This window comes from Microcebus murinus, chromosome 22, assembly GCF_040939455.1.
Source record: "Microcebus murinus isolate Inina chromosome 22, M.murinus_Inina_mat1.0, whole genome shotgun sequence".
NCBI lineage: Eukaryota > Metazoa > Chordata > Mammalia > Primates > Cheirogaleidae > Microcebus > Microcebus murinus.
Genome location: NC_134125.1, coordinates 9821790 through 9893039, shown reverse-complemented (window position 1 = coordinate 9893039; position 71250 = coordinate 9821790). Strand labels below are relative to the sequence as shown.

The window sequence follows — 71250 nt, the reverse complement described above, 5'->3', positions numbered from 1 at the left end:
CACTGCTGCTTTTAGACACTTCCTTGAGAAGGCAACAGGAGCTGATGTCTCATCTGGAAGCTTCCTGTTTCCAAAAAAGCCTGTCCCACCTTTCCACAAAGACTTGAGTCCACTTGCCCACAGCAGAAATTTTGGGCGATTTGTTTTGTTCAACCAGTTTCAGTGCCACGGTTGTGAGCCATAGTGTATATGCATATATCTATTCTTTAAAATGGGATTCAAGGCAAGTAATAAGGGAAAAATGAGGGAAAACATCAGTAATGTTTATTGAGCACTCACTATGTGCCAGGCACTGTACCCGACACATATCACTGTCCTTCAACTATTTTCCTAACAGATGATGTGAGTCCTGTAATTATCTTGATTTTAGACATAATGATACTGAGGTTCAGAGAGCTTGTCAACCTACCAAGGCCACACAGTGTATAATTGTCAATGCTGGGACTTAAGCCCAGATTCATGAATACTACAGATAGATTTACTAGCATCCACATGGGCATGAAAAATGTCACACACACACACACACATACAAGTGCTTATTTTTAGTTGTAAGTTAAATATCAGATACTGATCTAGATTAATGGTTACACAAATTAATCACAGTAGCTAACATTTATGGATCACTTCCTGGAACTTTTCATTTATTATCCCATTCAAACCCTCGTAACAATTCTACAAGGGGATATAATTATTTCATGTATAAAAAAGAGGGACATCCTCTTTACAGATGCTAAAACTGAGCCCTAGAGATGTCAGGCCACTTGTCTGTTTGGGCAAGTTCTCCCCTTGTGGTAAGAAGATGGGGACCAGCAGTTTTAAGCTTTCTGTACTTAAAATACTAAGGCCAGTAGAGAGAATCCAATTGGTCCCAGTATTCTGGTAAAAGTACCTCAAGAACCTCTGATTGGATAGAATTTGGACACAGGCCTACTGCTGAACCAATTGCAGCATGGGGATGGAATATGCTAATTGGCTACTCCTAATGATAGCGAGGAAGACAAAATCAGGGGCTGTAACCAGAGGAGGAAATGGATGCTGTCCGCTGGGCCATGACTTGTGCTGCAGAAAAACCCACCATAGATCTCAGAAGGGGCTCCCACTCATCCTGCTCCCTAAACCCAGATCTATGTAATTTAGATGAATCAGGAAATTGCTTCTGTGTAGACCTGGCCTTACTGGAATTCCTTTTTTTTTTTTTTTTTTTGAGACAGAGTCTCACTTTCTTGCCCAGGCTAGAGTGAGTGCCATGGCGTCAGCCTGGCTCACAGCAACCTCAAACTCCTGGGCTCAGCGATCCTCCTGCCTCAGCCTCCCTAGTAGCTGGGACTACAGGCATGCGCCACCATGCCCGGCTAATTTTTTTTGTATATATATTTTTAGTTAGTCAATTAATTTCTTTCTATATTTTGGTAGAGACGGGGTCTTGCTCAGGCTGGTTTTGAACTCCTGACCTCGAGCAATCCGCCCGCCTCAGCCTCCCAGAGTGCTAGGATTACAGGTGTGAGCCACCACGCCCGGCCCCTTTTTTTTTTTTTTTTTTTTTTAATAGCAATGAGATCTTGCTCTGTTGCCCAGGCTGGAGTGCAGAGTGTGATCATAGCTCACTGCAGCCTCGAACTTGTGGGCTCAAGAGATCCTCCTGCCTCAGCCTCCCATGGAATTCTTGTCAGCTCCAGTTTCTATGGTTTTGATGCCAGAAGCACCAATCTAGTTCTGATGCTTTAAATAGCCAACCCTTGAAATTAAAGTCAGGGCCTGAAAGTTTGCAACTGGAACCTCAAAATTCCTTTCCTTGCCAACAACTGGAATGTGGGGCCAGTCAGTGCTGGATTTAGATGGATTTAAATGCAGATATGTCTACCAGTTATCTCCATGGCTGCAATAATGCCACATAACAAATAACTCTCGACACCAGCGGCTTGCAAGGATAAAGATTTGTTTTTGCTTATGAGTCTATGGGGTAGCTGGGTAAGTCTGCCAATCAGGGTGTACTCAGGTGTCTGTGGTCAGCTGCAGTTGACCTCATAAGGTGGTTTTGCTGATATTCGCTGGGCTTTCTTACTTATCTAAGGCCTTGGCCATGACAACAAGGTGGGCTTAGCCATGTGTCTCACCCTCTAGCAGGCCAGCCCGGAATCGTTTGCACAGAGAAGTCGGAGGGATGAGAGAGTAGAAGCACACAAGGTGTTGAGTTTGTTACTGTCCCACTGGCCAAAGCAAGTTACACAGGCCACGTCCAGAGCCAGACTGACAAGGGATCATCCAGGGGCATGGGTATAAGGTGGCTTGCAAAACTGGGGTGTTAATTGCAATCAATCTTCCATAAGCTTCAAATGTGTTCTTTTAGCTTGCTGATAGGGTAATCAGGCAGTGAGAATTATGCCGAAACTAGCAGAGAAACTGAACATTCACACCAAGCCCCTGGCACTGGCCTCATCAACACTAAGTGCTGGGACTACAAAGCCAGAGATCGCAGTCCTCATTCAGTTGTTCGGCAGCTCAGTGCGTGAGCATTTCTTGATGCTCTGACGGCTGGGAGAAAGCAGCCACACAGCTCCTGCCCCCTAAGGGCCAACTCCTAGGGAAGGCAGAGGTGACAACTTAGGTTCTTACATGCTCAGCAGGGGCAGGGGAGAAGGGCCACAGCATCCCGTGGAAGGCCCATGGCCATAGGGCTACAGAACAGCCGCTCCTCCAGATACTAGTAACTTGGTACTAATGCTTCCCAGGGACCAGGGTCACAGATGGCTGCTGGGTCCTGCTCCTGCCCAATTCTCCCACCATGGGCTGGGTGCTAGGCAAAGCCTGCCTCTACTTGTCTCGAGAGGAATGGCATTTTTTGGAAGAGCACACTTGTGGAGACCTACTGAACATCTGTGCCAGGTGTTTTGCATATACAGTCATGGGTCACTTGACAACAGAGATGCACTCCTAGAAATGGGGCCTTAGGCAATTTCCTTGTGGTGCAAACATCGTAGAGCGTATTTACACTAGCCTGGATGGAAGAGCCTACTACTCACCTAGGCTATATGGTATAGCCTGTTGCTCCTGGGCTATAAACCTGCGCAGTGTGTTACTGTACTGACTGCTGTAGGCAGTTGCAACACAATGCTAAGTATTTGTGTATTGAAACACAGGAGAGGTGCAGTAAAAATACATTATTATAATCGTATGGGACCACTCTTGTACTCGTGGTCCATCATTGACTGAAATGTCATCATGTGGTGACTGTGCTATGTCATGGTTTATTCCTTCACAACAACCACCTGGGGCTGATAGTCTTATGAGGTCCATTCTACAGATTGAGAAACTGAGACCAAGAGAGGTTAAAAAGGCTTGCTGGCTTTGTACGACTAGGAAGTGACAGGGTCAGGATTTGAACACACGGCAATACTTAAGAGCATCACCACAATGCCTGGCTCTCTCTCTCTCTCTCTCTGCCTGGCTTTTTCCACTCTGGTTATCTGCTTTCTCTTCGATTCCCAGCCACAGGTTGGATTTAGAGCTGCTGCTCAGGCTATATCACAAAAAACATCCTTATCCCTGAGCCAAGAGAGGGCAGCGGGGAGACTGTAGTTTGGGAAAAATTGGCTTGAGAAGGGCCCAGCTGATGCTCCTTTTCAGTGGGCTTTTCTGTCACTCCCCTAAATCTTCCCTCCTGCCAGGAACCCGGGCCTTCTCCCTGCTGCTGGGAGCCTCCAGCCCGGGAAAACGGGAGGTCAGAGTGTGGGCAACAGGCCAGCAAAATCAGCTAGAAACAGCTCTTTCTTTTCTGCCAGCGACGGGTCCACACCCTGGATGCATAAATCCTTTATTTTATTTTTATTATTATTACAGCTCAGGGTCTAGCATGGGCCATAAACGGATTTAAGAGGCTGCTAGAGTATAGAATTTAATATAGTTAGCATCATTAAATAGTGGCACCGCGAGCCCACTCGGGGAAGTCCGGACCCCTCCCTCCCCACTGTCGCTCTCCCCATCTCCTCTCACCTCCCTCCTGGTTCCTCAAATCCCCCTGGCAACAGCTTTGGGGGCGGAGCAGCTGTCCCCAAGGGGAAAGGGCAAAGGGGAAAGGGCAGGGGGAAATGGAACAGAGGCCAGGAGGCCAGCAAGGGTGGCTTAAGTCACCTTTCCCAGGGTGTCTGCGGCTGGTGGTAGAGAAGGCATTGGGCAAATGACCAATTAGGGACTCTTGGGGAGATGGGACAGAGCTTTCGAGATAAGCATGGGTTTTATCAGCCTATAAAAATACCACTTTCACTTATCTGCTGGCTCCTTCTCCAGGCTCCTGGGAAGAGGTGGAAGAGGGACAAAAGAAATGCTCCAGGGACAAGGGAGGGACAGGGCAGGGATACAGAGAGCACCTCCCGGCAGCAAGGCTCAGAAAGCTAAAAATATGCTGCTGAGAGGTTTATTTTCCCTTCCAAACTTATCACCACTCTTCTATTCTTATGTTTATTGCACAGGGAGAGAGGAAGGCTCTGTAGCTCCAGGCACTTTATTGGTTCCTTATGCAGATGGTTCCCAACTAAGGATGGTTGGTGGTTTGATTTACAATTTTTTGACTTTACAATGGGTTTATCCGGGTATTAAATGCATTTTTTTTTTGATACTGCATCTTGCTCTGCCACCCAGGCTGGAGTGCAATGGCATCACCATAGTTCACATAGTTCACAGCAGCCTCCAACTCCTAGGCTCAAGCATTCCTCCTGCCTCAGCCTCCTAGGAGCTGGGACTATAGGCGTGCACCACCACACCCAGCGAAATTTTCTACGTTTTATAGAGATGGGGTCTTGCTATGTTGCCCAGGCTGGTCTCAAATTCCTGATCTCAAGCAATCCTCCCTTCTTGGCCTCCCAAAGTCTTGGGATTACAGGTGATTACAGGTGTAGCCAACTCGCCCCGCCTGCATTTTTGACTTAATAATATTTTCCACTTATGATGAGCTTGTTGGGCTGTGGCCCCATCATATAGGTTTTGTATACGTCTCCACATCCTTGGGTCTCCGTCTGTCTGTTATAATGCCGTCTCAGGTTTTATTTAACACGTGTGTATTGAGTGTCTATTATGTGAAAGGCACAGTGTGGGATACCCGGGCTGCAATGTTGAATAAGACAGCCATGAACTCTGTTTCCAGCAGCTCCGAATCTAAGGTGGACACATAGTAAACAAGCACATCACACAAGCAACAGCTCGTGGATCACGCTCACTGGGCGTCAGTTGCTCTTCTAAGGGCTTTACTTCTAGGAACTCACTTAATCCTTGTAAAAACCCTACAGGGGGTGCCACTGTCAGTCCCATTTTACAAGTGAGGAAACAAACTTATACATGAGCCAAGTAGCTTCTGAATGTGGTCAGTGCTGTGAAGGAAATAAAATAGGGTGATGGGATGGAGAGAGGGAATTTAGCTGGTCAGTGGGTCAGGGCCAGCCTCACTAACAGGGTAGCCACAGAGGAGCTGCAGTGAGAAGAACTGGGAGCAGAGGCAGTGGCATGTGCAAAGGTCCTGAGGCAGGAACAGAGGCTGGTACAAATGAAGACTAGAGAAGGAGGCAGGTGGAAGGGGAAGGCAGAAAATGGGGCAGGATATGTCGTGGGGTAGGTAGGCAGGAGCCAGCTCCTATTACGGTTTGATGACACGGGAAGGAGCTGAGATTTTATTCTAAGACTTTTGAGATGCCCTTTAGTGGGTTGTGAGCAGGGATGGGACATGATATGATGCCACATTTTTGGTCAGTGGCATCCTTGGTAGCTAGATGGGGTCACTGGGAGGAAGGGTGATGACAGTGGTGGTGATGCATCCAGGAATCCCCCAAAGTTGCTGCAGTATGGTTTGCACTGAAGGCAGAAGACGGGGTCCTGCTGTCGGCTCTGCTCTCTGAAGTCCTGGAGAATACTAACGATTCCCTTCTTTTTCTCTGTACCTCCCAATCTTGGTTTCCCCATATGTAAAATTATAGAGTTGGACTAGTTGTTGTTAAGGGCCTACTTGGGTCCCACCCCCTGGGATAGGTCTGGGTCACAGCCCTGGGACCTGACAGGTGCCCAGGGAGAGGGTGGGCTGAGGGTTGAGGGTGCAGTTGGAGACAGGTTTTCTCTTGACTGCCCCAAACCCACATGTCCCTTGCCCTCCTGAATTGGCGGGTCCTAGTCCAGATGGGACCTGTTGAATCAAGGGATTCTTTGCAGGTGAAGCCACCATGCCACTGGGAACCATCCCTGAGTGTGCCCACCCAGGCACCTCTGCCAGGCTTGGCAGGGGCTGCCTGCCTCAGAGTGGGAGTGTGTACCCGTGCTAAGGCCACATAAGAGGAGACTCGAGAGCCCAAGGCGATGTGCTGTGCACCCCAGGATGATGCAGTGACTGAGGGTGAATCATGAAGGGACAGACCTGAAGGCCACCGTCCGTGTGCGTGCATCATGCGTGTGCATGGGCTCATGCACGTGACTCAGGGAGAGGAGCTCTAACTGTGAGTGTGGCTGGATTGTGAGTGAGTGTGACTGTGTGTGCTGTGCACGCCGCTAGCGATGGGTGGGCGTGAGCCGCTCCATGCGGGTGTGCACGTGGCCCTGGTTGGGCTGTATGTGCCTGACATCGAAGGGGGGACTGACTCTGTCGGGAGGGGTGTGTGGCTGTGTGGGGGTGGGCAAGTGGGAGTGGAAGTGTGACTGCTGGCGGGTGTGTGTGTGTCTGAGTTGACGTCCACACGTGCACAGGTGTGACCCTGCAGGTGCTTGTGTATGACCAAGATCGTGTGTCTGAACCGGTGTGTCTGTGGGTGTATGTCTTTGCCTGATCATGACCGTGAGAGTACAGGTATGTGACTGAACAGGTGTGCGCTGGTGAGTGTTTACCTGTGCCAGGTTGTGTGAGGCTGAGTAAGGGAGTGTGTGTGTGTATTTGTGGGTGTGATTGCATCAGAGTGTTTTTGTGGTGTGCTGCTGTATGTGACCACTGCGAGAGGGGCAGCATGCTTGTGTGTGTGTGTGTGTGTGTGTGTGTGTGTGTCTGTATGTGACTTTGAGTTCAGGAATATGCATGTGACTGCTATGTATATGCATGTATTGATGTGTGTAATATACAGGTAGTACACATGCACTTGTGTGCATATATGTACAGTGTATATATTTATGTGAGTGGATGATGATGATGATGAGTATCACCAACAAGCCTGCTGCACCAGGACATGTGGTGTGTGGTTGCCTGATGTGATTGTGTGTGTGTACGTGTGTGTGAGACAACTGCTGCACCTGCGTATGCAGTGGGTGGCTGTGTGTGGCTGTGCAGGGCTGAGTGTGCTGTAAGTGACTCCCAAGTGGCTGGGTCTGGGGCATCTTGCTGCTTGACCACTTGGGGGCAGAAGGCCGGGGCAGCAGTGTCAGTGAGGGGTCAGGCCAACCAGGGCAGGTGAGCCACTTTCCTTCCAGGGCCACCAGGGCATAGGCGGCCAAGGCCAGAGCATTGTCGCCACTTTCAGCACATGGCTGGTGGCTGGCAGGGGGACCAGCTCAGCAGCCCAGGGAAAGATTCCCCAACTCAGGAAAGATCTGCTGCAAGAGGATGCCTCCAATCTCACCAGCCTTGGAGCTGTCACCCTGGCCTCTATGGAGCAGCAGGTGCAGACCCGTCAGGTCTGTGAACTTGGGGGCCAAGGTCAAAAGCTGCCTAGGGGTGAGACCCCATGGGCAGCCAGGCTGGTGCATCTGACTTCTGGGAACTGACTTCCGAGAAGTAAACACGGTTAGGATTTAGAGTCAACTCCCCGTCCTCTGGGACTGGGGGAGGGGCCAGGTGTGTGCAGCGAGGGTGTGTGCTGTGCGAGGCAGGGGTGAGGGTGCTCTGGAGGCCAGTGGTGAGCTGTGCTTGTGTACCGAGGCCGCATCCTTACCTCTGCCTGTGGGGGCAGCAACTGAGCCCCCATACCAGCAAGGTGTGCATTTCTGTGGGTGTCTGTGCCCCAGCCCAGATCTTGCACCTGATACTCCAACCTGCCAACCGCATGGGAGTTTCCCCTGAGCGCTGGGGGACAGAGACAGAGTCGCTTTTATAACACCGCCCCCTCCACTCCCGGGCACCTTTCGCCCAGTTCCCAGGAAGTGACTGTGGAATTTGTTTCCAAATATAGAGTCCAGCGGCCCAGCTGCCTATAGACAGCCCCTTTGGCCTCCCAAGCTGCACGGGGAAAGTGCAGCTGCCTTCCAAGAGGCCCGAGCCCACAGGCCTCTGCTTGGGGCTGTGGGTAGAAATAATAATCATAAAAGTGGCCAATAAAAGGGGGGCGCTGAGCACTAGGTTATGAGGCCAGGACGCCATCTGACCCACGGTGACGTTTGGGTGGTGACTGCCCTGCAAGCTGGCTCCCTCTACACACACGCAGTGCCTGCCACAATGACACACAGACCCACACAAGCTCACGCCACACATTGGAAATGCCCCTCTCAAGGAAGCACACACAAGGACACAGCCACATGCCCCCCTAATGCGACAGCACAGAGACACATAAAGTCCCCCCGCAAGTGACACGCAGTCATACAGAAATACTCAGGGATGACATCATAGCCAGCCCCACAGAAGGCAGACACAGGGCTCACATCTCCAGGTGGGGAGTAGGGAACACTAGCTTTGTCGCAAGATGGAGACGGGGCAGGGGGCAGGGGGGGGCAGTAGGACGGGCCCCTTTTCCTAAAGAGCTGGGCTCCTGGGTCCTGGGCACTCCCAAGACTCGCCAGTCTGGGGCCAGGAGCCAGTACCTGGAGCTGTTGTCGGGGAGGCCCTGGGCGCTGGGCGGTGTGAGAATCGGGAGGAGCCCCCAAAACACGGAGAATCGGGAGGAGCCCCCAAAACACGGAGAATCGGGAGGAGCCCCCAAAACACGGAGAATCGGGAGGAGCCCCCAAAACACGGAGAATCAGGAGGAGCCCCCAAAACACGGAGAATCAGGAGGAGCCCCCAAAACACGGAGAATCGGGAGGAGCCCCCAAAACACGGAGAATCAGGAGGAGCCCTCAAAACACGGAGAATCGGGAGGAGCCCCCAAAACACGGAGCCTGTCTGGCTGCAGGCAGGGGGTCGGGTGGGAGAGTACCTGGGAACCCTGGAGATGCCCAAGGCTCATTTGAGGATGCCTCGGAGGGGACGAATTTTGCCTGGGGGTAGGAGGACTCCATCCCCCCAACAAGCACTCCCCCAGGAAACCGAAGGGGCGGAAGTGAGAGAGTGGGGACCCCTCGCGCCTCCCCTTTCAGCTGCTGCTCTAGGGCTTTGGATGCCAGAGTCCCCCACCTTGTAAAGAAGCCCTTCCCTCCCCAACTCGGCCTTGTGGCAGCCCTCGCTGCGCCTCAGGCGAACAGGCGGCGCGGGAGGAAGAGTCTAAGAAACCGGGAAGCGAAGGGCTCGCCTGCGACCGGCGCCGGCGGGAGGTCCTCTCAGGTCGCGGGTCTGGAGGGAGCCTCCATGAGGTCTGGAACCTTCCTGTGACCCTCCACCCGCACTGGGGCCTTGAGGCCGCGGGACTCCCCTGGGCCCAGGAGGAGCAGCAAAGAGAGGGCCAGGGCCGCGCGCTCACGCCCCCGAGACCCGAGCGCGTGGGAGAGGAACGCGGGGTCCCCCCGCGGGCTCCGCGCCTACCCGCTCGCGCGTGGCGGGCTGAGCCCACAGCCTCCTGAGCACGCGGAGAGCAGCGCCCACGTGCGCTCGGGAAGCGGCTGGCTTCCTGTCTAGGCTCTGCCTAAAGGCCCCAGAGATGAGGGAAAGACTAGGGAGCTGGGTGCATTTCCAGCAGACGCTGTGTGGCTTCGGGCAAGCCCTCACCCTCTCGGAGCCTAATTATTTGTTTCAAAAAAAAAAAAAAAAAATGGAGCCAGGCACATCTTCACATCTTCCCCTGTCCCCCTCCCTCCCACCCAGCCTCCCTCCAGGGGACAGTGTGTGCTGGCTCCGAGGAGGCCGAGATGGACACAGGCCAGGATTGGAGAAGAGAACTGTGAGGCTTGGAAGGAGATCCACGTCTTCCGGCCCTTCCTCCCGCCCATGCTGCTAAATGCCAGCGGGTCTGGGCTGTTTGTCCCCAGGCCCTCTTCTGGGTCCCCCTGCTCCCTCCGTGGGAGTGGGGAGATGGGATGGAGACATGGGAAGAAACCTGAGCCTTTGTCCCGCGACTCAAGGAGCTATTGCCTTCAGTTTCAGACAGCATGCGCTTCTAGATGCTTAGAAAGTGCGCTTTCTACTCCCCCAACCCAACAGACCCCTTCCCCATTCCCCTTCCCTGAGAAGCCCTGGCTGGTGAAAGAGGAGTTCCTGGGCTCCGAAGGCAGGTGCCTGGGTTCAAATCCCACCGGAGCGTGGCGGTGGCTGGAGCTCTGGAAACCTCTGCTTTAAAAGTTGGAGAGAACTGAGCCTCCTTCTCACAGAGCCACCCAGGGCTGAAAGCGTGAGCCCAGCCCAGTCACACCAGCTCCCGCTGGGCCGCCAAGCAGGCTAGCTATTATTGCACCTCCAATGCTAACAGATTTGTGAGCCCAAAATCCCCCCACATTTCCCTCTTGGTGGCTGGGTAGACACAAGCAGGACTCTTCTGGAAATGTTAGTGCAAAATGCTGGGGAGGAAAGAAGGCAGGGGCTTGGGTTAGCGGAGGGAACCTCTGCAGCCGCTTCCAGGCTCTCAGAAGGGAGAGGAGTGGGCGAGAGCAGCCAGGAGCCTCGGGGGCCATTAGCTGCCACGCCGGAAGTGAGGGAAGAGAAGCTAAGTTTTGCCTTTTCTGATCAGTTTTGAGATGCATGAGGTTGGCTGCAGAGAGAAACAAAGCTGGGAGGACACAGAGGAGAAGTCGCTCCCATCCCGCTGCCAAAGGCCCCTGACCACACCGGCCAAAGCCCTTCTCCCCACAGCCCTCTCCCCTCCATCTGTGCTGGTGGCCTGGCTGAACCAGGCAGCACCCTGGTTCTTTCTCGTACTGTCTGTCCTCTGTCCGGCTCCCAAAAGAAAGAGGGGCACCCTCCCACCACCGTCCCCCGCAGATTCGAAAAGAAAACAATGCGACCAAAACACCAAAAAAATATTGGTTTAATGTTCTTTCTATTACATCCACAATGGACCAATTTTTCTCGAAAAGAAAAATATGTATACATTTATTCTTTCCTTTGATAAGCCCCTGCAGATACTAACGCCACAATTCCTGGTGCCAGACTTTCCTCCTTCTGTTTAGGAGAAGTTACTCGAGGCAAGCGAAGGGGCTGCTTGGATGAATGCGGGGAGCCTGGTGTGCGGAAGGGGTTGGGGGTGGCCGTGAACACCCTTTGGCTACACCCAGGCTGAGATGCTCTGGCTGCGGTGGTTTCCATTAAGGTGATTAAGGTTCCCCAGCGTCAGTGCACCCCTCTCCAGGGTCATCGCTCTGAACTCCAAGAGGGGGCTCAAGACCAGAACCTACCCAGCACTAACCCTCGATTTTCTCCCTGTTTATAAAAAGGAGAAGTTTTAAAATCCCTGCTTCATCAAATTCACTGAGGCAGCTCAGGACAGGCAAGAGCCACTGGTGGAGGCACTTTCCGTACTCGGAAGTGATTGTCCTCGGGGTGCCCCATTGCTGAGAGCATTAGACATGACTCTGGAATTGCAATGGTGACCAGGAAATTCAGGGCCCTTGCAAGAAACAATTGCCAGGAACATTTCCCCCAGGACCTCGGTCAGTTTGCACCTCACAGCGAGCCTCTGTCACTTGTTTCACCCCAGTGTTTTTTGCATGTGATTTGGGAGGGGGATCATGTCGTCTGTGGTCCTGGCTTCCGGACCCTTCTGTCGGGCTGCCCCAAAGACCAGAAACCCAGCATCAGGAGACCAGAGGAGACCGGCTGAAGGGGAAGAAAAATTAGAGGTCTCGACCGAGCAATCGTTTAGGTGACGGGTCCTTCCAGTTTAGGGTTTGGTTGCCCTCATCACCCGCACCCCCACCCACCACCCTTCACCTCCTCAAGGTCATTACCAGAGTTTTCACTCACAGCTCCAGGCACAATGGTCTCCTCTACCCCCTCCCTCACGGCAGAGCACCTCTCCAGCTGGGGCCTGCAGCCTCCTCTCCTGAAAATAGCTCCCCAAAAGAGAGGTGTGAAGGCCCTACAGATTAGCCCTGCAGATTAGGCTGCCATTCCAGCACAAATAAAAACAGTGTTCTAGGTTCTCTCAACTCAGGTAGGCCCAAGTCTGAAAGCCTAACCGGATTTAGGAATTCCCCGAAACAATGGCCTGACTCATTTTGGCCATGGCCTGAAAGTCGCCCCAATCATTGGGTTGATTGGGAAGATCTCAAGCTGAGCTTTCATAAAGGGGGCAATTATTATCACAATTGCTATCTCCTTTGTTTCCTTTTCCCTGTGTGTTCTCGATCTCCCCTGCACAGACTCTGCCAGAGACCCACACCCCTCCCCCTTAAATAAAGGGCTTTATAAAACATCGGATCGAATTCTGTCTCCGGTGGGGATGCATTGGTCTGCGAAGGCTGGAGTGGCTGGAAAGAGGCCCGCGGGCAGCCAGAGCCGGAGTCACAGTTTCGTCTCTGGTTTTGAATCCGGCCCTTTGAGCGAGCTTAACACGTGTGGATTTAATTTCCCTTTCTTTCTTGCTTTCTTTTCTTCCCTCCACCCCCCCCCCACCCTTCGTGAGGGAACAAGAAAAATAGTCTGCCCTGTCGACAGTGCGACACCGTTCCGTTTGCCAAAGAAAATTTGTCTTTCCAAAGCCTCGGAAAAGCAGCAAGCTCCCAAGTTTCCAACACACCCTTTGGTTGGGGGGCAGGTTATCCAGGCAAGCCCCTCACCCGCACCCCAGACTTAGAAGTATTAGTCTAAGTCTCTATCTTATAAGGTGAGAGCCCCCGAATTTGATATATATTTTTATTCCACATTTTTGGGGGGCTGCTGATGGTGTAGACGCACTACACCGCAGGCCTGTCCAGGGTTCTGGGCCACTGACACGGTTGCAGTTCTCAGGCTTAGTCGAAGCTCATGGATGCTCCGTGTTCTCCCAGCTAGGACCTCCACCCTCTATATTTGGGGGAACTTCCCAAATTGCAGGCGCTGGAGCAGCGATCCCTCCGCCACCCTCTCCCCCCTTTTCAGTTCTTGCAGACTGAGCCAACCCCTAGCATTAGTGTCCTCTCAACTGGACTTCTAGAATGTTACTTCTTCTTCCACTTATTTCATTATCCTGAGCACAAGGAAGAAAAAAAAAAAATCCCACCTACCTACCAAAACTGGGGAGTGTTGGGGGAATATTTCCCAAGCACATGAAGCGGCAGTCACACAAATATGGAAAACTGCAATAATAATTCTTGGGGAAAATATTGGAGCAGAATTTTAGGCATTCAATAATGACAATAATAGCAGCCAGTATTTATCTCACATACTTCCACCGAAAAGGAAGGGAAACTGGGAACTAAATAAAACATTGGAAAGGGAAATACTGTGTCCCTGAAAAAAAATATAATAGAGCCAGATTTAACTAGATGAGAGGGAAAGTGACCCCCTGAGAAAGGAGGGAATTTCTCAGCCTCAGACTGACTTTTTTTTTTTTTTTTTTGCAAATTGAGTTGGTCAAAGTTTAGTTTTGACCTCATTCCTATTGTTATAATTCTTATTAATGTTCTCAGCCATCTCCACACTGCTCTCTGCTTCTTGTCTCCCAGCGGCACCCAGGTCAGGTGGGGACACATCGGAAGAGAAACAGAAGGGGGTGTATTTTTAAGCGAGTTCTCTTTTGAGAAAGAAAACGCAACATGGTTGTTTTGGATGTGACTTTTTTAAAAAGGGAAGGAGAAAGTGAAGAACAAAAGAGATTAACAGCAATCAGCTCTTTGGTCTGGTTTTGGTTTTGACTTTTGAAATAGGAACCTCTGCTCTCCTACGGCAGGCAGTATGAAAATCAGAGCAGGGGAATTTTGCAAAATGCGAAAAATACACTTTGAGAGAGAACCGAGCTGGGAGCCGGTGGCGAAAGAGGCAGTTCCCCGAAAGGAGGGAGAGCGGGGCGTGTTGCAGCCAGCTCTGGAGCTGACTGCCCAGACCGTTGGGGAGTCTGCAACCGACTTGAGGTGTTCGTTTTGTTCTATCTGCGGTGCGGGCTCTGGAGCGCCCGGGACAGCGAGGGTGAAGCTGGTTTGTGGTGTCCTTTGTGAGCTGGTCCAGGTGGTTGGGGCCGCGTCGGGGATCCGAGAGAAAAGACACAAACGGAAAGAAGCTCGCGGCGCTCAGAGTTTTGTCTTTGCCTTGCAGCCCCCGCGGGGCTCAGGCCTCCGTTTCCGGCCCACAGCGGCCCAGAGGTCATCTCACCCAAGCAGGGTTTGGGCGCAGGACTTCGGGTTGCGTTCTGGACGTCTGGGAGCAGACGCTGCAACGAACGAGGCCTCGGATTTGGGAGGAGGTGGTTGTGAATAACCTGGGAAACGAAAGCGAAGCTGGGGGAGCCGCTGCGGCCTGGCCGAGAGGAAGGACGCGGGTTCCACTCTCTGGAAACCGCAGGGTCTGCGGCCCGGCCGGCCCCGGCGACCGCAGCCGGCGCTGGAAGCCACCGCCCGCTCTCCCCGCGGGCCTGACCTTGGCTCCCGCAGCCGCTCGGCGACTGCGTCCCTGCACATGTCGCTGCCGCTCGGGTCCGGAGCGGACCAGGCCTGGAGCCAGGCCATGCTTCGGAAAGCCCTAGGGGCTGCGAGCGCGCGAAACCCGGGATCGAGCCCTGAAGCAGGGGGCAAGTCCGGATGGAGACGTCCAGCTCCCTCGAGGCCCCTCGGCGGGGAACTTACCCTTCGCGAAGGCCCGGCGCTCACTGGCTCTGTGCTGGGCAGGCCTAGCTCTTCTCCCGGCGCCGCCAGGGGCGTCTACGCGGTACGTTCGCAACTGAACCTACTGGGTTTCAGCCGCGCGCAAAAGGCTGCGCGCATCCGCTACGGGACTGCTTAGAAATTATGCCCATTGATCAGACTAAAAATAATAAGTCGTCGTTGTTACCAAACAAAATAGAGTACCTCGTCTCTCTGCGGGCCCCGGTGCTATAATTTTTCTCGGAAGAAATCACCCCTCTCCACCCCCACCCCCACCCCACCACCCACTCGCACCCCGCCCCCGCCAGGCCACTCTGGGACGAATTGCATTCCCGGACCTAGCTTAAGGAGCATTCGCAGAATGGCCTTTCTCTCCGCAAGAAACATTGCGGACAGCTCTCCTCCCCCTGAACGCCTGTCTCGTTTCCTCTCCACCATAACCCACTAATTATTTCTATGCGGGTGCGCAAGCGGGCACTGAGTTGCCGCGTCCCAAACAAAACCAGTTAGATTGGCCCCTCAGTATTCATCTGCCAAGAGCTCCTCCTCGGAGGAAAAAATATTAATTTTTTAAATAATAAGAATCCTATGCCTCCTACAAGAGACCTCGTCCCCCACCCCCTCCAAACAACTTGGTTTCCTTCCAGTCGGGGTCTGGGGTGGACTCCCACCTCGCCTCGCTAACCGCTCCCTCCTTTCCCCCTTCCTAAGAAAATCGATCTTGGCTTTGTGTCTTATGTTCGCCACCCCCATTTCCCCGGAGAGCGCTGGGTTTGTTTATCTCTTTATTTATTCCGGAGGCCGAGGCGTCCGGGACTTGTGGCTGCTCAGACCCCGGACGGATAGGCGAAGACCAGAGAAATTAACCTCCCTTGCCGCTACCCCCCAGTCCAGCGTGACAGCGCGCGGGCCGGTTGCGTGACTCGTGACGTCTCCAAGTCCTATAGGTGCAGCGGCTGGTGAGATAGTCGGTATCGCCTGGTTGCCTCTTTATTTTATTGGGGTATGCCTGGTAATAAACAGTAATATTTAATTTGTTGGAGACCGCAAACCAACTTCGAGCTGGGAGGCGCTCCTCTTGACAGAGGCTGAAAGGGGAGCCTGGCCTAGAAGGGGTCTCTTTTGGGGTTCCTTTCCAAAGTCTTCACCTGAACCCTCCTCCCCAGCCAAGCGCATTCCTGGCTTTTACACTGGAAAGAAGAGGTGGGATTTTTGGAGGTGAGTGTCATCCTGGAGAACTAAGAGGGGAGGGAGTAAGTTTCTCTTTGCACTTTCTCTGCCCAACACCCCTTTGCTCCCCATCTTGGTCCTACTGAACTCCCCTCCCTGTGTTGGTCCTTTTGATGAGCGGGCATAAGAATACCTCCCCCTGTCACCTGGCAGGCCGTTGTGGATTCTCTGAAAGGTTTAAAAATCCTGATTTCGCTCTATGTCCCTCCCCATCTGAGCTCAATGAACTAAGCAAATCTGGCTCAGCTATTACTTGGGGGAGTCCAGATTCTCTCTCTCTGGAGGGGCCTGCAGATTATTTATGGGAATTAATTTTATCCACAAATCTTGGAGAATTTAAAGGGATTGGAGAGGTCTTTCTGGATTTCCCCTTCCTTTTCCCAGAGATGCAGAGATTGAAGCTCATCCTGATGCCATATTTGTTTTTTTTTTTTTTTTTTTTTGTCTGCGACCTGGGGTTGCCTTGTTAGCAAGCCCAAAGGCCTCTGAGCTGACTGGGAGGACGAGGGTGTTTTCGCAAATAAACAAATCAACTTGGCAAAGGTCTGTTTGAAAACAAACCTGGAAGGTGGAGTGAGAACTGTAGCAAACTGAGGTTTGGTTTTCTCCCTTGTTGATCCATATTTAGGGTTAGACAGTCCACTTTGACAAATTGCAAGTGATGGCTTGGCCTGGGGTTTTATCGGAATAGCCGCAGAGGGTGAGGCCGGCTGCTGGGACTTTTCTCTTTCCTTCATCCATCTTTCCAGACCTTGATCTGCAGGCCCAAGTTTCTAATCAGAGCCCCAGAAAAGATCTGGGTGACGGGGTGCAGGCGGCCAGGGTGGGAAGCAGAAGGGGACCCCTGACACCTCTTCCAAGCAGGGGTACCCAGATGTCCCAATCTGGGTCTGCTCAAACTGAGACCTGCTGACTGTGTTTACGCTTGTATCGACCTCTTCAACCCACCCTCAAAATAATGCATTTCAGAGAGGGGAAGGGCAGGGAGAGAAGCAAGTGGAGTTGAAAACTCCAGCCAGTCCCCAGTGACTGTTTGATTATTTTAATAAACTGGGCACTGCCTTGTGTACACCTGGAGCTAGGGAGGTCTGGTGGCTCGCGTGGGTGGGGGCTGGGGGCCCACAGCGATTTCTTGGCATCTTTGATCTCAGTCCCGATCCCGACCCACCTTCACCCTGCCTTCACCCTGGAGTCGTTGAGAGTGGGGGTGATGAGTGGGGGGTGAGGGGAGATGTCAGGGCCAGCGAGCGACGGCCAGGCGGGGTCACGCAGCTCTCTGGCTGGAGGTCAGCGTTGGAGAGAGAAGGCCGCGGAGGCCCCCGGCGGGTGTGTGCACACCCAGTGCGTTCAGACCCGGCTCCCCGCACGGCCTGGCCTGAGCGACCGAGATTACGTTCCGGGTAGAAGCCGACAGCCTTGGCCATGATTTGTACAGGATTTTTTGCAGCCACCGCTTGCTCAGAGAAGCAGAGATGGATGGAGGTTGGGAAGGGGGTGGAGAGGAGGGGGTGATCGTAGGTTTGGGGTGGAGAGTCGCGCTGTGATTTGAGTGTTCGGGAAAGCTAGTGGAAAAGGTTGGGGGGGAGGGAGAAAGGCATGGTGGGAGGGAGGTGGAGAGACAGAGAGAGACAGAGAGAGAGAGAGAGGTGCAGCGAGCATGCAGTCAGAGCTAGTTGGATAGGCGATTTCAGTACTTTGTGAGCATCAAGGCAACCTAACGTCACTGCTCAGCTGAGTTGGCTTGTATTTCAGAGAGAGAGAGAGAGAGACAGGGAGAGGGAGGGAGAGAGTGAGAGAGACTGACTCTTACCTCAAATTCAGGAACTTTAACCCGAAAGCGGCTCTCCGAAAGGACTTGGACCATTCTCTGGGCTGGGTCTTGTGTCCCTACTTTCCCTCCCTGGGGGTGCTGGGAAGAGCAGGGCACTGAGACTGCATGGTGGCGGGTGCGCCCGGAGGCTGCTGTTTTGTGTTCTTTGGAGCCCTCCTGGCGCCTGCCAACTTGGAAACATTTAGGGAGAGGGAGCGCAAAGCGGGGGAGGTGTGTGTTGGAGGTGGGCAGTCGCCGCGGAGGCTCCAGCGGTGGGTGCGCCTTTGTAGGCAGCAATAGCTGCTAGCCCGGGCGAGCAGTTCCCCGCGTAAGCCCGAAGCCACCATGCCTGCACCCCCGCCTGGCCGCCGGCTTCCCTGCTAGGAGGAAGAGGGAATGTGGTGAATGCACCGGCTTCGCCGAGCGAGGTAACCGGCCGGGATGGCCCGGGAGGCTGCGGCGGGGGGGGCGGCCCGCCAGGCGAGCGGCGCGGGCGGCGCGGGCGGCGCGAATGGCGGACTGCATCCTCGCCCGGCGTCTGCAGAGCCCTGCTGCGGCTTGCAGCGCTTTTGCGCGGCCCGGAGCTCCCCAGCAAGTGGAGCCCAGGAGGCGGCCGCGGCTGCGGAAGCGGCGTTGAGGTTTGCAGGGCGCACGGCCTGGTTCTGTCAAAGCGCATCTTGTTTGCCTCCGCCAGCCCAGAGCTCCCCGGGACCCTGGCGATGGCGCCGGGTGGGTGGGATTCTCCCTGTGGCCCGCAGTGAACGGGAGCATGTTGGGGGCGCCCTGATTTCTTTTGTGGTGAGCGGGCTGCCGGGTTCCCATCGCTGCCTCCCGAAAGCCCAAGGGCGACATGAAGGAAGCTGCTTGGGAGTCAGGCCTCAGAAGCTGTCCTTCTCTTTGGCCCTATTTCTAGATCTCCGGCCACTGCAGACCGGAGCGGGATCCAGCCTTTACCTTAGGCTGGCTGCTACAATTTGGGGGGAGGCACCGCTTGCGCCCCCTTCTTAAAGTCTTTCCGGGTTATTTTTGGGGGGAGTGGAGGAATCTCTGCTCGAAAACGGAGAGGAGACTGGGAGGAGATCAGAGAGCAGGAGGCAGGCTCACCCGGGCTGGAACAGTTCTGCAGCGGCTACTCTGCGTGTTCCAAGCTCCTAGCCTGCAAACCTGGGTGGTTCCACGCACCGCGGGGGCACTCGCGCCGCCAATTCAATGCCTGTAGCCCGGGACTTATCTGAGACTGGTTTTGTCCTCTCCAACCCCAAGCCTGGGCCTGCGGTTTCAGCGAGTCCGGCCTGGCTGAAGCTCGGAGAAGCTCCCCTCCGCCTGGCCTCTCCACAAGATGCCCGCCAGCCACCCCGGCCTGCGGCAGAGCGCTTGCGGGGGGCACCCAGCCCGCGACTCCCTCAGACCTGCTGCGCGGTGGCTTTGCCCTGCCAGTCTCCTGTTTGGCTATTTTTATTTTTTTAACGAATCTTGCTTAAGATTGAAGGAAAGGAAAGGACTTTTAATTGTAAAGGGCTTTCAATCTTAAGGCTTATAACAGATAAAAAATGCACACGGATTCTCTTTGGAATCTAGTGTGTCAATCTGCACGTCCTTGCCCTCCTGTGTTTTTGATTTTGCAAGAAGCGGGTTATTGCGGGCATTTGGCCTGTTGCAGAGAATGATTCCTCTTGTGAGGTTTAAGAAAAAGAGCTCTGATGGCCTTCTGTAATTTGACAAAAAAAAAAAAATTCTCAAAAGGACACTGGGTTTTTGTTTTGTTTTGTTTTTGGTTCCTACCCAATGGCTTCCAAAAATACCGACGGCTTATCTTTATTGGCTCTTCCAGAAGTCCAGACAAATTTGACTGGCAGCTTGCTTATCAGGGAGAGCCTGCAGTGGGGAGATGCGGGCCTCGCCTCGTGAAGGTCTGACTTGGGTCTTTTGCAAGAGGTTGGTCGTAAAGTAACAGTAATGATAATAATAATAGGACCTTCTGCAGCCTCCTTCATTTGGGGAGGGAGGCGCTGGTAGCTGGAAACTGGGGGTGAAACTGCTCCCTCTTAGAACTAAGCTCTCCAACCCTCCTCCTCTTCCTCCTCCTCCTCCTCCTTCTCTCTCTCTCCCCTTCTCCTCTTCAGAGCAGAACCTGGCGCGGGCGCAGGGCCCCGGGTGCACCATGGCTGACGCAGACGAGGGCTTTGGCCTGGCGCACACGCCTCTGGAGCCAGACTCAAAAGACCTGCCCTGCGACTCAAAACCAGAGAGCACGCTAGGGGCCCCCAGCAAGTCCCCGTCGTCCCCGCAGGCTGCCTTCACCCAGCAGGTAAGAAAAGCTCCAGCCCCCGGAGGGCACCCCTTGCAGAGACCAAAGCCAATGTTCTGGGAGCAGGGAAAAAAAGAAAGAAAAGCAAAGGAAAAAGAAATAAATTTTAAAAAAGAGCCCACTGCCCATTATTTTCTCCTTTTCTTTTTATTCCCAGTGAACTCCACCTTTCTCTGACCTGTTTCCCCCAGTGCCATTATATTCCAGCCACTTTATTGTGACGATTATCTTTATGGCCAGAGGATTTTTGAAATTTATTTAAATTGTTAGAGAAACCTCAATTATCTGGCTATTTGGGGTCAGCTAATGCTCCAATAATTCCTTTCCTGCTGCACGGGGTGTAGAATGGGCCCCGAGCGTCTTAATAAGGGCAGGGTGAGCGGCCGCTTCAGGCCGGCATGAGCGATGGCTTGACCCCTCTTCAGATCTTTCGTAGCCTTCGCCTCCGCCTGCCTCCTCCACGCCGCCGCCTAGACCCGCGCGCCGCACCATTTGTCTTGCGGTCGGGGCCTGGCGGGCTGGCGCGCCCTCGCCGGCCGCAGGGAGCTCAGGGCTGGGCTGGGCTGGGAGGGCACCACGGCCTGGGCTCGCCTGACTACCAGCTGGGCCTGAGTAGAGGGAGGAGCCTTGCGCTCTGCTGTGCCCTAAACCCGGAGGCGCACTGGGTGCTCAAGGAGGCCCTTGTAGACTCAGGCCATTTTTAAATAGGTGTCGCATGGCTCAGAGCAGGGTGCCTTGACCAAAAGAGACACATCCACTTAGCTGAAACCCTTCCTTGGGATTTCAACGTCCTTCTTGGCTTTTTCATAGCTTCTCTCCTCTGCCTTCACGTTTCAGGAAAATGCGTGTTCATTTGTACAGAAGCAGAGAACATCAGCACAGTTTGGGAAAGTTACAGAGTTTTTTTTTTTTCTTTTAAGAAAAACCAAATCCACTTTCTAGATATTACAAATTATTTCAAAACGAAGACTTGGTATATAATTTCTTTTTGCATCGGTTCTGTAAAATAACTTAGTTGAAATTGGAAATGTTAAATGGCTTCAGCCCTTTAATGCCCCGTAATCAAAATAGCTCAAAGGTAACAGAGCTGGATGCAAGGAGAGCCGGACAAGTTTATTAATATAGACAGTGAGAATCAATTCATGTTTGTTCTGGTCTATGAGAGCATATGTTAATATAAACATTTTTGAGTTTCAAATGTCATACATGTTCATATTAGCACCCTCCATGGTCAAGAATAACCTAGCACATATACAGTATTTGCACATCTGTATGTTTTGCATGTGAGCATCTGGGTGTCTTCGTAAGAGTATCCTGAGTGAGATTTTCTAGATTGAGTTTTTTTTTTTAAGTATATCTTGTCTAAAGCAGATTGAAATTGGCCCCATATTTTCTCAGCCTGGTCCTCCCCACTGACATTCCGGGACCCTCCAATGATTGGCGAGTATTCTGTAGCCTTGCGTTGGTGGGGAAGGTTGTTGGAAACCTCCTGTGGGACTGAGCCTCCACAGGGAGTCCTGTGCAGGGGCTGTTGGGCGCTCCAGAGCCCAGAAAAGTCTGCAGTGGGCTGGGGTGCTTTGCACACTCTGAGCTCCTCGGGCTCCAGGGGGCAGGCGGAGCTGTCTCTGCATTTGGGGGGGAGTTTGGGCAAGGAATACCCACTGCTGCCAGGGCTCCTTGTGACTTTCCTTTCCTTCCTGCAGGGCATGGAAGGAATCAAGGTGTTTCTCCATGAAAGAGAACTGTGGCTGAAATTCCATGAAGTGGGCACGGAGATGATCATCACCAAGGCTGGAAGGTGAGGCGGTTGGTTGCGCAGGAGGCGCACAGGGAAACCGTGGGAGAGGCGAAGAAGAGAAGGAAGAAGAAAAGGTGGCTTGGGAGAGAAGAGAGAAGGGAGATGGGGAAAGGGGAAAGGACAGAGAGAAAACAGAATAAAGGAGAGGGGAAAGAGAGAGGGATATATTTTGTTTGACCCGATTCTGGTTACAGAGGCACAGGAAGAATTCTTCCGCTGATGGCCGGCAGGGTGGGGGCAATACTGCAAATGTTGGACTCCGCAAATGGGGCATTTCTTCCATCTCGTATATAAAAAGACTCAAGAGCCTGGGAGGCCGCACTATCTGGACGGATTAGTAGAGAAAGAGGGAAGAGGGAGAAGAGAGAAAGGGCTAACAGAGAAGCGCAGAGAAGGCAGATTCGAGGAGGGCTTTGGGTTTCATAGGTCTCGGACTGGAGTCCTCGCCCCCACCCCCATCCCCACCCTCTCTGACCTTGGAGTGGCTCCAGGGTCCCACCCGATTGCCAGACTCTGAATCGGTCGAATGTACTCGCTACCCCTTTCATTGTTTATAGAAAGCAGGCGAAGCCTTTGAAACTCAACCGGGGCTCGGCCGGGCTCTATATCCAGACACCGATAAACATGGCAGCTTCGCACGACACTCGCCCCAGAGTTCCTCTTAAAAGCTCGCGGAGGCTGAGCTGGAAATGCTAGACTTCTGGAGGAGGGGGTGGGAGAGCGGGGCCGAGCGGGTTTCGACGTGTGCGCGCGCGTGCCCAGGCCTCGCCACCTCCCTACCGGGGCGCACACGGGTCCTCCGCGTCCCGAAGGGCCCAAAGCCGGGGGCCGCCCGGAGCAGGCGTGGTGTGAAGCCAGAGGCCCGTAGGCCCGAGCCACCGACCGTGTGAAGGGGGAGGGTAGAGCCGCCTCTCTAGATGCCCCGGGTTCTCCAGCTGAAGCCTCCCTCCATAAACTGACAACGGTGACATTTATTATTATTTAAAATTAAACAATGTCTGCTCCCCGCTCGGCCCAAGGCCTGGGTGAACTAGGAGGCGCGTTCTGTTTATACCAACGAACCGCGGTCCTCTTCCCATTCCCCCAGGAAGGAAAGACACCGCCGGGCTCCTTCTTCCCCCCCAGCCCGAGCCGAGAGGATTTAGCTATAAAAGGCCCGCGGAGTCTCCTGCGCCTCCGCCTCCAGGCGCGCTCGCTCAGGCGGATAAACGCCGCGAGGCTTCGGCTTGGTGGCTTGAAGGGAGAGGCCTCGGTTCACCCCTTCCGGCCCTCGCAGAGCCAGCCAAGATCCAGCAACCGGTCCTTTGGCCTCAGGCCAGCCTTGAGAATCCTTGCTTTCTGGGGCCTGCTCCTCCAGAGCGGAATGGGAATTTGGAGTGCGCGGGGCCGGGGTGCGGAGAGGTAGCCGGGCCATCGTAGTTCTGCGCCATCGCCACCGCCTTTCTAACGACCAGATGCTAGTTCGGGGCCCCAACTCTTTCTGAAACTAAATCCGGGTAGGTTTGGAATTTCTTTGCTGAGGGCCAAGGAGTTTAGCTTCTCCAAGGAAGAAGAGTGCCAGATGCCTTTGGAGATGTCGTGCGGAATTTAGGAATAAACGCCTGCTAGAGACCTGTGTCAGAAGTCACCGGCGGAGGTGTACTGGGAGCCTCGGCTTCCCCCCATCTCTGGGGCAGGGGACCAAAGCCAGGGCAGGCCGCGCGTGTGCACCCACACCGGACATCCCCCGGGTGCGCGCACCTTGGTGTACACGTGACACCGCTGCGCTGGGAGGACAGGCGGACGCACCTGGCGGGACAGAGAAGGCGGCCAGCTTTGTACCTAATAAGCCTCCGCTCCCCTAAAATAGTAGGTGTCTGGCTCTGAGAAAGAGCACCTAGCGAGAGTGGAAATGGGGGTCCCTTTCAGGCTTCTTTGGAAGCAGTTCTCTAGAAGCACAAGCCTTCTGCCTTCCGTCTTCCTCCTTGGGTACCTACAGCCGCCGCCTGCAGCTTTCTCCTCCCTTGGCGGTTCCCTCCTCGAAACCCCAAGGGAATCCCGGCGTGGATCTTGGTGAGGGCGGAGCGGGGCCAGTTTTCTCCTCCACCTTGCCCAAAGAATCATTTCTTCCATTAAAATCTGTGGACACTGGCTTCAGAATATTGGCACGGATTCCCACGCCCCTTTCTTCTCCCGTCCCTCTCTCCTAGGCGGATGTTTCCCAGTTACAAAGTGAAGGTGACTGGCCTTAATCCCAAAACGAAGTACATTCTCCTCATGGACATTGTTCCTGCCGACGACCACAGATACAAGTTCGCAGATAATAAATGGTAGGTAGGCACGGGAGTGGCAGGTGGAGAGGGGAGGGAGGAAATTGGGACCCCTGCCCCAAAATGGAACCAATAAACATTTCTTGAGCTCCTACTGTGTGCTAGAGGCTTCTGTGTGCCTATTGCATTGCTTCCTGCGGGCCACTCTGAGAGGAACAGCAGCTATTTGCTCCCATTTTATAGATGAGAAAACTAAGGCTCAGAGGAACCGAGGTGCCTGTATCTATTGCTGCACCCGTGGGTTGTGGATTTTTGAAAGGGGTATTGTTACCAAATGCTGGAGTTATTTCTGGGGGCATAAAACCATTTACAGTTATTTTTTATGAGTTACCTGCTTTGAACATGGCTTTTATAAAATTGCAAAGTCTACCCGTGGTATTTGAGTGAAGGGGGCAAGAGAGGAGAGGCCCATTCCTTGGGTGGATTGCTGCCACGGCTGCCAATAGTGCAGAGGCCTGAAAAGGAAATCCCCCTTTGAAAGCCCTCAAGGAGTTTTCTAGACTTTTTGCACACCCAGACCTTCAGAAACCAGCCTATTGTTTGTGGGCAGCGAAAGGCTACTGGGGAAGGAATAGGTGAAAGAAGAAAGAGATGGGGCTGGGGGGTTGCCTTGGCCCTGGTGCCAGGCACTCTGGGGTAGCGGCGGAAGACTGGAGGGTCAGGCCGTTTCTAGATCATTCCCAGCTCAGCAACCCTCACTTGGCGAGTGAACCAACCGATCACGCCTCCATGCGATGCACTCACTACCTCTGGGCCTTGCGGAGCATTCGGTGACACCTCTCCTTGGTCTAGGTCTGTGACCGGCAAAGCCGAGCCAGCCATGCCCGGCCGCCTCTACGTGCACCCGGACTCCCCAGCCACCGGGGCGCACTGGATGCGGCAGCTCGTCTCCTTCCAGAAACTCAAGCTCACCAACAACCACCTGGACCCATTTGGGCATGTGAGTACCGCCTCCTCCAGTCCTCTCTCCTCTGTCTCCCTTCTCACTGGGCTTCTTGATCTTCTTGGCTCCTTTGTGCCCATGTGCTTCTCCTTGTTTTTTTGCTAGGTTTTTGTTTCCCTTTTTGGTCTCTTTCCTCCTCTACTTTCTTGATCTGAACTTCCTTCTTCTTCCTATTCCCCCCCCCCCCCCCCCCCGTTTCTCATCTCTTCTCTCTTTCCTTTTCTCTTATTTCTTTCACCTTCTCACTTGGCTTTCCCTTTGCTTTCTTTTTCTTCTTACCATGTCTTCTTCTGTCTGCACTATTCTCCTACTCAGATGTTTGCCCTTCGCAGCCATCCTCCCTGCGCTACACCCTCCCCAGCTCTGGGTCCATCTTTCCCTGGTGGCAGGAGGTAGGACCCTGGTTCTCCTGCCGGGGCTGCATCCTGGCTGCCATACCTGACCCTCTGCCTTTGCTGAGGGGCAGGAATGGAGGCATGACTGAAACTGCCCTTTCCAAGCCTGGACACTAGGGCCGGGAACCCAATCCCTGGCTAGGGCAGGGAGGCTGTTTCAGTCTTGCAGAAAACATGGACCCTCTAGCTTAGAGGTACCAAGTGCACACCTCATAGAGGCCGGACCACAGTGGGAGCCATATACCTTCCCTACCCCCTTCCCAACCTTGCCTTATTATTGGGATGTCCCAGGTGGGAGAGAGAGCCCAAGTCACCTGCCCTCTCTTTTACAATAGGGGGTGAACCCACAAGAGGAGAGGAGAGCTCTCCTCTTGCCAGCACCCCCTTTAGCTGATACTCTTGAGCAGATTTATTTTCCCCAACATCCAGCCTTTTCCCTCCCCACCCCGCACCCAGAGCAGGCACACCTAAACCAGGCTCCTAAACCTGGAGTCTGGGTTGGCCCAGGAGGAGCCTGATGAATTCTCTGAAACCGAATGCAGGATATTGAATATGCTGCACCCTCCCCCTCCCCCATGGAAATGTGTAGCTTTTAGTGGATTCTCAGGAGGTCATCAGTCCTCTTCCCCAAAAAGAAACAAAGAACAAAGCACTGATTTTTAGATTTTGGGGAAAGTGTCCCTAAATCTTTTGTCAGAAATAATTAATCACCAGAACAGAACACAGTCTCTGAATTCAGCCTTTAGAAACTTTAGCTCAACGATTCCTCCGTACGAGTGGGCTCATTCCTTGTCTTGGGGCATTTGATCTTCTTCCTGGCAGCCTGGGGAGGAGGGCAGAAAGGTGCTCCTTTGTGAAAAGGAGTCCAGGCAGGGGAGGCAACTTGCCCAAGGTCATACAGCTTGTATTTGGGAACAGAGATTTGAGGCTACTTCTCTCTCATTCCAGAAGTAGTTCCCTGTCCTGCCAGGTTGCTCCACAGAGAAGCCACAAACAGACACGTGGTCCCCCGTTTAGGGCCAGGAAGGGACCAGGTGGGAATGGGTTTGGTGAAGAGGAAGGGTGGTTTGTGAAGGGCCCACTGAGAAATCTGCTTCTCCAAGGTCTTAGGGCTGACGCTCGGAACCCATGGGGACCTGGGGTGGGGAGAGGACCTCAGGGTCCTCCACGGATGGCTTCGTGCTGCTCTCAACGTGTGGGTGGCGAGGAGATGGAACCGTTGGCCAGAGAGGAGAAAGTCCCATTCTCTTTCCCAGCGGCTGGGAGGGCGCAGGAAGCATTGCCAGGGAAAATTCGGAGTCTCCTTTCTGTGCGAACACTGTGTTTTGCCCACAGTATTCCTCTTGCTTGTGTTTCCCCCGCTGATGGTGGCGCTTTCCTGGGCGTGGGCTGTCCGGTGTCTGGGGTGCGTCTGCCGGTACCCAACAACGCTTGGGTTGAAGCACCAGGGCGAACTGGACCATTTTGTAAAGGTCCCATATGCGTCTCTCTGCTGGCTTCCTTCTGGGTCGGGACCTTGGTGCCAGGGAGTGGGACTGTGCCCAACCTCACTTCGGCTCCTAGCTTTTGCTCCCCTGTGCGTGCCTTTGGGGCTGCTCTGGGGTGGATGGCGCGCAGCCCTGCCACCAGATTCGGAGCACCCCCCGCGAGTTCCAGGTGCGTGGAGCTGCTCGGCCCGCCCGGTTACTGCACGTTTCCACCCCAAACTCCGGATTTTTAATCCCGAGCCGCCCTAATGAAATTAGGAGCCATTAGATCGCCCTCGCGCTGATGTCTCCACACTGTCCCCAGCCGTCAAAGCAATTTGGCTAAGCCGGGACGATGGCCGCGCCGGCCAGGGGCTGTGGCGGCCGGCGGGGCCCCGCTGCGTCTCTCTGTCGCCACGCCGCCCCGGTCGGCGTCGCTATCGGCCGGGGAGGCGGCCGGGCCACGGCGGCCTGAGATTAGAGCCGCTCGCCCCGGGGTCGGGCAGCCCCTGGGCCGAAAGCCGCTCGCCCCTCCCCCGCCCGGCAGCGCTCCCCTCCCCCCGCTCCGGTCTCCAGGGTCGGTCCCAGAGTCCTGCTCCAGGGTCATCAATGCAAATAATCAAAGACCCCGAGACAACCTCGGCCGCTCCAGGTCGCGGTCGTGGGGAAAAAACAGGCCAGACTTTCAGGACACTAAATGCGGCGATTCCCCCCAATTCGGTGCGCAAGGATCAGAGCGTTTTTGGTCAGTATTAGCGTTACCCAGCGGTCGTCGGAACAACAAACCCGCTTTGCCTGTGACTAGTCCTGGCCCCAGCAGGAACGTGCAGGCTGGAGGTCCTCCCCCTAAAAATGGCACTAGTAGTTGTGAGAATAACAGCAGGGCTCAGGCAGCAAGACCCCACTTGTCCCTGGGGGTGCCCCTAACGCGGGGAAGATAGGAAGGAAGGAGAAAGAGATTATGCCCAAAAAAGCAGACGTAGCAGCCCTGTCTGGGGCTAAGCCTGGAGATAAATTCTCGTTGTGACTCCAGAAATGTTGGTGAAGTTGGGGAAATGGAGCCTCCAGGGAAAACAGCCCCTTCTTTGAGGGGTGGAAGTGGGGGGCGCTTCCTCCCCACATCATCTCCCTATCCTCTGAGGCCAGATGGCCCCTTCCTATCCTCCTTTTTTCATGAACTCCACTTTGCTTGTTCTCCAAACAAAGAGCCAAGATTCGAGGTTTGTTAACCCACCCAAAGTCTCCGAAAAAGGCTATGCAGTGAACTGGTGATTTTTATTCCAGTTTTGCAAATATTTAGTCTCTTACCTTGCATCCCTTAGAGGTTGTTTTTTTTTGGGGGGGGGTGGAGTGTGGGGTTATTTGTATGTTTATTTATTTGTTTGTTTCTCTCCCCCTCCTCCTTCCAAAATTGCCACCCAGGCTTCCCCCAGACTCCTTGCTCCCCAGCTCGCTCAGCTCCTGTTGGGGGCGGGAAGTGCCCTACGCAGGGAGTTAATTTATTAAGCAAACTTTATTAAGATTTCTGATTTACTGCCCTGTGTGCCTTGGGTAGATTCCTGGAATATTACCCTGGCTTTTTGGGTTGGAAATTGTCATTTTTGAAATGTTTCTTTTTAATGAAATCACTGGCTCCTTTTCAAAACAGGAGGAAAAAAAAATCTGTTTTTCAGAGAGAGCCTATGTAATGAGGCTAATTTGGGGGGTGGGAGCGGGGTTTTATCTGGAAACAAAGGGAGTTTTGATTTTCCTACAATCTCATTTTCTTTATTATTTTTAGATTATTCTAAATTCCATGCACAAATACCAGCCCAGATTACACATAGTGAAAGCGGATGAAAATAATGGATTTGGCTCAAAAAATACGGCGTTCTGCACCCACGTCTTTCCTGAGACAGCGTTTATTGCCGTCACTTCCTACCAGAACCACAAGGTAAGCCCCACACCCAGGAACAAGCTCCTGGAACTGCCTGTTTTTTTGTGTGTGTGGATATAGACCTTCATACTTTAAGGGTGTCTTGGATCTTCCAATAGCTAGCAAATAGTGGGCACTAACTTTGACCCCGGGGTACCGGGGTGAGGACAAAGATGTAACCTAAGGATTGTAGCTGTTTGTGCTAATTCACGGGCTTGGCACTACTACCGTCACAACCACACAAATGCACACACACACCAGTTAGAAACAAACTCGCCAAACCAAAGATGGCCACACACTCAAATGACACAAGAAGGCAATGCCCGTGGAACTCACGAAATGCTTAGTGGAAAGACAAGTCACTTTATGGCATGGCTCTGTGCTCTTGGGCAGGGACCTGGGGCCACCCTTTGTGGGGCCACCTTTTCTGTTGGGGTCAGTTTCCTCTTTGCCTCCACTGTGCCTTTTAGATGTACCTCAGCTGGTAGCGGGGCAGGTGGCAAAGTCGCTGGAAACCTTGGGATTGGATTTTCTGGATGCTTTCCCAATTGTTTCTGTAACTACTGACCCCAGACCGCATTCTCAAGCAAGATTGGCCTTGTTAAAACAAAAACGGAGTAACCTATGCCACTGGCGGTCCTGGGACTTCGATGTCAGCCTACAGCTTGGGGAGGGGAGCCATGGGGCACACAGAGCACATGTGTTTTTTGGGAAAAGGTGGCTGCAGTTTGGTATAGAGGTGGGACGGTGCCGGATGGATTGTGTAAACGTCAGACTCCATGTTGTTCAAAGTCCAGGCCCTGATTTTGCCATTTCAAAGATTGACAATGACATTGGAGCAGGCTATCTATGACCACAGATTGTGTGGGAATATCTTCTATTTTTCCCCTGGAGAAGGAGCTTGTCTTGACTTGTCATAGTCCACCTCTGTTCTTTAGATACCTGAGTGCACGTGGATTCATTTGATTGTGGGTGGCGGGAGGGATTTGATGTTTCCTAAGCCTTGTTATGAAAAGATCTGGAATCGGAGAGGCAAATAATAGGTGCTGGAGTAGTAGGCCGTGATTTGGGGTTAGATGGCTGTGGGAGGGCAACATAGAGAGGGGGGGTCCACGTGGGATCTGCAACTTACCTAGATGGATGTGGGGATGGTGGCACTTTTCCCCCTTCATAGCTCCTGTTCCCACTAGCAAGCACCTTGCAGGGGCTCTGAGCCTCATAGGAGAGGCCAGAGAAGGACAAGAGGGAGGCTTTACACCCTAAATCCTCCAGTCCCCCTGTGAAGGTCATTACAGTGCAGGCTGGATTGGCAGATAACGCCCCCACTGAGGCCAGGGCTGTTACAAAATGCCTTGGGTTATCTCCAAATCCAGGTTGTCTGTGTCCAGGCCAAGCTGTGATGGATGGTCCTCCCCAGGCTGCAAGACCTGTCTTGGAACCCAAGTCTAGAGAGAGCTTTCTTCTCTCTGAACACAGTGACATTTTAAAGGCGAAGGCAGAATTTTCTGAGTTCCCCCAGATTGTTGAATCAGCAAGAACAAAACAGGGAAAGTCGAATGCCCCTGAAAGTTGCAAAATGATTTTAGGCTAATTTGAGTCTGGCTCCTTGAAACTGGTTTCCTTGATGGCTGCTGTAAACCTGTGTTTAACTTTGTAGTGGCAGTAGCAGGAAAAAAAGAATGGAAAAAAATAGCAATAAGAAAGCTTGATTCTCCATATATATATGCTTATGGGGACCTGACAGAGGGTCCAAAAATATGTTAGATCTTTTTTTTTTCTTTCTCCCAAGACAGCCCAGGTTTGCACAGGAAGGACAGGAAGGGGTGGACATATAAAAGTGACCTGCCAAAAAGCCATGTGGGTGCTCAGGTTCTTCGGGGGAAATTCCTAAGTTCTGTGTAGTAATGACTTCGGGACCCATTAGATGTGGAAAGGTCTGGGGAAACACACACACACACTGTCTCTCTCCTTCTCCCTCTTTGTTTTTAGCTTTATTGGGGCATAACTGTCACCCAATAAACTGCAATATTTGAAGTACACAATTTGATAAATTGCCATGTATGTATCTGCAAAACTGTCACCGTAACTTCAAGTTACACCCGACCCCCCCCAAAAAAAAAATTTTCTATTTTAAAGCAAATGTATTCTCCGGTGCATACATGTTGTGATCTATGTGCATGAATTGGTGCCAGCCCAATGGGGTGTGTATGTGTGATTTTTGTAGTACAATCTAAGGAATCATGTGTCTGAATGTTCACGGATCTAAAAATGTGTGACTCTAAATACACATTTGGATATATGTGTATTTGGTGACCACATAAAGGGTTCACACATAGAAATTTATATATTTTTTTTCTTTATTGGTTGGGTCAGATGAGCTGTACGTAGTCTGTTTAGCCAGGCTGACAGGGTCTTTGGCACCCAGAAGGGGGATTTCACAGGAGGCAACTTTCTGTTACCCTCTCCCACTTCTCACACGTAGCATATTGAAGGCACCTAGTTTCTTTGTCAGGAGCAAGTCCAAAGCAGTACGATTTCCCAGTCAAGCTCAAGGCCCCTGCAAAAACCTTTCCTGCATGGATATATGATGTGTGATTTAAATAGCAGGCCAGGGGTGCCTGTGATTTGTGGACTCAGTCTTGATACTTTATTGTCCCACCTGGACGGAGTGTTGAGACTTCTGACTTCATGGGTAGAAGCCAGCTGAGCGCTTACTCACCACGGAGTAGGGTTAAGGTGTAGACTCTGGAGGTAGACTGCCCAAGTGCAAATCCATTTCCCCATCTGTAAAATGGGGATAATAAAAGAACTCACCTCATAGGGTCATTATGAGGATGAAATGAGATAATCTACAGAAAGTGTGTAGGGTAGGGCCTGGCATAGAGTTACTCAGTGTGTTAGTGAGGATTGGATCATTGATTGACTACTTAACGGATCCATTTATTCACAGGGCATTTCCCTCCAAAATGCAGACTCCAGGAAACTCTTTGCCTACTCTATGTAACTCCTTTCCTGGCTATTTTAGAATCTGAAAGACTGAGATTTTAAATAAGTCGTTATTACTGTGGTTGAAAAACAACTGCAAATGTTAGTCTTTGTGGTTTAGTTGGCTCGTTCCCTGATCATGTCGTCAATTCAAGGACTATTTGTCTAGCCATTTTGCTTTGGATAAATGACCAGGGAAAGAAAAGCAGTCCATGTGCTTAAATTGCTAGGACAATTTGGGAAAATAAGAGCCATCGTTTTTTTTTGGTCAAAAGGGCTCAGTGCCTTTCGAATGATCTTTCTCTAGGTACCAGGTGGAGGTAGGTTTGTGGTGTGGGGTTCATTTCTTAGGCTGCAGTCACTTACCTATATACCACAGGGCTCCTAAAGACTAGACATATTTCCTCAGCCCAGCTGTGATCCTAAGCTGGATTTGGGAGTTATTTCCCCAGATGGTTGACAGCTTGAAAAAGATATTTAAAAACTCAAATCTTCCCCAGTGACGTTCATTCCGTGAAACATGTTTTTGTAAAGTTTTCACTGCAGTTGTCAGCAACTCCCAGGGCAATCCCTAGAAATATTTAGGTGTTAAAAAAAGGTCACGTGGGCATTTCATTTCCCTGTTCTTGCAACAATGGCTGTGTATGCAAGCACGACTATCCCCCGATATTAACTCACTTTGCCATTAAAAGGCATTTTCCTCCTGCTTAAATCATTGTGTAAGGGGTCTGTATTTATGAGGTATGAGTTTTCTGGTTGGGACCAGGAAATGAACCCTTAATAGAGAGACATAATTAAGATTTTTGGCCCTCGTGAGGGTTTTTAAAATTTTTTTTAGTTTTTTTCAAAAGCGAGAATTCACAACAATTATTCTCATTAATTTTTACAACCTCTGTCTTACGGGTTGGAGCTGGCATTTATATTCGTCCCCCTCCCCCCAGTTCTCCCCCGGATATCCGGTTTTATGTTGATTTTGAAGGGAGTACATTTGTACGGTGAATAGAAGTCAGTAGCAGTGGGGCCTTTTGGTAGAATGGGCATCCAAGTGGATCGGTATGTATACTCAGGAGCTAACACACAGCGTATCAGGAAGGGAATTTTATAAACAGGGTTATAGTTTGGGAGCGGACATATACAAAATAAGACAGATATTTTCCCTTGCAGATAAGCGTGTATGTTAACATTTCTCCAGGGTAATTTTTATGTCTTTGTAGGCCTGTGTACTTAGTCTGCAGGAGAAGTTGAATGTAAGAGCCACACACCTAAGCATATATGTAGCAAATTGTGCTTATTGTATGCAATCATGTTTTTGCAAGCTATGGATAAGCATAAGAACTAGGTAGTAGCAAGCATGCTTGAAGTGCAAGGAATGGGTTTGAGCACCAAAGTTTTGCTGATAAAATAAAATTCACACCCCCCCTTTTTTTTCTTTCCATTGGGACAATTTCTTGTCCTGAGTTCTTGGTGGTGCAGTGACATTGTCAACTGGGCACTCATTCCACCCTGATGCCACATACTCACTGTCTTTCGCATTTGCTTTCGTGACTGGGGTGGGGGAGGGGAGGCGGTGAGGGAGGTGCTGGTGGAGGGAGGGAGGATTTCTTCCACTTCTTTTTATTTTTATTTATTTGTTTATTTTGAGCTAGGGTCTCGCTCTGTCACCCAGGCTGTAGTGCCATGTGGAGATCGTAGCTCACTCCTGGGCTCAAGTGATCCTCCTGCCTTGGCCTCCCAAAGTGCTGGGATTACAGGCATACCAGGCTAATTTTCCTATTTTTTATAGAAATGAGATTTCACTATGTTGCTCAGGCTGTGGCACCCCTTTGAATGATGAATCTTTTGCTTTTTTGTTAGTTCATTTAAAAAAGTGATTTACGGTCAACTGGGTGGCATTTTATTGTGAGAAAGCCTGGGTGAGAAAGAAAGTCCCGTTAGTGATGGGCTTTTAGACTCTTAACATACGACTGAATTCAGGAGTGCACGTCTTAGAGACTGACTGGTTTTCCAATAGGATTTTATAGACTTTTCTACTCATTCTGAAGAATCAAGGCAAAATCTGAAAGCTACAGGAATGGGAAAAGTTAAAAAAAAAATGAGGGAGGGGAGAATGTGCATACTCACACACACACACACACACACACACACACACACACACATGCACCAATATATACATGCATATTTTAAAAAGTATTTTGAAATAGGCTTTAATTTTTAGAGCAGTTTTAGGTTCACAGCAAAGTTGAGTAAGAAGTGCAGAGAGTTCCCATGCACCCTCTTTCCCCTCCTCCAGCCTCTCCACCATCAACATCCTCCACCAGAGTGTGACATTTGTTACAATTGATGAGCCTACAGTGAGTGACACATTGTTGTCACCCAAAGTCCATAGTTTACATTAGGGTTCACTCATGGTGGTGTGCATTCTATGGGTTTGGAAAAATGTACGATGATGTATCTCCACCATTATAGTATGATTACAGAGTGTTGTCATTGCCTTAAAAACTCTCTGTGTTCCACCTGTTCACCCCTCCCTCCCCTCAATCTCTGGCAACAACTGATCTTTTTACCTTACCTGGTTTTGCCTTTTCCAGAATGTCAGATATTTGAAATCCTATATTTTAAAAAAGTTAAGTAGATTTATATATTTATTGTGAACACACATATGTTATCCATATATGTGTTGTAAATAGTAATATGTAAATAGTAATTATAGGTTCATTATAGAGTTTTGGAGTTAGAGGCAAACTTTACCAGTCACCTCTTCCAGAAAACAGAACAGACAAGAATGTCCCACCTCAAATGAAGAAATTAGAGAGTGCATTCATTTTCACTCCAGGATAGTTTTTCAGAAGTCTATAAATATACTACTAGAGTAGGTGAGATGATTTTTAGGGGTATCTGACTATGATGAAATCACAGAGAAGGTTGTTCTCTTTTCAATTATCTCTTTAGTTTTGTATCAGAGAGAGTCTTGGCTCAGTAGTATTTTGCATTAAAGACTTCTCTAAAATTGTCTGATCTTGCCTTGCAACAAAGAACAGGCAGTCTTTGGGCACCAGTAGAGACAATTTAATATATTGGTTGTTTTTTTTTTTAATTGAATAGCAAGTGATTCTAGTTTGCCATACAGAGAAGTGAACACAGTATTTCTGTGTGAAATGAATTTAAAAAGTGATTTGATTTAAATAGAAATATTAAGCCAGTGTACAAGTGCTCTGTAATAGGTGCAGCAATGATTGTGAAGAAAAACCTTGAATGACTGAAGTTTCAGTCATGTTGCCCTGGTGTCTATCATGTGATTCTATATATGAAAATTGATTTCACACGCAATTTTTAGCAAGCTCCATATGGATGCATTCTGTCACCTGGGTCTGCTACTGTATATTCACGCTAATATTAATATAATGTGTTGATGGCTTAAATTAAAGTTCTGGGCCTGGAACCAAAATGTTCAAAAAGACCCCATTCTATTACTAAGCTTTGTACATTATAGCACAGATTTCTAAGATAGAGCTCTCTCTTCCTTGTCTTGGACATTTAAGAGGTCTGGTGTTGTGTAATAATTATCGTATGCGTTATCATTATGTACGCTGGTGTTTATTTTATTAGGCACCGTTTTCCACCTGAGCTAGCAATCTCTGTCTGTGAAACTATGAAATAAACATGAAATGAGGCATTATAGGATTTTTGAAAGCAATAATCATGACATATTTTCTCCAGAAACACACGTGATGGGGCTAACCCTTCCAAATGGAGATTACCACACCACCGGATGTGCAACAACAATGTCAACATGCACAACTTTCCAATGGGGGGAAGTCCAAGTGTTCATGCCTAGCTTGTGTTTGCAACACAAAATGCCAAGATTTAAAAAGGAAGAAAAGCAAGGAAGGGAAGAAGGAAGGAAGGGAGGGAGGAAGAAGGGAAGGGAAGGGAAGGGAAGGGAAAGGGGGAAGGAAAGAAAGGGAGAAAGAAGGAAGGAAGGAAGGCAAGGAGAAAGGAAGGAAAAGGAAAGGAAAAGAGGGAGGGAGAGAAAGGGAGAAAGAAGGAAAGAAGGAAGGAAGAGAGGAAAGAAGGGAGGAAGCAAAGAGAAAGAAAGACAAAAGAAGGAAAAGAACGAGTGAAAAAAAAAGAAAAGAAGGGAAAGAAAAAAAGAAAGAAAGAAGAAGAAAAAAGGGAAGGAAAGAAAGAAAAGAAAGAAATCCAGCTGGAATGATGCAGAGTATGACTCCAATTAATGGGCAAACCAAATCCAGGTTTTTTTTCCCCTTTTAAAAGCAGCGTGATGGAGGACATTTTTCAAAGCCTCCACTTGAATGAAGTGGTGGGTCCCGTTGACGTGCCTGACTTAATTTGCTTCTTTTGGTTGCCAGAAGCTGCGTTTCCATGACATTTATTATTAGCTCATGTCCCGAGGTTGTCTTGTAGCAATCAAGTGAAAACCAGCTCTCGCCCCCTCTCCCTCTTTCCTTCAGATCACGCAATTAAAGATCGAGAATAATCCCTTCGCCAAAGGATTCCGGGGCAGCGATGACATGGAGCTGCACAGAATGTCAAGAATGCAAAGGTAGGAAGGGGGACCCCAAGCTCCCCCCTCTGCACACAGCCCCCCATACCCCAGGTGAGCTGGCAGCAAGCTAGCACTGCCCTCCACCTGCCTCCCTGCCCACAGAACGCCAGGCACAGAGAAACTGGGAGAACAAGCCCGCTCTGTCCCGCTGTCTGATAACCGTCCCATGTGGTTGCCACCATCAGACAAGTGAACCTCCTGGCGTGGAGAAGGTCCCAGGAGTTTGGATTCTCCACCTGCCTAGGGAACAAAATCGACAACATTCTCTCTTCTATTTTTCCTGTCTTTCTCCCTGTAGTGAAACCTTTTCTCTTTTTCTTCCCTTAAGTCCCAGCCCATGAATGCTTTTGTTTCTGGCATAAGCTCTTGGTAAATGAAAGAGAAGTTAATGGCTTGATTTCCTGGGGGTGAAATACAGACGAATTTGACACCATGTGGTGTCCAGGGCACTGGAGGATTGGAAGCTGGTGCTAAAAAGCGCTCGGTATTTTTACATATCCTGTGGTCATAGTCGCTGATATGATGGATAGGAGGCCCTGTAGCAAATGCACAGAGTGGGAATTTGGTCTGATTTGAAAGGATTGTACGAGCATTGCCAATTTTGTCAAACATTCTCTCTACCTCTTGATGTGCTTCCAAAATAACTTACCATATGGCAAGAGAATTAGAAATACATCTTGATTCCTTTGACCAAGAAGGGTTTTTTTTTTTTCCCATTTTCTTTCTTTCCTTTTTTTTTTTTTTCCTGTTGGTGGGTTTAGTGTTTCAAAATAAAATGAGGTCATTTCGGATGTTTTTCCTTATTCTTTCTGGAAGACACGAAAAGGGAGAATCAGGCAGATAAACAGACATACTCATTCAAAGAAAGACAAGACAATAAGAAGGAGAGAGGGAAAGAAAGGCCTTAGCTTTGTAGTTTTACTGTTGGGTTTAGAAATACAAGCCATGGAGAAATTGTTTTTAGATAGCAGGCTTACCAGATCTAATTTTGCATGCTTTTAAAAAATAAAGCCAGGCACAGGGGTGTGTGCCTGTAGTCCCAGCTACTGGGGAGGCTGGGGCAGGAGGATCACTTGAGCCCAGGAGTTTGAGGCTGACATGTGCTAGGATCATGCCTGTGAATAGACACTGCACTCCAGCCTGGGCAACATGGTGAGATCCATTCTCTAAAAATTAAAAAAAAAAAAAAGGACATTACCTTCAAGAGTGCACACATACCTCACATTCCTATGCATTTCTGTGTTCATAGTTGGTTTCCTTCATAGTTGTGGCTAAAATAGACAAGTTCTTAGATTATTATTTAAAGAGGTTTTTTTTTTTTTATTGTTGTTTTAAGCATCAACATTTCAAAATTGGAGTTTGATTTAGTCGTATGGTCAGTGGAAAAGTTGACTACAAATATCACATTTTAGCTGAGAGGGGTCCAATTATTTATGGACCTAGCTAGGCTCAGAGTGCCAAGTTTTTGTTCCTATCCCATTCTGATGGGTATTTGCCATCAAGGCAGTTTAGCCATTGCCACACAAAGTCATGTCCCAGACTGTCCAGGTGGGAACTAAAGAGAAACTGCCCACAATTAAAGGGCTTCATCATCTCTCACTTCTATCCCTCCTTCTCACAAGGCCAAGAGTGGGGAGTGAATAATGGATTTAGGGTATCTCAGATCAGCCCCTCAAACTTAACTAGTTACCATATCCTACTGATTCAACCTTCATTTTTTTTTTTTCTTCTTTCTGAGATGGGGTCTTGCTCTGTTGCCCAGGTGTGCAGGGGTGTGATCATAGCTCATTGCAGCCTTGAATTCCTGGGCTCAAGCGATCCTCCTGCCCCAGCCTGCCAAGTAGCTGGGACTACAGGCACACACCACCATGTCTGACTAATTTTTATTTTTTTGTAGAGATGGGGTCTTGCTCTATTGTCCAGGCTGGTCTCCAACTCCTGGCCTTGGCCTCAAGCGATCCTCCCACTTTGGCCTCCCAAAGTGCTGGGATTACAGGCATGAGCCACCGTGCCTGGGCTGATTCTACTATCTTAAGCTATCTCAGAATTTGCCCCCTTCTCCTGCCAGGCTGCTTATTTCAGCCACCACCATGCTCACCAGCCACAGCCTCCTAACTGATTTAGACCAAATTCAGTCCTGTTCTCCTCCCGAAATTTCTCCAGGCAGCTGCCAAAGAGATCTTTGTAAAACACAAATCAGACAAGGTCACTGTGCAATGGAGAACACATTCAAGCCCCCTGTGGCCCTCCGTATAAGGTCCAGACTCCCTTGTCTGGTTGGCCATGCCCTTCCCGTCTGGCCGGCCACCCCTCCAGCTGTGTCCCTCCCCAGTGTTCTCCTAATATGTTCCAATCATGCTAACGGAGGTGGCCCAAACCTGTGTTCTTTCCTTCATTCTGTCCCTTTGAATGCACATTCGATGTGCCTCTAGCCTCTAATTCTCCCTTCTTCCTTCGCCTGGCACCTTCCAACCATCGCCAGGTCCCCTGGTAGCTCTTCCTCCCTCCAAGAAGCTTTCCCTGGCTGCAGACCACGTACTCAGCATGTGTCTCTTCCCAGGACCCCCCATGGCTTTTCTATGTCAGGCCAGGGCCGTGCACTTTGGAAGCTGATTGGACAGATGACAGACATGCAAGGAGAGACGGGTGGGGACCCGCAGGTGTTCGAGATGTCAGACGTCAGTGATTCGGTGATTCTCGAGTTAAGCTCTAGTCAACACAGCTACTTAGATACTTGGGCAGATGACTCTTCTTTGGTCTGAACTGGCTGCCCTAACCATTCCCCAAATTATTGCAGAATGGGGACTTGCCTAGGTCTCTTTCCTGGGTAGGGACTTTGCAGGCAGAAGGGAGGAAAGAGGTGGCTGGTCACCAGGAGATGCTCAGTAGTTGACACTGTCAGCCTAAGAGCACGTGTGTCTTTGTGGCCATGTTAGGAGTAGCACTGGGGAGCCAGGGGGCTGACCTAACCGGGCTGGGGTGGGGGGTGGTACACAGGCCTGGGTCTCTGGACACATCCTTGGGTAAGGGAGCTAGCCTCAGTGTCCTCACCTACAAAAGGGGCATAAAAAATGCAGCTTCCACTTTCTAGGGTTCCTCTAAGATTTGCACGAGAAAATGCCTAAAGGAGCTTGATTCCTGGTCTACGTTCAGCAAAATTGACCCGGCTTCGGGGAAAACTCCACATGACTCCCAGTTTTTCCCTTGTTCGGGATTTATTTTGGGCCAGAGTCCCAACCCCCAGGTTGCCGTAGGTAGTGACAAGCAGAGAATACGGCTCTCCGGAGTCAGCCGCGATAACGGCCGGCGGGACGGCAGGCCCACTGTTAATCTTGTAATCCTGTTTCCTGTCCCCTACACACCCGGTGACAGCTGGCTCCGGGAGAAAAGCAGGAGGGATGAAATTTCCTCCAATTCCAACAATTGGAAGAAGGGAGCGAAGTGAAGTTATGGAGAGCTGAGCATTACCTCAAAGTTATTCCACATAAATAACGTTTGGATGTGCTTGGCAAATGTCTGGGCACTCGCCCCACTATCTCTTGGCCCAGCTCCCTGTGTTTGGAAAATGCAGATGATGTCTTAGTTATTTTCCACCATGCATTTATGGTTTCTAGTTACAGAAGCAATTACTGCTTATTATAAAAATGTGAGAGCTATGGAAAGGCACAAAGGGGAAAATAAAATCATTTAAACATCCTGTCTCTAGCAGTCCCATGAAAAGGTGTGCCAAGGTTATTTAGAAAGGTTAATTTGTGGCTTAAAAACACCTTCTCCTAAAAGCCAATATTTCCCCAAATGGGGAAATACACATAGACTGGTGACGGTGGGGATGGTTTTGGTGCAGACATGGGGCCTGTGACTTCACAGATGTTACTGTTTAGAATGAGACAAAGTTCTCAGGAAGGAAGAAAAGAAGGAAATGAGGGTGGGAGAGAGGGAAGGGAAGGGAGTCAATTGCAGGCTGATTAAAGAGAAAATATTAACCAAATAGCAGTCTATCTGGTGTTAAGATGTCTGGACCACTGTCAAGATAACGCGCAAACAATAGAAATGCACATAAAAGCTCAACCATGTATTAAACGAGATTTGGGAGCCCCACTGCTGTTTGGAACAATCTAGGCCCTGGTTTTTCATAGCACATTCCCTTCTTTGCACTTGGCTTCCATCTCTAAGATGGATTTGGACATGTTCTGGACTGGGACCCGGGCCGGGGAAGCTTTACGGAGAGGATGGAAGTAGACCGTGTAGTGGGTGTGGGATTGGAATCTGTTGGGAAGAAAGGTTTTTCTGGGTTGGAGCAGGGAGGAATGGGCAGGGGTCTTGAAGTCTAGGGGACTGGGTTAGGGTCAGATTCTGAAGATCTCTGAAAGCCAGCTGGAGTGGTTCTGTGACAGGTGCCACTGTGGGGAGAGTTGCTCCTAGAAGCATGGAATTCTAGAGACAGCAGGGACCTCAGGAGGCAGCATCTGGTCCAGCCACCCCCTTTTGCAGAAGGGGAAACTGAGTCTCGGAGACCCATTTATTTGTTCAGTTTTTATCTATTTATTTGTGTATTCAACGGACACATTTATTAAGTGCTTATTGTATGCCAGGCACTGGGGATACAAAAATGAATCAACACACTTTGGAGCAGGGTCCATGGATGGGAAACAGGCTCTGGAGTGACTCCGGGGCTCTCCTGCTCCATGGAGCCTCCGTTTCCTTGCCCGTGAAAAGGCAGACAATCACAGAGCCTACCTCCAGGGCTGCTGCAAGGATGCAATGAGGTCATGTGTGTGTACTGGTTATCACTGCTGCATCACAAACGCCTCACACACTTAACTCGGACTCACTGGGAAGCCCTGGCTTCCCAAACCATCCCATCTGCTTTCTGTATGTGTTGCTAAATTCAGATCAGCCACAGCAGGGCCTCAGGGCACCCCAGCTCCCGAGACCACTTCTCCACCCCACCGCCCAATGCATCAACAGCCCACTAAAGCGGCAAGGACATGCAGGCAACCTCAGTCCTTCTGTGCAGAGCTCTGTGACTATCAAAGTCCCCAAGTTTCATACAGTTGCAATCTGCTGGCCCCCAGCAATGCTCCATAAATACCACTTATGGTGAGGAGACCAGGCATGGCTGGTCACCCTTGTGTGCAAGATGAAACAAGAAGGCATTTTGTTTTGTTTATGACTTGTGGGGCAGGCATGCATTTGGGGAGGACTCAGTTGTGCAGTTCTTGCTGGCTGGCAGGTGTTGGCTGGGGTGCAAGTATCTGAAGGTAGGTCAGGCTGGACGTCCAGCTTGGTGCACTCCTATGACCCACGAGCAATGCTGGCTTTTGGCTGGGACCTCAGCTGGCTGTCCCCTGGAGCCGCTGAGCATGGCTTCTCTGACATGGCGGACTCAGGGTGCTTGGACTCTTCCACGGTGGCAGAAGCTGCCTGGACTTTGCTGATGTCACCTTGGAAATCACGTAGTGTCACTTCCACTGCATTCTGTTGGTTGAATGTGACTCACTAAGGTGAGCCTGGATTCCAGGAGGAGGGACAAGGATCCCTTCTCAAGCTGGAAGGAGTGTCAAAAAACGTGCCAACGTGTTTTAACATTGTCCTAGCACCACAAAAGCACGTAGCACAATGTCTGGCGCAGCGTGAAGCTGGATCGCTATTAGGTGTTGAGACATGGTCCGTGTCCTGGTGAAGCCAGCTGCACTTGGCCAGGGCCATGCAGCTAGTTCAGATGCAGAGGCCTGCCTGGCTGCAGCGTGGACTCTTCAGGATGGAGAGAACCTCCTTTCGATTATGCTATGCCAGGCTGCTGCTTGTGTCCTTGCAATGTCACACCCCAGAATCAGAAAGAGCAGCAGCAAAATACTTACGTTGGCACTTCTTGCTTCACCTCGCACAGAATGGTCATAAGCAATGACCGGTCTTTTAACCCTAAGCTGTATTTATGGATCATTCTTGGGGGACTAGTAGATTATGGCTTGGGGGACTTGGGTGGCCTCAGAGTTCTTCTTGGAAGGAATGAAGTCGTCTTTCCTCCCTTTCCGTCTTGGCGTGTTGCCGATGCACCTGGGGCAGGTGGTCTCTGGAGCTGGGGGACCCTGGGGCTCTGCTGTAACTGGCCTGGGCTTCAAGCCACCCAACTTGGAGTGGGACGTTTGGAGCCCAGGAGGTCTGAGCCAGACTGAAGCTCACTCATCACTCAGCTCCAGTTCCTGAACATCAGGGACTCTTCACACCCATGTTAGAACCTGACCATTGTCACCCAAGGGGGTGCAACATTCACCCCCTCCACCTTGTTCCTCTAGGGTGGGGTTTCTTAAACTGGATCTAAGACCCCTTTTGAAAACCCAATTAAAGTGAGAGACTCTATGAAAAACTCATACTATATAAACAAAAAAAATTTTTTTTTCAAACTATTTCAAAGGATTTATAGGGTCTGGGACTCCCGAAACTTAAAATCTTTCCATTGGAACCTTCCCTCCCCTATCCCTTCCTTCCTGGTTTTAAATTAATTTTCAGCTCCTAACCTCAAATGATCATTTTTTTCAAACCGAAGGCTTAGCGCTCTCATGTCCTCATGCTTGTGGTTCAAGGTAATCCAAATGCCCAATTAATGGGATGCGATTTCCAAGACCACTTTCTGGAGGCGGCATTAACTCCCCACTTGCTGCTGTAATTTTGCCTGGCCACACGACGTCCTCCTGAGAGGCGTGCGTTTATGTCAGACAAGACAGGGGTTGTGTTTGGGAAGCTGACACGGCCTAAGTGAAGTTGTAAAATTGAGGTTTGTCTGAAAAAAATTCCGTCTGGGGTCTTGGATCATTGTTGTCTGTCAAGGACAGGGATGCTCAGAACAGCCCCCACTCAGCTGCAATATTGCCTCTGCCCTTCCTGCCCACCCCTGCTCCCCACACCTGCCGTTCGGGACGGTGCTGGGAGCAACTCACTCACTGCTTCATATCTTCCCCCCATCTTTGTTGAGGTGTAATTGGCAAAAATTATGTATATTTAAGGCGTACAACTTAATGTCTTGATATATGTAAACGCTGAAATAATTACCACAATCAAGCTTATTTATGTACCTGTCACCTTACATAGTTACCATTTTCTTTTCTTGTTTTTGTTTTTGTTTTTTTTTTTTGTGGTGATAGGGCTTAAGATCTACCCTCTTAGTAAATTTCCAGTATGTGATACAGTGTTGCTAAATCTATTCACATTGCTATGGTAGTTCTCTAGACTCATTCATCCTGCATAATTGAAACTTTGTATCCCCTTGACAAACATCTCCCCCATGGTGTCCCCCTCCCACGAGCCCCTGGCAACCACCTTTCTACTCTCTGCTGCTGTGAGTGTCACTATTTTAGATTCCACATATAAGGGAGGTCATGTGGTGTGTATCGTTCTGTGTCTGGCTTGTTTCACTTAGCGTAATGTCCTCCAGGTTCATTCATGTTGTCCCAAATGAGAAGATTTCCTTTTTTTTTTTAAAGGCTGAATAGTATTCTATTGTGTATCTATAGCACAGTTTCTTTATCTGCTCATCTGTTCATGGACACTTCTGTCCATGTCTTGGCTCTTGCGAATAATGCTGCAATGATCATGGGAGTGGAGATAGATCTTTAAGATACTGATTTCATTTCCTTGGGATATATACCCAGAAGAGGGATTGCTGGATCATGTGGTAGGTCTATATTTTAATTTGGGGGGAAGGGACATATATACTGTTTTTCATAATGGCTGTACCAAATGACATTTCTACTAACAGTGTACAAGGGTTCCCTTTTCTGCACTTCCTCGCCAACACTTGTTATCTTTTGTCTTTTTGATGATAGCTATTCTTTTTTTTTTTTTTTGAGACAGAGTCTCGCTTTGTTGCCCAGGCTAGAGTGAGTGCCGTGGCATCAGCCTAGCTCACATCAACCTCAAACTCCTGGGCTCAAGCAATCCTTCTGCCTCAGCCTCCTGAGTAGCTGGGACTACAGGCATGCGCCACCATGCCCGGCTAATTTTTTCTATATGTATTAGTTGGCCAATTAATTTCTTTATAGTAGAAACGGGGTCTCGCTCTTGCTCAGGCTGGTTTTGAACTCCTGACCTCGAGCAATCCGCCCACCTCGGCCTCCCAGAGTGCTAGGATTACAGGCATGAGCCACCGCACCCGGCCGATAATAGCCATTCTAACATTCATGTGGCTTTGATTGACATTTCCCTGGTGAGTAGTGCATTTTCTTATATATGTGTTGACTATTTGTATGTCTTCTTTTGAGAAATATCTATTCAAGTCCTTTGCCCATTTATTATTATTATTATTTTGTTATTGAGTTGTCTGAATTTTACCCATCCACTTTGGGGCAGCATTTCTCAGAATTTTGGTAGACATCACAATTACCTGGGGCGCTTGTTAAAAAAGCAGATTTGTGGGTCTCACCCTCAGAAGTGCTGGGTCAGTGGCTCCAGGCACCTGTCAGAAACCACCTTTAACAAATTGGCCCAGGTGACTGATGGAAGTGTCCCCTAGGAAGTGACGCGTAGGGAATCCCTTGGCCCTAGAGAATGAAGAATGATGTGCAGGTGAATGCATGACCTAATTTTCTGGAAACAGAGCCCATATGTGTAGTTAGTGCTCAACTCTATCTAAACATTAGAATTACCTATAATACTCCCCCCAACAAATGTTTTATTATGAAAAATCTAAGACATATAGGAAACGTGGAAGAATTGTGTGGGGAGCCACCCACGTCCTCACTGCTTAGGGTCTACAAATAAAATTTTGTTATCTGTTTGCTCTGTCATCCAGCCAGCCGGCCTTATTTTTATTGATGTATTTCAAACTAAGTTGCAGACATGAGTACATTTTACCCTTAAATACTTCAACATGCACGTCGATAACTAGCATTCAATTTCTGTTCACAAAAGTCTTTATTTTAGGTTAAGTGTGCCTAGGGTGCATGGCACAAATCTTAAGTACACCTTTCCCTTTTTGACACACGTGCATACCTGTGCAACCCAAGCCCCTTTCAAAATATGGCACGTTCCCATCACCCTAGAACATTCTCTCATTCCCCTTCCCAGCCTCTCCCTGCCTCCTCCTCCCCACCAGAAGCAATCGATGTCCTGATTTTTTTCCCCACTATAGTCTAGGTTTTGTCTGTTATAGAACTTTATAAAAATGGAATCGTACAGTGTGTACTCTTGTGGAAAGCTCCTTTCTCCTGGGGAGCTTTTAAAACTCCCAGTGTGCAGGCTGTTCCCCAGAACAATGACATCAGACTCGCTGGGGGTGGTCAGTATTTTTTTTTTAAATTCCCCAGGTGATTATACTACGTAGCCAAGTTTGAAACCTGCTCGCCTGGAGAGATTTCCACATCTTTGTCCAACCCTGCTCCACCCTACCCCCCAAGTCCTGTCTCCCAACCAGCCCAGCCCAGTGGTTAATATCCTCACATCAAAATTTTATTTTGCCAGAGACCCATTCCTCTCTAGTCTTTTCTTTTTGGTGGAGAGGGAGGCAGACTTTTATATTAGCACACAGAACATTTAACATTCCTTCAGAAGTAGTAGCTTTGGGTGACTTTGCCTAGGTCATCATTTGCACCGAAGGTCACCAGGAGGTCCTTGACTTACTTCCGCTTGACCAGGGACCCCCCCCCCCATGATTTCCCTCAGAACAAAGGAGGCCTCAAGACAGTCTGAGTACAGAAAGCAGTTTGAGAAAGGTCACTGAGTCCAGGCCCTCGGAGCCTTCCAGCTTCCGGAAGAACTGAGGCTAGCCTCAGAAGCCTCCTCTCCACCACCTCAAATCATAAAAAAAGAAAAAAAAAAAGACTAAAACTAAGATGTGGTTACACTGGTTGAAATTCTTAGTTTTATAAGAATTGAGCTAAACTATTGAGCTGTTCAGTTCAGTACCAGGTACCTGGCTAGACTATTTGACAAGCTATTACCGTGAACTTATCAAAAGGTTAGCTCAGATTGATTGACCTTTTATTTTTTATTAAAAAGAATTTTTTTTTTTTTAGAGACAGGGTCTCACTTTGTCCCCCAGGTTGGAGTGCAGTGGTACGATGTTAGCTCACTGCAGCCTGGAACTCCTAGGCTCAAGTGATCCTCCCGCTTCAGCCTCCTGGGAGCTGGGACTACAGGTGTGTGCCACCACCCCTGGCTATTGTCTTTTTATGTTTGTAATTTTACTTCCAGGTTTTACCTTTGGGGCTCCCAGCTACCCTGTGAGATGAGCCTCCTCTGCCACCACCATTCTGCGAACAGAGAAACTGAGACACAGGGAGATGTCATGAATGGTGTAGGATTCTCCTCCATGGTTTCAGAACTGCCTCTAGTGTCAGTCAAAACATTTTTTTGAATCACAGACCCCTTATGGGTAGCTGATGCAAGTATGGACTTCTTCTTAGAAAAATTGACCAGCCCTAAATATTTGATATTTTAGGGGTGCATAGACCATTCAAAGCCCTTGCAGGGTAAGAGCCTCTGCTCTAAAATATAATAATGTGTGATGTATAAACTAGTGTTTATTGAGCAATGTGTACACAATATATGCCAAGCCTTTCCATCCATCACTCAACAACCTCAAGAGGTGGCTATTTCATTATCTCCATTTTACAGACAGGAAACTGAAGGTTGGAAAAAGGAAGAACCCAGCCAACACCCAGCAACCAAGTTCATGGCTGGGTGCTGAAGGAAGGCACGTTCGCCCAGCCTGACTTCAGAGCCTGAACTGGAAGCTACTCCCCTGACATTATATTGTCTAAAGATTTAGCTAGGGTGACTCAAAGCCTCAAATCAAAATTGTCATAAGAGAAGGGTGCTCAAGGCCAGCGAGAGGGATGCTTTTGAGTTTCTTAGCACCCCTGAAGTCATATAGCCCTAAGACCTGGGTGAATCATCACTGGGAAATTTGCATAGTGGCCTCAGTTCTCACCAGTAAGATGGTACCATGCCCTTCTCCAGCTTGCTGGTTGGTGGGAAGTGACTAAAGCACTTTGTAGACATGAAAGAGGAAGCGATTATATATTATTTGCACTGGGCTAGATCCCGCCTGGAGTGCGCCATTCTCAGTCCCTGCTGTGTCCACGCGTGTTAGATCAGAATAGCTTCCCCAAGCGTGTGAGAAAGCTAATAAATCCAGAAAACTCTCAAGGGGTCCTGTAGCCCTTTTTAAAAATTTTAATTGTAGATTAAAGGACTAGGGAGAGGAGGAATTTGCTTTAAGAGAACGGGGATTTTACAGCCCCTCGCCTTGCCCCAACGTCCTGCTTTCAGTTGTTTGAAAAGGGCTGCCAGAGATTGGGTAAGCATCACCAGGGGAAAACAAAACAAAACAGAACAAAAAACCAGCCCAACACACCAGCACCTCTGCCACCTGCTCCCGTGAAAAGGCCAATTCAGTCGGCTGTGGTGGAAAAGGTTCTCGGGGGTGTTCGTTAGCTGCAGGCTGAAGACGCAGTTTGGCCGTGGACTTCAATATTCCCTTGTAACGTTTTACAACTCAGACTCGGCGACAATGGCGTCATTCATCGCTCCCGCTCTCGTGGAGCAGAATGTGGGGGGCGGGGCGAGCCGGGGAGAAGCTGGGCCACAGAGTCTCGACACCCAGGGCGAACTGAGATGCTCGGCACCCTGGCTTGTGTCTCGTGAGCAGCCCGGACTCTGATCCGAGCTTGTCTGGGGGATCAGGTACCACTGGTGGACGCAGCAGAGAGCATCGGTGAGATGTGACGTTTGGTAAACTCAAGGCTCTGCAAACAGTAGCATCGCCTGGTAGATCTTGACATCGCCCTGGTGTCGCCAATATCCAACTCTGTCATTACCACCCTGCTTTAGATAGCAGGTGGTTGTGTTTGCAGAGCAGTTGGTGTGCAGGAAGCGATTCCCTATTAGCAAGTATTAGTTAGTTGGCAGGAGTGTTGGAATCGGACTGACCCTGGGGGAAGCTCAGTCTTACCTCTTAGCTGTGTGATCTGGGACAAGACTTCTCCGAGCTTGCATTTCCTTATCACTAAAGCAAGCCTACTTGTGCCCATGAAATAAAGTTCTTGCCAGCATCAAACGAGGCAGAGCATGTAAGTCAACCAGCATGGAGGCTGGAACATCAGGAGGCACTTTAAGAACAGTATGGCCAGGCACACTGGCTCACACCTGTAATCCGAGCACTTTGAGAGGACAAGGTGGGAGGATCGCTTGAGGTCAGGAGTTCGAGTTGAGCAAGAGTGAGACTCCGTCTCTACAAAAAATAGAAAACACAGCCAGACGTGGTCTCATGCACCTGTAGTCCCAGCTACTTGGGAGGCTGAGGCAGGAGGATCACTTGAGGCCGGGAGTTTGAGGTTGCCGTGAGCTAGGCTGACGCCACTGCACTGTAGCCGAGGTGACAGAGTGAGACCCTGTCTCAAAAAACAAACAAACAAAAAACCCAACAACAACAACAACAACAAAACACAAAGTGGCATGGATGAGGAGGAGGAAAATGAGGACACTGACAAGGATGATGAAAACCCAGAGATGCGTGGGCTTTTCAACTTTCACTTTAATTCTCTGCTGCCCTTGCTTCTTCAGCAATGATGCCCTAAAGCTGCAGAGGAAAATAGTTTATCTTCTCATCACAAAGACTTTGCAGATTTCTGCTGGATGGGTAACTAGCCATGGACCTTGGACTGACTGTTCCTTTGACCGATCCGTGGCTGAGCTCACTGAAAAGCACCCGCTGTTGTTTGGTTCTAGCATTTTCTCCTTTTTGTCTCTGTGACTGTGTACCGATCGGGAAGTCACTTTACCCTTCCGTGCCCACGCTTCGACACGCGTCCGATGGGCTAGGGAACACGGCACTAAAAGAGATGTTTGTGATTGATGGCGGGGATGATGTTTCAGGCTCCTCGGAGAGAAACAGGCTGTGAGGGGCAAGTGGTTATTGGGATAATATTGCTTTCCCACTTCTGTGAGTGTTAGTAATCAAAAGCAGAATGTGGCCTTTCCAGAGAGTAATTTTGCAATCTGGCAGCACTGGAGTGGAGAATTCCACGGAGTCCATTGATACATTCTCTTGTAAATTCTCTCAGCCAACATTTTTTAGGGGTTATTTTCTTTAATTAAAAAAAAATAACCATCCTCATTAAAAATATAAAACCAAAAGAGATTTTTTTCCCCCTTCCTATTGGCACTCTGACAGCTCAGCACTTGAATTGAGCAGACCTGAATAGAATTGCCAGCAAGGTTTGACAACTTTTATAATGTTTTATTATTATTATTATAATTTTTCTTCTTCTTCTTTTTTTTTTTTTTTCCATTACGTAGCTTGAACCACAAAGCGAGAGCTATAAAGCTAATTTCATTCCTTTCAGCCTCCTGGCCCCAGGGGAAGATTCTGACTGCTGTGGCTACTTAGGGTGGCTCCAGTTTGGTTCGGAGATGGTGCGCACCACAAGAAAACGGGGCGAGGGCAGCCCTGGGTACTATGAGGGTGTCTGCAGCCTTGTGGAAACTTGGCAGACATTGCTGTCCCCTGCTCGGCCACTCTGACGTGCTTTCGCAGGACAAACAAAAACAAGGGCATGGAGTGGGGCTGCTCACACCCCTGAGGGATACAAGAAGTGGGAAGGGAGTCTTGGGCCCCAAACTCTGGCTCCCCTAAAAGCATGCTGTGTTTTAAAACTTGAAAGAAGTAATTAGGGAAGAGTATAGAAGTAATTAGGAGATGGTTGGGTTTGAATTCTGGTTGTGTCCCTTTCTAGCTCTGTGACTTTGGGCAAGTTGCTTCGTCTCCCTGGACCTCAGTTTCCTAATCTGTAAAATGGGAACAAAACCAATCCCTACGTCATAGAGTCACAGAAAGGATAGAGTGAGCTAATGCATCAACCTTCAAAAGGTGTTACGTGTAGCTCTGTATGTGCCATGATTTCAGGTGTGCTCTTTGATTGTAACAGTTAAGCATTTATTTTAATTGTATTGAAGGAACGGTAATTAGTACCACAAACTCATAATTTTGCAGATATTATCACTTGTAGCAAGGCTAAACTTATTTGGGCAAAAGGTTAATTTAAAAAGTGTAATAGGATAAAGAGTAGTTGGTTATGGGTCATGGCAAAAATCTCAGCAGACTGAGGTTTGGGATTTACTGATACATATTCCTTCCAGGGAAAAGGATCTTAGCCTGTTTAATGCCATGGGCCTCCCTGGCAGTGTTTTGAAGCCCATGGATCACTTATCAGAATAATGTGATTAAATGCATGAAATAAAGTACATAGATTACAGGGGTGGGAGTGGAGGGGATGAAAAATGACTTATCGGGTACAATGTATATTATTTGGGTGATGGATACACTAAAAGCCCAGATTTCCCCAGTACACAATATATCCAAGGAAGAAAATTGCACTTGGACCCCTTAAATTTACACACACACACACACATACACACACACACACACAACCACACACACACACACAAAGCAGACAGGGGATTCTGAAGTGTAACCAGGGTGGAGAACATTGGGGATCTTGTTAAAATGTAGATGATGATCCCATAGATCTGGGTGGACCTGAGCTTCTGCATTTCTCAAAGGATTCCAGGTACTGTCCACACTGCCAGGCACAGGCCACACTTTGAGTAGTCAGATCATTTTTCTTCCTTCACATCTGTTTTTTCTTTCTTTTTCTTTTCTTTCTTTTTTGAGACAGGGTCTTGCTCTGTCATCCAGGCTGGAGTGCAGTGGCATCATGAAAGCTCACTGAAACCTCAAACTCCTGGACTCAAGCAATCCTCCTGCCTCAGCCTCCTAAGTGGCTGGGAGTACAGGTGTGCACCACCACACCTGGCTAGTTTTTCTATTTTTTGTAGAGATGGGGTCTCACTGGGGCTGGACTTGAACTCTTGACCTCAAGTGACCCTTCCTCCTCACCTTCTCAACATGCTAGGATTACAAGCACGAGCCACCACGCCTGGCCCCACATCCGTTTTCTATTGCCATCTTGATTGGGAAAACATCTTCACTTTTTTTTTTTTTTTTCAGACACAGTCTCTCTTTGTTGCCCAGGCTAGAGTGAGTGCCGTGGTGTCAGCCTAGCTCACAGCAACCTCAGTCTCCTGGGCTCAAGCAATCCTCCTGCCTCAGCCTCCCAAGTAGCTGGGATTACAGGCATGTGCCACCATGCCCGGCTAATTTTTTCTATATATATTAGTTGGCCAATTAATTTTTTTCTATTTATAGTAGAGACGGGGTCTCGCTCTTGCTCAGGCTGGTTTCAAACTCCTGACCTCGAGCAATCCGCCCGCCTCGGCCTCCCAGAGTGCTAGGATTACAGGCGTGAGCCACCGTGCCTGGCAACATCTTCACTTTTAAAAAAAGAAACTATTTTATATTTAAGGAACCAAATATTTCCTTGAGTCAGCCTGTAATTTCTTTGACTTTAATAAATTACAAATGGCTTAACTGAAATACAATCAACTGAATTCTGATCAAAATTAAGTTCAAAATTAAGCATAATATTATAAGAAATGACATTCTCCAAATTCATAGAATTTGGGATCAGTGACCAAATAGAGTGATGATGGTGGTTCGAAGTGTGCATTCTGCAATCAAAGAGATCTGGGCTCAGATTCCGGCTCCATTACTCACTGATGCAGCCCCTAATATCTCTAAGCTTCAGCTTTCTGTATCCTAGGCTGTGGCTTTTATCTTTTTTGTCCTTTTTCTTCCTTCCCTCTGTCTCTTGCCCTCTCCTTTCTCCCTCCCTCTATTCGCTTCCCCCAAAGCCATACCAATAACGATGGCGGTTGCCATCTGTTGAGCACTTAGCCATGTGCCATATACCTTTCTAAGTCTTTTTCACGGATTAACTCATTTATTCTCTCAATTACCGTCTGAACTGGAGACATTTATGATCCCCGTTTTGGAGGGAAATCCAAGGCATGGAAAAGTTAAATACATCAGTGGCCACAAGGACAGCAGCTCAGAAGGAAATTCTAAGACACAAGTAGCAATATATCCAGATTACAGTAACCTAGGATCACACCTGACTATCCTAGGTACTCAGCTACCGTTTTTTACTAACTTTGGGCAAAGACCTCAGCCCTGTTTTAATGATAGACACCCAGAAGTTAATTATGAATAACTGCTCAGCACATGTAGCTTTTGAATCAGAGAAATCAAAGATATATAGACTAGGTTGACAAATTTCAAAATGCTATGTGTGTTTATTGATCTTTAAGAGGGATTCTTTTTTTTTTTTTTAAGCAATTTCAAGTAGATGTATAGAGGGATTCTTAATTGGGGATGTTCATCTATCTTTCTGCATATGTATAGAAATATACATATGCAGAAATCATTTTTTAAAAAAATTTAAATCAGTAAATCTTTTTGAAAATTTTTATTTATGTATGTATGTATTTATTTATTAAGTAGAAACGGGGTCTCACTCTTGCTCAGGCTGGTCTCAAACTCCTAACCTCAAGCAATCCTCCCGCCTTGGCTTCCAGAGTGCTAGGATTACGGGACTATCAGCAAATCTACTCGCCTGGTATATATAAGGCATGAAAAGTTAAGTGTCCAAATATATGTCCGTGGAATGTGATGGACATAAATGCAACTGGATCACTTTGCTTGTCAAAGTTTTGGTGGGTTCTTGGATGCGTGGTTCGGTAACTCAGGGCATCTCTATTGGGGCATTGATAAATGTTACTTTTCATCTTCTCTCTTTCAGTAAAGAATATCCCGTGGTTCCCAGGAGCACAGTGAGGCAGAAAGTGGCCTCCAACCACAGTCCTTTCAGCAGTGAGTCTCGCGCTCTCTCCGCCTCGTCCAATTTGGGGTCCCAGTACCAGTGTGAGAATGGCGTCTCGGGCCCCTCCCAGGACCTGCTACCCCCACCCAACCCGTACCCCCTGCCCCAGGAGCACGGCCAGATTTACCATTGCACCAAGAGGAAAGGTGAGTGCGAGAGCCCCCGGCGAGTCCCCCTTCCTCTTCCTGCCTGTTCTGGGTGGAGGGGGGAGAGTATATATTCATTTATTCAGTGACATTTATTTGTTTAAAAATGTAAGCCACACAAAAATGCATAGAGATTGTAAGAAATTCAAACCATACAGGTAAAACTAAAGGTCCCCTTGGCTTGTCTCCCCCACCTCCAGCCCCTTCCTTGGAGAAAACTTATTTAGAGTGTCCAGGCCTATTGTGTTCACTTATGCATGCTTGCACACACACGCCACACACACACACACCACATGCATACACACACAGCCCACATGCACACACACACACCCGACATGCATACACACACCACATACACACACACCCCACATGCATACACACACACCCCACATGCACACACACACACACACAGCCCACATGCATACACACACAGCCCACATGCACACATACACACCCCCCACATGCATACACACACAGCCCACATGCACACACACACCCCACATGCACACACACACAGCCCACATGCACACACACGCAGCCCACATACATACACACACATTCCACATGCATACACACAGCCCACATGCACACACACAGCCCACATGCATACACACACAGCCCACATGCACACACACACAGCCCAAATGCACAAACACCACATACACACCCCCCACATGCACACACACACAGCCCACATGCATACACACATCACATACACACAATCAACACATGCACACACCCAACACATGCACACACACACAGCCCACATGCACACACACACCCCATGCATACACACACAGCCCACATGCACACCCGCCACATACATACACACCCCACACGCATACACACACAGCCCACATGCACACACATCACATACACACAATCAACACATGCACACAGCCCACATTCACACACACACCCCACACGCATACACACACAGCCCACATGCACACCCGCCACATACATACACACCCCACACGCATACACACACAGCCCACATGCATACATACACAGCCCCCATGCATACACACACAGCCCACATGCACACACACCACATACACACATACCCCACATGCACACACACACAGCCCACATGCATACACACACACCCCACATATATACACACAGCCCACATGCACACACATACCATATACACATCCCCCACATGCATACATATACAGCCCACATGCACACACACACACACAACATGCACACGCACGCACACACACACAACATGTGTGCACACACACACAGAGCAGATTTTTTTTTACTTTTAACATAGATGAAAGCCCACTGTATGGATTTTGCAGCTCGTTTTTTCCCCCTTTAAACTGTAGAATGTGTTTTAGATATCTTTTCATGAACCTAGACGGCCTCATTTTTTTTTTTAACTGCTAAAGAGGGAGAATTGGTTGGAAAGGATAAAACGGAGTTTATTTGGCCACCCCCGCTAGTAGGCAGGGGGGTTGGTCGCTGGTTGTATTCCAAGCCACGAGGCAGGGAACCTCCTTGTAGCTATAAATGTCTCCTTGGTGCATGTGCGGGTGTTTCTCTCCCAGGTGGCTTCTGGGCACTCTTTCCCTTTCCAGATCAAAACCAGTAACCACACACAACTGATTTTCTTCCTTCTCATCCCCTCTATAAATCTGCTAAGCTAGTGTCTGATGACTTTTTCCCTAAGTCACCTGAGTCTGAAGGAGCTATGCTAAAACAGGAGATTTCTGCTGGCTCTTTTTGCGAGCCGGAATTCACGTGGTTGGCACAGGTGGTGTGGGCGAGCTCAGCTCGCTAGAACAATTGCTTGGCGTGAGCTGCACACTGGGGAGAGTGCAGACAGTGGGGACAGAGGTACAGGGATTCAAATCTTGACTCTGCCACCTGCTTCTTGTGTGACCTCACCTCACACGGGTGTCTTAGCCCCTCTGAGCCTCAGTTTCCCACTTTGTAAATGGCAATACGTTTCCTAGAGTGTCTGATACTTGGTAAGCACCTAGTAGGTGGTAGCTGTGATGGGATAAGTGAGAGAGATTGTTCCGAAAGGCAGGAAAGAGCCAGGAGGAAGCAGAGAGAAGGTGCTCCTCTAGGTCAGAGGTCGAGAAGATGAATGCAAAATGGGCAGTGTAGTCTAGAGCTCTCATCTGTGGTCTGCAGAATCAATCAATCAAGATGAAGTCCACCTTTGCTGTTTTCAAATGTTTGTGAGTAGGGACAAGTTACTTAACCTTCGTAAGCCTCTTTTTTTTTTTTTTTTTAAAAAAAAGAAAAACTATAAATTTGGGCTCACGGTAGGAATTGTCTCCTATGCTTGGTGCAAAGATGTCAAAAAATCATGCATGCCATGTGTTGGCTCAGGGCTGATTAAGTGAGGAGATGCTGTTTTTGCTCTAAAAGGCCTGAATCTTGGCCTGTCGTACGGCACAGCCTCAGGAGCCAACACAAGGCCTTTGGAAGTCCGGTGCCCAACGCCTGGATCTTTAGGAAAAACGACTCACCCACAAGAACCAGTGGAAGTGGATGCTCCGGCAGCTTCTTCTGGAGCTGGGGTCACGTGAGGAAGGCCACACAGTTTGACTCTGACAATTCCCGATCCTGCGTTTTGCGTGGGTCTGAGCACGGGGGCTGAGAAGCTGAGCTGGGTGGAGCCTGACTTCTGGACTTACCTGAAGCCCATCCAGACTGCTTGGATCGCGAAGGTCTGAACAACACCTCCCCAACAGACCCCCTGGCCCGACTCCCGGCACGTCCACTGCTGGCCGGGCTGGAGACCAGATGGCTGCAAACGTGCCTGCCTCGTTAGGCACCAGCAGGAGGTTAAGGGTGTCCCACGCAACACGAGTGCTTGCACACGGAGATTATGTTTTATATTATACTCAAGGATGCCCTTTCTACCTAGGCCCCAGACCAAGCCTTTTCAACACTATTCAGTAGGTGCTAATATTCATCCACTTCACCAATGGGGAAACTGAGGCTCAGAAAGGTTAAAAAAAATGTGCTGATGGTTCTTAAAGGTGGAATTTGAACCCAAGCCCGGCCTGGTCTGTAAACACTACACCTGTGGCCTTAACTGCTCCATACTGTCTCCGTTACCCTACTTATCAGCTACAACCCCCAAATTTCATCTCCCACTAGAAAGCTGCTTTTGAAACTGGGTCCAACATGCCGATTAAGAGCTCACCAGGTTTGCATTAGAGAGCTCCGTCGACGAAATTAATGCCAGACCAAAAGAAAAGGGATGAAGAAGTTGAAAAGAATCAAGGTGCTTTTTCGGTTCAATATTTACAGCAGCATGCTTTATAGGTGCCTTCCTGGGGGATGTAGTGGGAAGGCTTTGAATGGAAGGTTCGTAAACCTCTGAGGTGATGTGAGCCATTGACTTTCATGGGGCATGCAGGATTCTCAGGTGAACTTAAGTGCAACCTGCGGCGGCCGTTGGGGGAGCTGGAATTGGTGGCCAGTTCATTGCAGAAATAATCACAGAGGCTGACAGTTTGCAGGTGTGTGGACCATGGGCCAGTTGCTTCACCTTTCTGGGCTTCATCTATCTTTTGTGCAAAAATGCAGGATACCTGTAGGGTTGCGAGGAGATGAAATGAGGTCATCCGCGGAAAGTGGTCCCTGGCACCTGTGAGTGCTCGATGCGCATTTGCTAGCCACCATCTTGCCCTTGAGAAGCCCACACTGTCACAAGCAGGTCCAACATCTTGCATGTAATTATGTAACTGTTTAATTAAAAGTGTGATCGAATGCTATCAAGGAGATAGGCGAAGTGCTAACGGATCCCCAACTGGAGTGTGGGTGTGGGGTGGGAGATGGGGAAGAATTGGAGCTGAGATTAGAGGAAGAGTGAGTGCTGAGTAGGAGAAGGGGAGGTGCGTGGGTGTCCAGGTGCGGAGCAAAGCGTGCATGAAGCCCATCGGGTGCGGGGAAGCCTGCCCTCTCCGCGGAGTGAGCAGAAGGCTGGCACGCTGGTGCCCAGAGCAAGGGCACGGTGGTGGCGGATGAGGGCCAGTGAGAGAGGCAGGGTCCAGCATGATGCCAGCCCTTAGAAACCATTTCAGTGAAGGGCCTCAGCTTTTACCCTAACGGCAATGGGTGGCCATGGCAGGGATTTAAGCTTGCGAGTGATGTGATGAAGTCTTTTAAAAAAATTTTTTAATCTTTATGATAAAATCTCTTAACAAAATGGTCATAGACTGGACATACCTTAAAATTATCAAGGCCATGTACAATAAGCCCACAGCCAATATCATAGTGAATGGGGAAACATTGAAACCATTCCCACTCAGAACTGGAGCCAGACAAGGTTGCCCACTGTCTCTGATTAAGTCTTTTGTTTTGAAGCAGTCCTTTGCTGCTATAGGAGGGGACTCAGGTTGACACCGGAGACCTGTTAAGAGGCCGCTGTAGGGTCGGAGGCAGGAGACAGTGGTTCAGACTGGGGTGTGGGTGGGACCGGGCCTTGGTGACTGATTGGAGATAACAAGGTGGAGAATTACCCCCTTTTCCAGGGATTCGGAAACTGAGGCTTGGAGAGATTGACGAGCCTGTCCAAAGTCACCCAGCTAGTGAGTGGCCCGGCCCGAGGTTCACTCCGAGAGGCCTGTGGAGTCAGGGTGCGTGGGGTGTGCACCCTGGAGAAGACCTTTCACCCTTCCAGAAACTTCTGCCCTTCTCACCTCCCTCTATCCCCGAAAGGGGAGCTCCCCGTGACAGGGGACATTCCAGCCACGCTCTGTCTGTCCTGCCCGGGAGACAACAAATAGCAATTCATCATCGGCCTCCACACTGCAGGGTGATAAGGAATCAGCCGAGGTTTCCTTCCAGTGCGGGATTCCCGTTAAGTGATAACTCCATGGGTGGCTTCCCCCCCGCCCGCCTGCCCCACTATCTGACTTCCCCTCATTGTCTGTCTCCTTTCCAGCAAGCCCAGGAGCCAGGCCCAGCGAAATGTCAAGGGGCCAGGCGGGCCAGAGGGCTCCCTTGTGTTTGGAACCGGCTGTCTCCAAACTATCTCTCCCGATGGATTGAGCCAAAAAAGCTGGGATGGTCTTTTATCAATGCCACTCAATCAAATCCAGGACCCCGGGGCCTGGGAGAGAGCACTTGTCTGCCTTTCCCCCTCCCCCCCTGACTGTCACCCCCACCCCCATTAGAAGTGAAAAGCAACCTAAATAAAGGCCATAGCAAAGCTGTGCGCTCAACTGGACATTCAAGGGAAAGCCAGGGATTGAGAGGGGAAGGGGAGTTAGATATTGTAAAGGGCTTTGCAGGGCGCATTTTCTCAGAGCTGCTTGTTTTTAAAAGCAATTGCACATCGTTTCCTTCACTGCATCCCCACGGCTGAGGAGATGCTGCCCATCCCCCCTTTCAGGGGGCAAACGGACTGAGAGACGGGGTTAGATTCTAAGATTATGTGGCTGATGAGTGGCAGATCTGGGATGGAGCCGTCAAATAAATATGTATTTACTAAGCACTTAATGTGTACTGGGCACTGCGCTGTGTGCTTGGGATAAGTGGAGGACAAGGTGGAAAAGGCCCCTGCTCTCATGAAACTTGTATTCTCATGGGGGAGATGGATAATAAGGCAGGGCATACATCTGATGATTTCAGGTAGTGGCTAGGTGATATCTGAACCTGAGTGTCTGATTTCTAGCTGAGGATCGTCCCACAATACCATCCAGTACTGCCCACTTAATGCTAAGAGCTAATAAGAGCATGAGGGTGCCAAAAATCCCATCTCTCCATCCACTCATCCACCCATCCACTCATCTGCCCACCCACTCATCTACCCACTCACTCATGTCCTCATCCACATAGCCATCCACTCACCCAGCCACTCACTCATCTACCCACCCATCCACCTGGCCACCCATCCATCCATCCACCCACCCACCGACCCATCCATCCACCCATCCACCCACCCACCCACCCATCCATCCACCCATCAATCCACCCATCCACATAACCATCCATCCACCCACCCATCCATCCACCCATCCATCCATCCACCCATCCACCCACCCATCCATCCACCCATCCATCCATCCACCCATCCACCCATCCATCCATACACCCACTCACCCACCCATCCACACAACCATCCATCCACCCACCCATCTAGCCATCCATCCATCTATAGGGGTCAAAGGCTACCTTTCATGTTGGCTGAGCACACAGGGTTGCATGAAAATGGACAGCCTGGGCCAAGCCTGCCAGGACAAGCACTGTTCTGTGAGTCAGAAGGCCTAGACTATAACATCGTGTGCCTCTGCCCACCCCCACCACCCAACTTGCTGAAGGTTACTCAGCTGGAAAGTGGCCATTCACCACTCTGAGCTTCAGGGTCTCTGTGAAGACTCAACAACAGTCTTTCACCTCAGTGAACTAACTCGGCAAGGGAAATGACCCATTTGGGAATTGCAACGATGATTATGGGGTTGCTGATTTAAAAGCAGCTCTGTGAGCTTTCCAGGTCTGGAATCCACCCAAATACCTTCAAGTATTGGATGACCTTCAGAGAGCCATCTGTCCAGTCTCCCAAGAAAGAAAAGAGGGAATAGAGCAGACCTGGGTTATTTGGACGGATAAGATTTGAACATTTACTTAACATGCAAGGAAGATAGAAACTAGACTGAGGCACTTAGTATTATCTCAATTAAATTTCATAAAGAGTTTAAGTATTATCCCCATTTGCAGCCAAGAACGGAGATTGGAATGGTCCAGTGACTTGCTCACATTCACAAAACCACTGGGCATCAGAGCCGTAACCCTGCACTTTCATATCTATGTTCTGGATTCATAAGTAAAGTCACTTTATCCAGAATCAGAATCATCTGGAGAAACTTAAAGGACCAGAGTTTTTCACAGTGCTATGCCACGATAGCTGGTTAGAACCAGGAAGAACTTTTCTGTTATCCAAGAGACTCAGGTGCGTTCAAGGAGCGTTGCAATATAACTAAACTCTCTGAAGCTGAGTTGTGGACTCGTCTCATCAGAAGGCTTGGTACTTGACCACAGCCCATTCCCCAGTCATGCAAACTAAACATGGTTTGGCTGGAGAGAGGTCTTTGCTGTGGAGCAGTTATCAGGCTCCCAATAAAAAGAAAGAGACCAAGCCATGACCAAAATAAACACAGAGATTACATCCAGAGCATTTATCATGACCGACCTGAAATTTGGATCCTTGCTTTGGAATTTCTTTACAATGTGATGAGGGCTGTGAGGAATTTGAGAATGCTCAGGACCTGCTTTCATCAACAAGCCAACATCGAGTTTTTCTTAGGGCCCTGCATCAGATCTTTGAGGTATTAAAAACTGGAATGTATAATTTTACGATTTTCCAAAATGTGTTCCGGCCTTTTTCTTATTATTCTTCCTTTTTTTTTTTTTTACTTGTAACAAATCTGGAAGGGGATCAGAAACTCGAGCATGGTTAGTTTGCTTTGCTTTTTTTTCTCTTGCCAAGGGTACCCTGCAGCTGTACTTTCTATTATTGAAAAGGGGAACGCCCTGGTTAAATGGAAAACCCAAAGGTTATGATTCCAGTGACAAAGGAAACACTTGGATTTATGAATCCTGGGGGGGGGGGTGGAAGGAAAAGTGGAAGAGAAAGAATCAAGCGAGGAGGTGGTGAGGACAAAAACAAGTAGAGTGCAGCAATGTCTTCAAGACTGTAAAAAGAAAAAAAAAACCCACCCAGTTGAAAGGTGAAAAACATGGCTACTCGCTCATCTGGATGTCTTCAAACATCTGGATGGTTGGCATGATACAGATAGAACACCTGGAAGAGCACATTTTCCACTTTTTTTTGTTGTTGTTGCAAATTTTTGGGCACCCTATGGGTCCCAGATGTGTCCCAGAAGGAGTCTAGCTAAAAATAATTTTGCTTGCTGTTAAGTGGGTACAACCCTAGCAGAGATTTGTTTTGTTTATGGAGACTTTGGACTGACCTACAGGTGTCACTTGGAGAATGATGCACACAGAGGTGTTTGGTAGAAGCCAGACCCAAGCTACTCTATTGGAATTTGGGAGCTGTTTTGCACACCAGTCCAAAGCCAGAGGATTTACTGTTGAGTGAATGACTTACTTAAAGCCTTATATCTATGAACCACCTCTAGGTCACAGAATGTCAGCCTCCCTCTTACTGCTCAGCGTGGGGTGGAGTGGGACTGGGGATGTGCACTGGGAACAGTCACATCTACCTTGTTTGCCACTCCATGTCCAGCACCTGGCACTGTGTCTAGCACCTGGCACTGTGTCTAGCACCTGGCACTGTGTCTAGCACCTGGCACTGTGTCCAGCACCTGGCACTGTGTCTAGCACCTGGTAGGGGCTCAGTGAACATCTTCTGGATGACTGGGTGAGTGGCACTGGATGTTAGAAGTATGGAGAGTTGGAAGCAAGGTGTGGCAGGCAAAGTAAGTTAGATCTGGCTTTGACTCCAGCCTCTGTTCCTTCCCAATTGTGTGACCTTGGGCACGTTGCTTCTTTGAGCTTTCGTTTTTCCGCCTCTGTGAAAGGGGAATGACAGCAGACACCTTAAGAAGTTACTATGACATTGGAATAAGGTCACTTAGTAAGGGCTCAATACATAAGAGCTGTTATACTTTCTCTCATCATTGAGTTCAGCATCGTGCCTTCTGGGCATCGACCATCCCAGTGAGTTGCACGGATGCTCCAGTGTTTCATTTTTCTTCACATGCCCCAAAGACAGACATTTTATATATATATATATATACATTTGTTGATTAGAAAGAGATGGGAAGATGAAGAAAGAAGATTACCAGTTTGGAGGATAAACTTCCATCTAAGGAATGAGTCTGTGTTAGGTTTTCACCTTGGTAGAAATTTCCAAGTACTACTTCCCATGAAGGAAGCAGCTCAAAGGTATGTCCGCCATGTAATTGACGGGTGGTGTTACCCTTGCCACAAGTGCAGTTCCCAATGTTGGATATCAGATTTCCATGCTCGATCTTATTTAATTCTTAGTTACCCAAGTATTACTGACTCTAATTTGAGAAGATGCAGATGAGGCTCTGAGGGTAGATGCCCTGGGGGTACCACCCAGATTTTAAGTAGAAAAGCCAGATTCAAACCCAAATATGTCCAGGATTATTGATTTTGGGTCTGGGTTTCAGGGAGTCCTTGAACACTCTCAAATTGTGTGCAATACTCAGTGTTGCACATGCAGTTTCCAAAACATTGTGTTTTAGTCTATTTTTCTAGGAAAGAGCCCAGCACATTTGTTGGTTTCCAGAGGCACTGATGACCCTAAAGTGGTTAAGGGAGACCCTCTTTCAGAGACAGAGCTATCTCTGCTACCATACACTAGGAGATAGCTAGTGCCCAGAAGAGGGAAGTGACTTCATCAAGGAAACAGTAACACATTAATTTGTACCGACTCAGCAAATATTAACTTGTATGTGCTAACACAAGGTATCAGGAAAGGATTTGGGGATTCACTCAAGCTCCCATCCATTTGTCCACGCATCCATCCATCCATTGCACAAATATTTATTGCATGTCTTCTCCACGTAGCATGACACTGAAAAGCAAGGACTTTGTAGTCAGACTACCTGGATTCTGATCTTGGCTCCACTGTTTATCGGTCATGTAAGGCAACTTTCTTACTTTAACCTCTCTCTCTTTTTTTTTTCCTAATCTATAAGATGAGGATAGTAGTAAACCCACCGTGCAGGCTTGTTGAGAGGATTAAATAGGTTACCTTATGCAGAGTGCCCAGAGCAGTGCTAGGCAGGGTGAACGCTCTATGCATTTGTTTTTACTGTTATTATTGATAATATTGTTGTTATTAGTAATAGGTGTATAGCAGGTTCTGGAAATATATTGATGGGTAAGACAGACAATATCCTGTCTTCACGGAATGTATGTGGTGGGGAGGAGGAAGGATGATAATCATTGCTATCTATTGTTTCTTGTACTAGGATCTGGACTAAGTGCTTAGTATTTATTTTCCCATTTGGTTCTCCACACTGCTCTTTGTAGGAAGTGCGTGTTCCTACAAAGGAACACTTCTCTTCATTGGTACAAATGAAGAAACCGAGCTCAGAAAGGTCAAGCTTAGAACTCCACAGCCCATGGTCTTAAGGACCACCGTCTGCCCCCTTCTCTTCTCAGCACGGAGGTTGGGCTAACAATCTCTCAGGCTTCATTCTCCAGTCCTTGGCCAAATGGCTGTCTCTGCTTTTAGCTGTCTGGTGGTCTCATTGGTCTCTCTCCTCCTGTCTTCCCAGATGAAGAATGTTCCACCACCGACCATCCCTACAAGAAGCCCTACATGGAGACATCGCCCAGTGAAGAGGATTCCTTCTACCGCTCCACCTACCCCCAGCAGCAGGGCCTGAGCGCCTCCTACAGGACAGAGTCGGCACAGCGGCAGGCCTGCATGTATGCCAGTTCCGCGCCCCCCAGCGAGCCGCCGGTGCCCAGCCTGGAGGACATCAGCTGCAACACGTGGCCCAGCATGCCTTCCTACAGCAACTGCACGGTCACCACCGTGCAGCCCATGGACAGGCTGCCCTACCAGCACTTCTCTGCTCACTTCACCTCGGGGCCCCTGGTCCCCCGGCTGGCTGGCATGGCCAACCACGGCTCCCCGCAGCTCGGAGAGGGGATGTTCCAGCACCAGACCCCCGTGGCCCACCAGCCTGTGGTCAGGCAGTGTGGGCCTCAGACTGGCCTCCAGTCCCCCGGCACCCTCCAGCCCCCCGAATTCCTCTACTCTCACAGCGTGCCCAGGACCCTGTCCCCACACCAGTACCACTCTGTGCACGGGGTCGGCATGGTGCCAGAGTGGAGCGAGAACAGTTAGAGTGACATCTGCTTCACAACAGACATTTGCGAGAGAGAGAGAGAGAGAGAGAGGACAGAGAGAGAGAGAGAGAGAGAGAAGGAGAGAGACAGCAGAAAAGAGAACCCCACAGACAAGAGTTTTCATTTCCCCCAAGGTTCACGTCTGCACTCGAGGCTGCGGGACACTGATCTAATCAGTACCTTGAAACCACAATTCAAAAAATGTGACTTTGGCATTTCGTCTCAAAACTCAAAAAAAAACCAAAAAAACCAAACATATAAGAAGAGTCCCACCCTCCACCACCACCACCCTCATCAACCGACCACATCCCCACCACCTCCAGATGTCCTCCCAGATTCCCTCTTTTTGGGCTCTAGAAAGTCTTGCCTCATCGAGTGTTTTATCCCAGCGTGTAGCTGGAGTCTTTCCCTGTCTTGGTGTTAATGTTGACATTGTTATATAGTAAATAATAATATATATATTTTTTTCTTTCAATTTTCTTAACGGGACCCAGTCCCTTATTAGGGGGGAAGTCCGGCGCGAGTATGTTTCAAAATATGTGCTTGCAGGATTCCCCTCCGACAAACCGTCCCTCAAACCTAAATTCACCACCCTCCCCTGGAATAAGGAAAGTACCTACCTCTGCCATGTGATGTTTCTGAAAAGCCTCCCTGAGTCCCAGTTTTCTTTGCTGTTTGTCCTGCCTGTCCCAGCACCACACCACTCGGTTTTGCCTCTACTTACCAATGGAGTCAGAATAACGTCGACCCCTAGCTGGCATCGTATCTCATTCCGCCCTACGGTCTTCCCAGCTCCACCACGTCTTTCCAGCTTCCTGTCGCTAAAACGTGGCCTGTAGCTTCCCGTCCAGAAGGCTTGCTTTGCAAAAACTTAAAAAGCCCTGGTTTACATGCAGGCAGAACTGTGATAAGCAGGGTATGAGCTCTATGCTGATAAGAGTTGTGGGGGGAAAAAAAAGCGCCAAAATAAATATTCTTCCTGATTAAAAAAAAAAACAACAACAAGACAAACAACAACAACAAAATAAAACCAAGCCAGTCCCAAGCTTCCAAACCTCCATCGCCGACGACCCAAGTGGGATGCCAAGCAAAATCCGCAATTTTCAAAGAAGAGGCAAGACGTGCTCGCCGATTATTTCTCTGCAAAGAGATCACGCCAACACCAAATGCCAACACAAAAGTGTTTATTGAAAGCAGAAAAACAGTATTAAAAAAAAAAGTGTGTAAGTAAAGTGTTATGGTAGGGTTCTTCAGATGTAATATTTTACTGGTACTATTTATTTATAAATAGGAATTCTAATTAAGTAATAACATGGAATGAAACCCAGCATGGGAGCTGGCCAAGAGCTTTTAATTTTATTGGTACTCAAAACCAAGTTTGTGATTTTTTTTTTCTTTCGAATGTGCTTTGCTTTTTCGATTAAAAGTAATTTTTTTTTTTTAAAACAGACCCTAATAAAGAGAACAGGGTAAGATGTGAGGCTGAGTATGTCCAAGTACGTGAGAGAGTGTGAGTATGTTTGTACGTGAGTGTCCTCAAGTGATTATGTCTTTTTATGTTGATTAAGGGGGGGAGGGTGAGAATTAAGTACTCGTGCCTTATATTTTTGTGCCAATTAATGCCTAATAAATACCATGTGCTTAAACAAGTACAAGGAACTTGAACACCCTTTTTTTCCTCCTGTTCCTTCTACTGATCGAATGGTGAAAATATTAGGTGAAGGAAACAGAAAGGAGTGGGCTTGCATGTGAATTTCTTATCCCATCTGCCTTCTCCTGCTAAGTTCGGGGGAAGTTAGGATCCATTGTACTTGAGTGTGATGAAGCTGAATATATTTATCCCCTGGTTTGTATCCCTGGAAGGAAGTTGTTTGTTTTAATTGCATTTGTATTGGCATTGGAAAACAAAATTATTTAGGAGTTCACACTGATCTAAAAATGGTATGCTAAAACGGTCTTACTATATATAACACCTAATGCATGGTTTTTCTGAAGGATCTTTTTCTCTGAATGAATTGTTGGAATCAGGTGTTTTGGGAACCCCAATGCAAACAACTTTATGGACCATCAGTGGTCCAGATATTTATCTAAAAGCCATGAATTTAGGATTTGTGAGTTTGTCCTCTCTAAACACATGTAGGACAGAACAGAGCAGCAAATTGGCATTCAACTAGCGCTGCACATTTTTTTTTTCTGTTTTTATGATTTTGGTGCCACACCCCTCAAATTATCACGAGCCATCAAGTATGTCACAACCACTTGAAGTAGGAACAATTGGCTTGTTGATTACAAATTATTCACTTAATCATGTCCCCCTGGGAACTTTCCTAGGCAAAGAACCCCTGAGAAGTGTGAATTAATTATAAAGAAATGACAATTCAGTTTCTTTTAAGTGCAGTGGAAAAACTAGGTCAATGGGCTTCCTGTTCCCCAGGGGACTGAATTAGTAAAGTTTCACTGAACAGGTTCTGACTGTACTCTACACAGATATTTTTTCTGATGAGTTCAATTTTTTTTTTTAAAGTCGCCTTTGGAGAAATTACCTTGGAAACTAATTTTACCAACTATACAAGACAGTCAGTCGGTCTTATACTTTCAGAAGGACATTACCCGACTACCAAATGAACACCCCCACCCCCAAATACTCAAACAGTTGCCATCACTGGAAAATCATTAAAATTATGACCACAGGAAGTTTCATACATCAGACAAGGGACATTGTCATTTTATAACAGATACAGATTAACCTCTTTGGGTTCCAAACGATGGTCATAATGGCTCTTTTTACTGAATTGGTAGAATCAAGGATGTAATATCCAAATGTCCATGCAGTTTTATCACCGTGCTGATGTTGAGAGGCACAACACAGATTGTTATATCCCTATAATATATATATAGTGGATGCTTCCTCTGGACTGGATACGGGGTCAATACTGGGCACATGGCAGGGAACAAGGTGATGGGGCTATGTCCTCCTGGAACTCACGGTTTAGTGAGAGAAACAGCCCTTCGGTGACTGTGTCATTGATTGGTGACAATTGGTGGGAAGGACTACAAAGGCAGCATGCTCAATGACATAATGGGATAAGACCAGGGCTCCTCACCTGGTCTGGGGGAGGTGACTTTTGAGCATGGTCCTAACAAGGGATAGGAATTAATCAAGCAAAAAGTGGAGAGGAAAAGCACTCCAGGCAGAGAGAACAGCTTGTGCAAGGGTCCTGAGACACAAATTGTGATGGAGGAATGAGATGCAGGTTCATACGTGGGGCAGTAATCACCTAGTCCATATTCACTCATTTATTCAGCAAAGATGTATGAAGATCCTACTATGTGCGGATCTATCTACTACTAATTGTGTTAGATTTTTTTTTCCCCGTTAGTTTCCATATTGGCACAGGACAGAATCCAGATGTTTGGGCTGTTAGACTTCTTTGTACCTGGGAGAGGAGTATTCACAGCATCCCCCTGGCTTCCTGGTCCACTCGAATGTGGGACTCAAAGTCAGGGGAAAGAAGGAACATCAGGACTTTCAAGAGGGTCAGCTCATTAGTATTCTTGAGCTCAGAGAAGTTGGGAAATCTCCCCAGATCACACAGCGCTGGTGTGTGGCAGAGCTTAGCCTGGAGCCTAACTGAGTCCAAGCCTTAGTTTCTTCCTCTATTCAAGGGAGATTTTCTACCTGCTTGAAAGCATGGCTGTGAGCCTAAGAAATAATATCTATGGAAATGTCCAGTAAAGTACTTCACACAGAAGATAATAAATGCTTGAAAAGACTTTAATTAATGAAATGCAAGTTAAATATAATTTTTATTCATTTTTAAAATAATGATACCTATTGCTGAGGAGAAAATAGAAAATGTCATAAACTTCTAGTTGGATTAAAAATAAGATAAACCTTTTGGGAGGAGAGTTTGGCAAAATATTTCAAAAGTCTTGTGTGAATCATTTCATCTGCTAATTCTGCCTTGAGGAGTTGGTCCTAAGGAAATATTGGAGATATACATAAATAGTTTCTGGGAAATTCATCATGAGTTTTTTTTAATCATGTAAAATTGGAGACAGCCTTAATGTCCAAAAATGAGTTTGGTTAAATAGGTGCATGTGTGCCCATACAATGGGATACCATGTGGCCATTAAGAAACACATTTCTAAAGATTGAAAGGAGATATTTAAGATACATTGCAAGTAAAAGAAGCAAGCTTCAAGTAGTTTGCACCGTGGCTTCTTAATTTTATAAAATACGCTGGGGTACTGGGGTAGGGGAGACAGCCTCGTGTTCAGATTGAAAGTTATTCCTTTCGGAGTTTTAATATTTGACTGATGCCCCACCTACTGTTGATATTAGTGTTGGTAACAGTGATAGTAGCTCTCATTTGTGCAGTGCGTGCCAGTCCCTATAGCAAGCAGCATGGTGACAGTCAGAGGTCACCAGCTTATGAGTGAGTGGCTCGCCCGTCAGACTCCCCTAGGTGACAGAACGATTCACCACGCTGTCTCTGTCCTTTCCCTTGGGCCCAGGAGAAGGGAGGGAGGGACGGGGGAGAGGGTGGCTGGAGTGCGCCAGGGCAGCGTTCTATGCTTTGGGTGGCATGTCCTTGGGGTCTTCGACCTCAGGAAAAGTAAAGGAAGGTCTGCGATTCTGTGACTGAAGACTGGCTGCCTTGGAAGGGCGGGACTTTTTGGCTTCCTGGTCTTGGAAGCCTCACTAACCCTCTGGTGTGTGAGCAAGGTATTGACTTCCCTAAGCCTCAGTTTCCTCCTCTGTACTATGGGTGCGATAAGATCCGCCTCGCAGATGCAATGTAGTGATTAAAGGAGAGAGTTCCTGCACAGTGCTCAGCTGGGCGCCCGGCCCTCTCCACACACTGAATAAACAAACAGAGGCTTTAGAAACCACAACCTCCCTCAGTGGCCTTTGCTGTCCCTGTGAGGAGACAGAGTAAGGAAAATCATTCCGCACAGTTGATGCCTCTCACCTCTTGAACCGCAGGTCTTTTCCTGGGGCCAAGAGAGCCTCGCGAGAGCAGGAACGTTGCAGTCTTGCTTGCTTGTGGTTTCACCCTGCAAGGTGTTCCCTAACCATGCCCTGAACAAATAGATTAATAAACGACTCAACAGATGTGCTCAAAGGAGGACGGGATTCTACCAGCAAGTCAGGGACGCTGGAGTGGTGGATTCTTGTGCCGTAACTTGAGGCATAGATAGGGTGGACGGTTCAGGGCATGCTGACGGTATCCCACCTCGAGCATACATCACGAATTTCTGTTTTCCTGCAGCAGGGCTTTCTCTGAAGCTGGGAGGCTCCCTGGGCATGAACACAGGCACATCCCGGAAATGATGACTCAGTCGTGGGCACTAGGAGTTGGAGGCTGGAGGCCCCAGCCCCCGTCCCTTGGAGGGACAGTTTGGAGGTGCATTCTACACAATTCACCAGAGGGTCCTCAAAGGACTTGCAGCCTGGTCGCCCACAGCGGCAATCAGCTCAATAACTTGGCCCTTTCTCCTTTCATCCCTCTGACTCCCTGGGATCAGCTTCCGAATCCTCCCAAATCCTGGGCTCAGGGGAAGTCTCACCGTCTTTGAATAGGTCTTCCCTCTCCAGCCTCAACAGTAGTCTCTCTCTTTCTCTTAAACTTTTTATCTTGAGGTAAGCGTAGATCCAAGTGCAGTCGTAAGAAATAACAACTGCATTTAAAATCCTGTATGCCCTTCACCCATACATCCTCATCCCTTGCAAAACTTGAGCACAATATTGCAACGAGGATATTGACATGGGTACAATCCACCAGTGTCATTCTCCTCTCTCCAGCTGATTTGCACTGGTGTGTGTGTATTATTTAGTTCTATGCAGTTCTATCTCAGTGTAGGTTTGTGTATCTACGACCACAGTCAAAATAGAGAACATTTCCATCCCCACAAAGATCTCTCATGTTGCCTTTTCATAACCACATCTACCCCCCTCAACACTGTTCCCAACCCTGGATTACCACTAATCTTCTCCCCATTGCTATAATTTTATCCTTTCGAAAATATTGTATAAATAGAGTCATATAGTATATAACCTTTGGGGGACTGGCTTTTTTCAATCTGCACAATTCCCTTAAGATTCATCCAAGGTGTTGAGTGTATCAATAGTTCCTTTTCTTTTTTTTTTTAATTGCTGAGTAGTACTTCTTGGTATAAATGTACCAGCATTTGCTCCACTGTTCATTTATTGAAGGACATCTGGTTTGTTACCAATTTTAGCTACGAACGTTTGTGTACAGGCTTTTGGGTATGCATATGTTTCCTCTCTCTGGGATAAATGCCCAAAAGTGCAATAGCTGGGTTGTATGGTAATTGCATATTTAGTGGGGTTTTTTTTTTTTTTTTTTTTTTTTTTAAGGAATTTGCCAAGCTGTCTTCCAGAGTAGCTGTACCATTTTATTTTACATTTTCAACAGCTATGTAGGAGAGATCCGGTCTCTCCTCGTCCTCACCAGCATTTGTTGTTGTCACCATTTTTAAAACTTTCAGCTATTGTGATACATGCGGAATAATAGTATTCTCCTTGGCAGAAGGAAATGCTTCTCAGGAGTGAGCCAATGAAGACACAGCCACTCTTTGTGCCACAATGAGAGCTGCATAGCACTCAGCCACAAAACCTCAGTGGCATATGTCAAGGAACATTTATATTTGCTCATTAGCCTTCGAGTCCAATGAGTGGTTCTGTTAATCTGTGTCAAGTACAGCTGGTCTTAGTGGGACTCGTATGCCCATGATCAGCTAATGGATCGGCTGGGGGCTGGTTGGTTCTCTAATCTTCCCTTCCCTTCTACGAGTTCCCTTTCAAAGCTGCCATCTGCAATTGTATAGGTGGCGCACAGCACACCCTAAGGGTGCATCATGAACATTGACAGTCCACCTGAACGGTGCTTCTTGGAGTTGTGCGGTGCACAACCTGCCCAAATGTTCAT

At 48.8% G+C, this 71250-nt stretch overlaps 1 protein-coding gene across 1 annotated transcript; it reads left to right on the top strand.

Annotated features, from left to right (window-relative positions):
- Window positions 1-17664: 17664 nt before the first annotated feature.
- On the top strand, window positions 17665-64425 carry TBX5 (T-box transcription factor 5). Its single transcript, XM_012761780.2, has 9 exons — window positions 17665-18279; window positions 19975-20159; window positions 21863-21957; window positions 24147-24266; window positions 25059-25206; window positions 28851-29003; window positions 36443-36534; window positions 53235-53461; window positions 63715-64425. The coding sequence occupies exons 2-9, from the start codon at window positions 20013-20015 to the stop codon at window positions 64290-64292; spliced, it is 1560 nt and encodes a 519-aa protein (XP_012617234.2). The 5' UTR covers window positions 17665-18279; window positions 19975-20012; the 3' UTR covers window positions 64293-64425.
- Window positions 64426-71250: the final 6825 nt, after the last annotated feature.

Excerpts from the sequence above, each read along its gene's own strand:
- TBX5 (XM_012761780.2), top strand. The coding sequence starts at position 20,013 with ATGGCTGACGCAGACGAGGGCTTTGGCCTGGCGCACACGCCTCTGGAG. Across the intron at positions 20,160-21,862 it reads AGGCTGCCTTCACCCAGCAG|GGCATGGAAGGAATCAAGGT; the intron begins GTAAGAAAAGCT and ends TCCTTCCTGCAG. Across the intron at positions 24,267-25,058 it reads AAGTTCGCAGATAATAAATG|GTCTGTGACCGGCAAAGCCG; the intron begins GTAGGTAGGCAC and ends TCCTTGGTCTAG.